Here is a 72,089-nt window from a genome sequence, read left to right on the forward strand (position 1 = left end):
ATGATTCTATTAGGGTATTAAATTTTTCATTTTCACTTTTAACGGTCTAAAAAAAATGTCTTTTTTTCTCTTATCTGAGAGAAGAGGGTATTACCAGCAAGGAATAAATGTGCAATCATCACACAGAAACTTGAAGTGACTTGTTAAAATTCACACAGGAAGCATGAAAAGTAGATGAAGATGATCACAACCCTCTGCCCCCCATGTCTTCAGTTATACCTAAATCCGTCAGTGTTACGACTGTATCAGAAGTTGTGACTGTGTGTGCTTTTTGGAATGGCAGAATTTGTCCCATCATGTTGTCTAGAGAAAAGCATGAAACCCTGCAATGTGCTTTAATTTATTCTCCTGTGTGCAAAGTCATTGTGTATGCAGAAACAGACACTGTGGTGATTAGATTTAATAGGATTAGGACTCCCTGATGCCTTGCTTGTACAGTCATTGTTCAAATGCTTACAGAAGGAGCATTTTAATTTCATTTCACTGTAAAACTCAAACTTCATTACCTCTTCAGCTCATTTATAATTTAATTCATTGCATGTTATTTATTTTCTCTTCTAATAATTACACCTCTACTTCACCTTCCTAACACAGGATCTCTCTTACAGGTAGATTACATTAAGTATTCTCTATAACAGGCTTGGTACTTTTTTGGGGTTGCTGATTTTCTCTCTTTAGTCCTCCTCATTAGGAGTTCCTTGTAACAGAAATGCATCTGTGTATACAGGTAGTTGCTTTTCTTAACCCATTCCTTGCAGAGCAAAATTCAACCTCCCTTTTTGTTCCAGCATGATTTCCCTAGAGAGAATAAACAGACTAACAAGAAAATCTGTCAGATGAAGACCCGTTCTCCTCTAGTTATCTCTGTTTCTCAGTTTTTGGCCAGAAAACTGTTCTCATTTTTATTCTGTACACAAGGTGATGACTTAAGTACTCCAATGACTGGATCATTTGTAAGTAGCATGAGTAGGCACATATTTCTGGAAAACGCTGCCAGACTGCTGAAATCTGTTTCTGTTGTGTGAACTGGGATTGGGCAAAAGCATCTGAGAGCCATTCTAGCTGGTGTCAGTGTTACTGGTATTGCTCACAAAGAAGATGCTGCATTTCTTGCTGGTATTCTATCCTGCTTTTAATGGAAAATGCAGGATCTGTTGTTAGTTTGTGTTCATCTTCTGTAACATTCAGCATAGATAAATATATTTCAATATCTTGAGTACCTTCTTTCCCCTAATAATTGTCCACATAGCTCATATATATGTATTTTATAAACAAAGCAAGACATAAGCTAGTTCATCCATTCTAAAACAAATACAACTTTATCCAGAAACCAGCCACTCCAGAATGTGTTGTGAGAAAAATCTAAACTAAGCCATGTACAGATAACAATTAATTTTTTAAAAATCTACTTTGTATATGGGCTTGAGAATTAAATAACATCTGATCTGGAGTAAATTAATATAGGCAAAGTGGCCTCTTCTTCTTAAATATGACTTATGAAGTAAAAAATGTAATTAAAAAAAGAAAAGTTGTGTTCTTCTGCACCTTCTAAATGATAAAGAAATGGCTAAAAACTTTAATTTAGTAGCACGGTCTTTTGGGTTGTGTGCAACTTCAGTGTATCACCCAAAACCCTAAATATGAAAACTTGTATTTAAAAAAAAAAAAAAAATAAAAGCCATTATTTTCTCCCCTAAAGGTCAAGGCAGAGATTAACAGTGAGGGATCACAGGTGTCACTGCAGCTTCATCATACCCAACATTAAAGATAAGTAGATAATGATAGGTAAGAGACAAGATGAGAAACTTAACATGAGCCGGCAGTGTGAGCTTGCAGCCCAGAAAGCCAACCGTATCCTGGACTGCAACAAAAGGAGCGTGACCAGCAGGTTGAAGGAGGTGATCCTGCCCCTCTGCTCTGCTCTTGTCAGACCTCACTTGGTGTATTGTGTGCAGTTCTGGTGTTCTCAACATAAAAAGGACATGGAACTGTTGGAACAAGTCCAGAGGAGGGCCACAAGACTGATCAGGGGACTGGAGCTCCTCCTGTATGAAGATAGGCTGAGAAAGTTGGGGCTGTTCAGCCTGGAGAAGAGAAGGCTGCATGGAAACCTCATAGCAGCCTTCCAGTATCTGAAGGGGGCCTATAGGGATGTTGGGGAGGGACTGTAGTGACAGGACAAGGGGTAATGGGTTAAAACTTGAACAACTGAAGTTCAGATTGGATATAAGGAAGAAGTTCTTGTTGTCAGGGTGGTGAGGCACTGGAATGGGTTGCCCAGGGAAGCTGTGAATACACCATCCCTGGTGGTGCTCAAGGCCAGGTTGGATGAAGCCTTGGGTGGCATGATTTAGTGTGAGGTGTCACTGCCCAGGGCAGGGGTTTGGATCTAAATGATCTTAAGGTCCTTTCCAACCCTAACTATTCTATGATTCTATGATTCTGTAAGAAATAGTGCCACTCTCCCTGGCTTGTAATACCTGATCTTTAACGTGGTGAAGGTAATGCATTTTCCCCATGCCATTTACGGACTGTGGTTTACAGAGTTAGGCAGGCATTTATTAAAATCTTCAAAGTAACTAAGAATAAGACATGTACCAGTACATTACCAAGGTGCTCTGTGGCCACTTATACGTAAATCAGTCTATGAAAGATATTGATTTTAGTTATAGTTTAGTAATAATTTTCCATTTGGAGTAGGACATGTGATGTAATTTTTCAATGTTGCATACAGCATGGACTGTAAATACAGTATAGAAACACATTTCTCATGCTTTTTAAGACTGTGTTAAGACATCACAGGTGATTAGATAACAAAAAATGCAATTGTGTTTTTAATCAATTGCTATAGCAGAAATAACTCTTTTTGTAACTCTAGTTTCGTGATTCATTAGTTTATTATGCATGTTATAATAATGTTCAAGTGACTATGTAAAAGCTTCCATATAGGTATAATTATCAGTAGTAAAATTACAAAAACGCCTTTAATTGAAGGAAATTTGAATTGCATACAAATACAATACTACAAGATGCTTCCGTGAAGGCAGGGGAAGTAGCACAATATATCTTGGACAGTGACTTTTTGGACAGCAGCAATTATTAGTCATTGAAGGAGCAGAAAAATCACCACATACTAGCTGAAATCACTTTACGGACTTTCTAATTGTATTCTAAAATTTGTAACATTGCTTGGTAAAGCACCTCATCTCTTAGTTTTTCACATACTTGAAACGATCTCGAATCATTTTAGTTGCAGCTTTCTAAAGGAACAGAATTCTATGAAGTATGCTCATCGTCTTTTAAATATCTCAGGTCAAGTACTGCTGCTGCATTTCCTGCTCAGAATTACGTAAATTAAAGATCTTACAAAACTATTATAGGAATTATATGAATTATATAGGCCTAATTTTTGTAAACTGTACTTTGCTTCTTTGAAGATTACAATTTTATTAAAGATAAGTGTTTGAGGAAACATTATAACGCTAGAGTGATAAGTAAGTTATTTGTGAGTTATTTGTGATTTCCTGCAGGTGAATATTCTGATTATAAGTTTGAATCGCTAGCTACTATAGTGTTAGATGCCCTCATGAATTACATCTATTCCTTCATATTTTTATTGCATTCTAAAATGCTGATTAGTTCACAGAATTAAACTTAACATTTTGTTAAGCAGAAAATTGATAACTAATATTTTGGTTTTAATTAATTTTTTTTTTAATCTTATGAATCTAGAGGATGTAATAAAGAGTACTTCCACTTATGCCCACAGCTTTGGACTTTGGTGGGAACCTAATTTTGGAATGACTAAACCTGTGTTTCATTCCTGGTACTACCATCAATGATAAGCTAGTTACACTTTTGACTAGTCACTGTTTCAGTGATTAGCTTTTGACCTAAGATCATGGAATGAATAGCAAATTACATCATTACTAAAAAAAATGAAAAAACAGCTACCAGGTTTGAAATCATTTAAGCTCAAGCAAGATAAAAGAACTGTGGGAGAGGAAGGCCATAGTAACATAGTAACACAGTAACACAAGGCATTAATATAGGGAAAACTGATTTTTAATCATAGAGATAATTTGAAAACCCATTTCCATAGTTCAGTCTGTAAACTGTTAGCTGTTTGCTTTGTTAGTTCACCTCACTTTCTCTTTGACATCTTCACTCTTTGGTGCTACTATTTGGGTCAACCAAAAGTATGGACTAGAGACACGTGTTTCTCTATATTTTTTGGTGAAGACTAATCCAAAGAAATCAGTTAGAGGAACAGAACTGTTTCTTTCAGAACAAAAGAGGCTAAATCCATTTATATAGCCTTTCCTTATTTACAGAAATAGCCAAGTGCTGTAAGTTCTTTGTGAAATCTGTAACTTCCATGTGATTAATTACATACTTTAAATAAAAATTATCCAATCTTGACTTAAAGACCTCAAAAGACTGAAAATCTGGCATTCCTAGAGAGGTTATTTTAATTGCTCATTATCCCTGTTGTTAAAAAATAATAATTGAAGCTTATTTCTGCTATGAATTAATCCAACTTCAAAGTCCATTAAGACATTTCTTCTGATAAATACAGACCACTTTATGGAAAGTTATTTTCCACACAGGGATGATAAGACCACCCAACTAGTTTCCTTTTGACGACTAGACTAAATTTCTCTGCTGAAGCTTCTGAGTATCCTTTTATCAGTTTGATGATGCAAGTAGACACCAAACCAGTGACAAAAGTATCTGCATATCTGCAGCTAATATTGCCTCGTTATTTTCACACTGGCATATTCTAAGAGAGTCTTTAGTCTTTTGCTCAGCATCAAAAGAGAAATCTCACTTATTTTTGGTTAGACTGAGGGCTCCTTGTATACCTATTGAAAAGTTCAGCTAATGTCTGAATGACATCAATGCAATTTTATACAAAGAAACCCAGCTCTTTTTCCAGGCAGCTGTGAAATAAATCTTAGACTAAATCATTTTAATTTTATAATTGTTCAGCAATTATGACCTAGCTTACGTCTACAGCCTATAGCCAGGCATAACCTAACCATATATTCACTTTTCTTTCCAGAAGAACCTATTTGGTAGTCTTAAAGCACAACTGGCTGAGCTCAGCCAAATTAAAGAGGTATTACCTTCCCTGCAGCAAAGTACCTTTTACCCAAGTTCAGCAGTAAAAGATGCTGAGTCAAATTCAACCCTTGCCATTTAAAATGAAACCTAGTTCTCATATCAGTTACAGCCTTTTAGCTATTCCTCCCAGAGCTGATTTGACTGCTTGAAAAAACTATCCCTTAAGAAATAAATAAAGCATAAAGAACCTCAATCACAACTATCTTTATACAAACATACAACTTTTAAGAATAAATTTATTTTCCTGCACAAAGTTGTATCTTACCTACTATGAGAAGAAGAAAGGCTGTTATCTATCTCCATATTCTGTTTCCTGCCATTTACTTATCCACATAAAATGGAACAGCTGCAATGGACATGTTTGAAACAGAGCAGTTTCTAGAGTTTGTGTTCTCCCACCACCCTGCCTCCATTAACTTTAGCACTATATAATATTCTGTAGATGGTGGTAACTAAGACATCCTTTCAATGGAGGACAGAATTGAACCTGAGCCTGCCATGTGATACAGTGATTACTTTAGTAATTGTGTTTCTTTTTCTATTTGTAGTTCTGTCTCGTAGATGAATCAATATGTCTTTAAATCCCAAAAATATATGGAAACAGAGAAGCTGTGGAATTTTCATCCTTCAACAAGTCAAAAATTCAGCTGGAAAAGGCCCTAAGCAACCTCATCTAATCTCAGAGCTGGATACAACTTCAAAACTGGTTCTGCATTGAAGAGGAGGGAGAAACAGATGGTATCCAGACTTCCATTCCAGCCTGAATAATCTTACCTCTATACAGCTGTCTTCAGTTCTGTAAAGCATGCCTAAATCTTGGGAAAGATTTACTTACAATCTATCTGTGTTGTCAAAATTATGTGTTTGTTAGGGAGCCTACAGTCATTCTCAGAATTGAGTGTTAGAATAAAACTCTAAATGAACAATTGCCCCTAAATGCCTAGGGAATCTAGGAATCTCGATAAGGTCATTAAATAACTTCAGGAAGCCTAAGAGCTAGGAATTAAACCGCTTTGCAGTACCATAGACTTTTCTTGTGGATCTATTTGTTTACTTACTAAAATTGGAAAGGCACTTTCATCTATACAGCTTTAGACTAAGCTACTATCCTTACAAGTGGATCTTATCTTTTCATATACTGAAGATATGACTTTTTTTTTTGTTTGCCATTGAAATATTTTTGTAACTGTGTTATGGTTGTGTTCTCCTTAACTGCTTTTCCTTCTACTTTGTATCATTTCAGACACAAAAGTGAAAAATAAAAAAGAAAAATAGCTGCCCTAGTTTGGAGCCATATGAAAGTGTGAGTCTTTACCAAAAAAATTTAAGAAAATAGAAACACCATCTTTTTTACTGACTACGTTGATTGTACAGATTTGCGCTGTGAGATTGTTTTAGTTGAAGGAATATAATCTTTTTTATCACTTACCACTTGAACAATGTCATTGAAATTGGCAAGGATCCATCATTCTCCCAAGGAAATGCTGCACAGTTGTGAAATGTGATTACATCAGATGAATCTGTCATTTCACACACTTGAAAGCAACATAATTGTTGCTAATGTGTAATTCTGTTTCAGTTTGCATTATCCTAAAAAAAGGAAAGAAGTGTTAAAGCCTACTATTATTTACTCAGAACTGATTTTTTTTTAGTCAGGTTTGTTGGACCTTTTTTTTTTGACAAAACTGGATAAACTTCAAGGATTTATGCAGAATTTTAACTGTGCCATATTTGAGAGTACCTTCCCACTTCTGTGAAAACTGACACTTTCCTGTTTAAATAAAATTTAATTTTCATATGTGTTTTGAAGAACTGGCAAATCCCTCCTGTAGCCTTACTGCAGACTGCCAAGCACCCTAGTGTACAAATCTGGTGTGTTCTTTTAAACTCTGCATCAAATTGAACACCAGTTTGGAATCCTTCATAGTATAGGGTAGATTAGACATTAGAAAGAAATTCTTTACTGTGGGAGTGGTGAGACACTGGTACAGGTTGCCCAGAGAAGCTGTGGGTGCCCCATCCCTGGCAACATTCAAGGCCAGACTGGGTAGGGCTTTGAGCAAGGTGGTCCAGTGGAAGGTGCCCCTGCCCATAATAGGTGGGCTGGAACTGGATGGTTTTAAGGTCCCTTCCTGCACAAACCATTGTATGAGGCTATGATTCTATGACTCTATAGTGCCAAGAACCTAGTTTATTTGAACTAGTACCTCAAAACCACCTGCCAATACTGGTTTATGCCAGTGGAAGATCTCAGCCATCAAACAGAGCAAACCAAGGTAAGTCAGTTCCAAGAGGACAATATATCTAAACATCCCTTTTCATCAAATACAGTATTTACAGCTATAAGAAATTAGTTTAAAAGACTGTGTTGTGATAGTTTGCACAGATTACATGCAGCCTCTGGTACTAAGGTGGGCCCAACAAATGGAAACATGCATAACATTGGGTGCAGTAATCAAAAAAGACTGACTTGCATTTTCTACATAAACTGTTGGTAAAACTTTGTGTAGTTTGAATAAGCTCTTCCTTGTTTAGATAGTTTTCAGGGAACTTTTAGTTTGGATCGAGGGAATGTAAAGTCATTTTCTATCGTCAAATCAACTTCACAAAGGTATATTTGAAATTGCATTACATGTTCCCAAATAGTATTGTAGCTGTCAACACTATATATGTTCTCAATACAACATGAAGTCCGTGTATTATTGGGTATTATAAAACCATTTATAGTGTTGATTTGTCACCTTTTCTTATTTCTAAGAAATCTGCAGTCAGGTGATTTAGACTATTAAATAGACTTTGTAGACTTCACATCTGATGAAATTCTTTGATGTGATAATTTTTGGGGAAAAGGACTCTTAACATGTAGTCTGAAAGGCTGACTTTCCTCATAGCTTGTTAGAGAAAGCAAGAGCTTGTAGTTTTCGAAATCTGCAATAGCACACTGCTTTCTTTTAAAATTGTATTTTTAGGGAATATTTTATTTTCCTTTAAGAATAAACTTTTTTGAATAAAAAATTACTTTTTACTTTTTAGTTTTTAACCATAACATGATGTTTTTCTCTTTTAATTTGTGGTCATGTAGCTTACTGTCAGGATAATTTCTATGTGTGGTTTCAGTCTCCAATCTACCAGTACAGTTTTCTTTGTCATGTACCTCCATTCCATTTTAGTGCAGAGTCACTGACATAATATGTTACTTTCACCAGGTCGTGGATGGAACATCAGTTTTTGGACAGTACTGACCTAGATTCAGATTGAGATGACAACAAGATTCACAAATCAGAACTGGTCCTATGTCACTCTCAGTCATGAATCTGCTGCTTGGAATAACTTAGGTGAAAACCTGAAAAAGGGCTTGAAGAAGACAAGGCCAATGGATGCATCTAGAAGATGCTTTCAGCTACCTAAGACGCTCTTGGAGGTGCACAGTCAGGATGAGAGGCCATCAACAACTGCAGAAGGAAAAGACCCTTGTCAAAGGGGCTGCCGAGTTTCCATTCTTGGTCGTGTCCAGAACACAACTGAGCAAGTTCATGAGTAACCTACTACAACTGCACAGCTGACCTTGCTTCAGTAAGCAGGCTGGACTGGCCAACTTTCACTGATGTCTTCCACCACAGATTATCCCGTGATTCTGTTCCATCATGCAAAGTTCATCAGGTTATTAAAAGTTTATATTACCTTTAAAAAAAATACACTACTTGAATGTTAAAGCAGTTTATTATATGTTATCCCAAGAAAATTTCCAAAACAAGACACTTTTAATATTTTGCAAGAAAAAAATACAGCTCTGGTGTACTGGTAAATTATCTGCCAATATTAAATTCTGATATTTAACACAGTAACCTTAGTTAAGTAGAAAAGATGCTTCTGTTGTAAAAAAAAATCAGAATATTAGCCATAAATGCAGAAATAATAACCATAAAGACAAAAAATCTCAAAATCAGAAACCATAATGTAACATAATCATAACATAAATAATAACGCAAACCACATCTTCTGAAATAATACCTGATCAATCAAAAGAATCTTTTTTTCTACATTTTTTACTATGTCTGTTCTGTGACCAGCAGAAATATCTATAATCCAGTTCTTCTTGTTGCAACTTAGTTTCATTTTTAAGGAAGTATCAAGAAAATTCTGCCATTTTCAAAGCATTTATCAATGTACAAAAAAGGTAACAATAAATTTATCAGATCTGGTGACCTCCTAGAAAATATTTTTGCCTTGATCAGTCTCTTTTTTTGACTAAAACCATATCCAAAATGTTGAAAAGTTAACAACCTCTCAGCTCTACTGAGAACCCCATAGTTGTGGCCACCTAGACAGTAAAGGCAGATTTATAAAAGCTTGTTGCAGCAGAAGTCCCAGATCAAACTTTAATATGTATCTAGATTACATGAAAGTCACCTCTCTTTTCCCTCCACCTTCCCTCTCCTCCTTTGTCCGTCAACACGCAGTCACTCACAATCTAGAAAAATGAAACAATGTAAAAATAAGCTTCAGTTTCTGCAGCCTTTTTAATTTTATCTCTACTGGTGGTCATTAAGAGCTGAAATCCTAATTACAAAACTACTCTTGTTTACTTGTAGTTAAATAAATTTTGCATATTTTTCCTGAAAATTACAGTCATAGAAATGTTATTTCCAATTATGATTTGTGAGGAGATGACATAGAATAGATGAAGACATAAAGAGATAATAAATAGTAAGTAGATAAGAGTGAATAATTCACATTTCACAAATGTCCCTCTTTATGATGGATAGTCTTATCAGGTCCATATTTGCTGCTTAGCCTGGCACTGTCTGAGTTCTATGACTTCCAATTATTATCGGTAATATTGAATCATGGCTCTAAGATGCTAGAGAAATCATTTGACCTTGGAAAATAGCTTTCACCTCAGTTAAAGCTGCTTGCACAATCGCTTTGTCCTCATTTTGCCTTGGCATTCTGTTTGTCATACGTATGAATGTTTGCAGTGCTATATTTGCCAGTACCCCTTAGGCAGGATCAGCACAGCAAAGCACGCCTGCTCATGGAAAGCTTCTTGAAAAGGAGCTCATGGAGTCACGGCCTGATTCTGAAAGAACCAGCAAATTTTCTCTATGACAGTTATTTGCATGCCTAAAGGCCTGCAGAAGCCAAGTAGCAGCAGCGAAGTACCAAGACTGGGCAATATTTAGAAGGGAAGTTTCAGATAATTTTTTTCTTCTTTTATTGGAAGATCATATTCCTGATCTATGAAGATAAACACAGAAGTGATAAAAAAGTACTTTAAAATGTTAAAGATAATTTCATTTATTATGTAAACCAAATATAAATTCATTACAAGCTTTAAGACATAGAAGTAATTTAGGAAGTACAGCAGTCTTTAGAAGAAAAAGTTACTTGAATCCAGTCTTAGATTACTCTCTGCTGTCAAGTTACTGGAATTTGTCAGAAAATGGGAGAAACAGAAGGAGGAGATTATTCTAATGCAGTGCAGTTTCCTTTCTCTATTGTTAAATTGTGAAGACAAATTTAACACAAACACACAAAACCTCAGAGTTTTTATCTGAACTCTTGCTATCCTGAGTTGTAGCAACTTAGAAGGACCTTTCAGTGGTAGTAATAGAAAAAATATTTGGCAGAATAGACTCCAGTTGGTGAAAATGAAGAAATACAACACTTTAGTAAGCCTCATATTAAATAGTAGAAAAATCATCACCCAAGCATGGAAACCACCACCTCCTTTGGATTTCATGTACATCTGCTGAACAAAAAGTTAGACAGAATGTGCTTTTTATTGCAGATGAATTTCTACGTGTATTGGGAAGCTGTGAAAAATCAAAAAAGCAGAAGCCAATATACAGCTACTAAAGTCCTTGCTGCATGATTCTGAGAATATAAGAAAAGGAAGAAACAGGTAACCTGTTTGACTGACAAGATTTGAAGAAGAAACTGGAATTTAGAAGGAGGCCTTGTACAACGCTCAGAGAGCTCTCTCCTGCTGAGTGACATCTACTGCGCTTGGAGAAAGCAGAATGTATATATTTTCATTTCATCATTAATCCCTTTTCCTAAAGAAAAACTAAAAAGAATGAATTTTAGTTTATTGTTCAGTCTAGTTAAAAGCATAAGAAAAGAGAGGAAAAAACCAGAAAATATCGCTGTAAGTAAATACTTGAAGGATCCTTTTGTGTCCCTTACAATGGAAACATAAACCTTGTACCAAACTGCAGAAAAAGGAAGCTTTGTGACAGAATTACACAATTCAAAAGCTGAATCTCAATGGAGCATGCTAGTTTCCAGGAAAATAATTATTTTTGCTCTTTTGAAACAGAACAAAATGAACAGAACTCTGTGATAGATGTGTCAGGGTAGAACTGCGGACTTGAGCTATCAGCCAGTAATTAACTTTATCCTGAAAACAACTTTCTGCCAGGGTTTTAACATGATTCAGAAAAGTTTACACATCATGAGGTACCATTATCTGTCTTTCCACTTCTCAGAAATCCAGTGTGAATGAGGTAAATACAATATGAAACTTTCAACTCAAATGCATCCCCTGAATTTCTCAGAAGATGTTTCAAGATCCATGGAAAGATTGAAGAAGCATCAAAACTTAATTTCATTAAAACTTTCAAGCCAGGATACCTGCTTTTTCTATCACTGCCTCAGTATGTAATTCCTGATTAGTCACAGGTTTCTGAAAGAAAATCAGTCGCAGAAGTATTCACCAGCTGTGTGCCTAACAACTTTATTTCCATGAAAGATATCTATTTTGAAGTACCACAGATAAGATATTTTGAAGAGTCTTAAGTTTCTAGTTCTTACTAATAACAATGAGCATAGAGAACCTAAATAGCTTTTAAAATCTGATAACTTAGAATCATAGAATCATAGAATAGATAGGATTGGAAAGGACCTTAAGATCATCCAGTTCCAACCCCCTGCCATGGGCAGGGACACCTCACACTAAACCATCCCACCCAAGGCTTCATCCAACCTGGTCTTGAACACTGACAGGGATGGAGCACTCACAACCTCCCTGGGCAACTCATTCCAGTGCCTCACCACTGTGACAGGAAAGAACTTCCTCCCTATAGGCATTTTTTTTTTTTTCCTGGCAAAGAATCTCTAAACTTTCTGACGAAATGAGAGAGGAAAAAAAAAAAAAGTTAAAGCAGAGATTTCTCTAGAAATTTTGTCTTACCTGAAAACTCATTTTCAGTAGCAAACCAATTTGAAATAATCCTCTGATCATTCTTCAACACAGTAATTTCTCCTAAAAGCCATATTAGATGGGCAACAGAAAACGGCACATGTACTTTCAGGACAATTACTAAGCCTGAAAAATACTGAACGAAGTTCTGCAGCCTCTTCAAACAGGTCAGCTACAAAACACCAAAAAGCTTTCTAGTCTTTCTGTTTTCTCACTGTCTTTCCTATTAAACTACCTCTCATTTTTATATAACTGTCAACACGTTTGCACGTCAAACAGCTGCAAAAAGTTTGCTGAATTTCAAGGTGACTGCTAAAAATGCTTCTCTTTTTATTATCCAAAATTAAATGTAGCAATTTTATTAAGAAAATAATATTCTTTTTGTTCTGTTTCTGATGGTAAGGTGACAGCAACATTTGGCTGACTGCACTGGAACATATTTTATCTGCTGAAGGAAGTAAGAAGCTTAAAATTATATTTTGTTGACAGAAGGAAAATAAACTTTTGAGGAAATGAATTCTGTCATTGAAATAAAGTAGGCTTCTTAAAACTTACTTCGATCTACTAAAAAGCAACTTCCCTGCAAAAAAAACACTGCCCTCAGAATTAATAATTCGTCCAACCTCTTTATCACTTCATCTGGCAGATTTTCTCTGATGGCTTAAGTTTCATCCTGTATGTCCTTCTAAGCGACTATAAAGGTTGTTATCTACATGAAGGAGTAGAGTTAACACACTCTAGAGGGCACATTAAATTTGGCAAATAAAATTTCTTTGCCCATTCATGTTTTTTATAGGAGATCAAACACTGTTCCACATCATATATGGACACATTTTCTGAAAAATCTTCAAAACACTGACACTGAAATGTTGTTATCCAGTCAAAGAGTAACTTACTGCACTGTTTATTTCTCTGTAGGCATATTGCATATGACAAAAGAAAATGACGCAGCATTTTTTTGCAGATAAATCGCACTTGATTTGTGATGATCTCTTGGGCAATATTGCAATCACAGAATGGAACCGGAATAAATTTATTTCTGTTTCCATCGCCTGTTCTATTAATTGTATATATATTGTTACTGTTTCTCAGGAATGGCAAGCCAAAGAAATTTTGCAAGCCACTTTCTGTACTACTAACTTTTCATAATTCAGTCTTGGAACTCACTTCTAGAAAATCAATCTTTTTTGTCTTCAATATGAGACTCCGGATGGAACCAACAGGAATTCAGGGGGGTTTAATATTTCTGTAGATTTTTTTTTTTCACTGAAAACTCTACCTGAGTTTTAATTTTTATATTTAGTGTCGCATTTCACCTTCGCCTGAAACATGCTTCTTTAATAACAGAAATATACAACCGCTAAAAAGTGAAAATAAGAACCTCTGAAAATTACAGAAAGCTGATGTTTGCGCAACTTGAGCAGCCAAGCCAGGTGGCAAAGATGGTTCTGGAGTTGACAATGTATTATAGTGTCATTTACATAAAGGTAGCTTTCATTTTACTTGTAACGCACAAAAAAATGGAATATCCCTTTAGCTGATGCCATTTTTTCTGAATTCCTGTCATGCTGTGTAGCTCTGAATCACTATGAGTTCTGTTGGATTTTGTTTATCTTTTGTTGCCTTCCACTAAGGTTTGTTTTTGAGCTTTAACAGTTCTATGAGTTTCATGCTTAGTCAATCATCTAAAAAAATTCCTCTGAACACAACTAATCCAAATGTGATTTCAACTGATGTTCCATCACAATTAGGAAAAGAAAGCAAGCTATCACTGGGTACATTAACATTACTGCCAAAAATGTTGCAACTTCAGTTCCCGCAGTTCATGCAGGCAGCAGGATGGTGAGCACCCGTCGTATGGCCAGGGCCCGGTCTGGGAGCTCCGCTCTGGCTGCCCCGGCGGTGCCCAGCGCAGGCACCCAGACAGAGCCGATGAGAGGGGAGGCTGCAGTGCGGAGCTCGGAGTGTAGAGGGTGCCTGCACTGGGCTTGTGAGGGAAAGGTGCGCAACGGGCAGGGCTGCGCTCGGTGCTCCCTGGTGGAGGCCCTCCTGCAGCAGGCGCTGAGCTGCGGGACGCTGTCAATAGGCTGCAAGATGTGAGGGGAGCTGAGAGGAAGCAGGGCTGCTTGCTCCAGGCCCAGACTGTGCAGGGGCCTCAAGCTTCCCCTCCAGCTCATGGAGGAAAGAAGGAGGCTGTTAACCTGGGAAGCTGGGAAACAGTAACAAAAAAAAAAAAAAAAAAAAACAACAAAAAAAGGAGGAAGAGGACAATTAAAAGCAAGGGGCTTCCTCCTAAATCTGTTGTCCCCCCACAGAACCACTTTGCTGTCCTGCAGGAGGCTAATGAGGAAATGCACTTGCACCAGAAACAGCCGGCTGATGCACAGGTAAAGATCTCTACTGGTGCTGCCAGGAAAAAGCGGTGGGTCATAGTAGTAGGGGACTCTACTTTGAAAGGGACAGAAGCACTCGTCTGTTGGCCTGAGCCGGTCTCAAGGGAGGTGTGCTGCCTACCAGGGGCACGGATCAGGGATGTTGCAGAGAGGCTGCCTGCTCTAGTAAGTCCCATGGACTATTACCCACTTCTAGTGATCCACATGGGTGCTAGGGATATAGACAGTAGTAGCCTGGGGACCATAAAGAAAGACTACAGAGCCCTGGGAGAGGTGGTTGGGGGCTCTGGAGCTCAGATTGTCTTTTTGTCAATTTTCCAGGATAGAGGGGAGGACCTAAAAAAAGCTAGGAGGATTGCCCAGGTTAAAAAATGGTTAAAAGGGTGGTGTTGTAGTCAGGGGTTTGGATGTCTAGAACAAGGGACCCAAGTTTGTAGGCAAGGTCTACAGGGGGCTGGGGCAGCTGGTCTGAAGGGGAAGAGCAGTTTTGGTAGGAGGCTTGCCAGACTGGTCAAGAAAGCTTTAAACTAGATGTGCTGGGGGAAGGGAGCATCATTCCATCCCAACACACCCAGTCAGTTGCCAGCACCTATAATAAATGCTCGGAACAATGTAGAGATATTCCAGCTGCTCCAGCCAACGAGCCGGCTTCAATTGGAGCTCGGCTCAGATGCCTCTATACAAACGCCCATAGCATGGGGAACAAACAAGAGGAATTAGAGATGTGTGCACGTCTACGGGGGTATGATACAATAGGCATCACAGAAACATGGTGGGATGGCTCCTATGACTGGAGTGTTGGAATGGAAGGTTACAGGCTCTTTAGAAAGGACAGGCCAGGCAGGCGGGAAGGGGGATTTGCCCTTTATGTTAGGGATAGGCTGGAAAGCATGGAACTCTGTCTGGGGACAGGTGAGCAGTTTACAGAGAGTTTGTGGGTCAGGGTTAAAGGGAAAAACAGCCGTGGGAGACATTACTGTGGGGATCTGGTACAGGCCGCCTGATCAAGGAGAACCTGTGGATGAAGCACTCTACAGACAGATAGGAAAAGCCTCACCCTCGCAGGCCCTTGTTCTCATAGGGGATTTCAACCACCCTGACATCTGTTGGAACGATGGCACTGCACGGCACAAGCAATCCAGGAGGTTCCTCGATTGTGTGGAAGACAACTTCCTTCTGCAAGTAATAGAGGAGCCGACAAGGAGAGGTGCCATGCTTGACCTTGTGCTCACCAACAGGGAAGTGCTCGTTGGAAATGTGACGCTCCAGGGCAGCCTTGGATGCAGCGATCACGAGATGGTCAAGTTTGAGATCTCCAGGACAGTGAGAAGAGCGTGCAGCAAGCTCACTGCCCTGGCCTTCAGAAGAGCAGACTTTGGCCTCTTCAGGAGCCTGCTTAGTAAGGTTCCATGGGATATAGCCCTGGAGGGCAGGGGGGCCCAGGACTGCTGGTTGATATTCAAGGATCACCTGCTACAAGCTCAGGAGTGCTGCATCCCAACTAGAAGGAAGTGCGGCAGGAGGGCCAGGAGACCTCCTTGGATGGATAAGGAGCTGCTGAGGAAAATTCAAATGAAAAAAGAGGCTTATAAAAAGTGGAAGCAAGGACAGGCGGCCTGGGTAGAATACAGGGATGTTGTCTGGGTAGCTAGGGACCAGGTTAGGAAAGCTAATGCCCAGTAAGAATTAAACTTGCCTAGGGATGTTAAGGATAACAGGAAGGGTTCTCTAGGTACTTAGCAAATAAAAACAGACTAGGGACAACATAGGCCCCCTGAGGAAGCTCTCAGGAGAACTGGCTATACAGGATTTGGAGAAGGCTGAGGTTCTGAATGACTTCTTTGCCTCCGTCTTCACTGGCAAAGGCTCTGACTGCACCTCCCAAGTCTGGGAAGGTAGACGCAGGGACTGTGAGAATGGGGTTTGCACATGAAGTACATGTAATCCTAGCCAGTTTTCTTTAAGATTATTTGTTAATCTGATAAAGTCACTTAAGAGAATTAGCAAGTGCCAAAGATTAGATATAGTTCAGTAAATCAGGTTACACATCACCGGATCATTAAAGCAAATACACTACAGTGGTAATCACATCCACTAAATGTTTATAGTCGAATACAAATATCATTCAATATACTATACCAGATAAAGAAAAAAAAAAGTCAGTATCTTTAAGAAAAAGTATTTGTGTGACCACAAATATAGCAGTAAAATATTTGTGTTACCATCGAATCATAAAAAAATCATAGCGCACCTTACCAATATTTTTTACAACACTGAAGAGATCTTTCATTAAACAGACCTAATCTATGCCATGATTTTTCACTGATGAGAGAGGAATTCATTCTCAAATATGTAAACTACTTAAATTAAATGCACGTTAAGCCACTGAGATATGCTTCACAGATATAATTTCTTTTCCTGGAGGCTCAAGAGTTCTTACCAGGCATGAAGAGTTCTCAGTCATTTCTAATCATAGAATCATAGAATGGTTTGGGTTGGAAAGGACCTTAAGGTCCTCTAGTTCCCAACCCCCTCCCATGGGCAAGAACACCTCACACGAGGCCATGTTGTCCAAGCTCTGTCCAACCTGGCCTTGAACACTGCCAGGGATGAAGCATTTACCACTTCTTTGGGCAACCTGTTCCAGTGCCTCAGCACCCTCACAGTAAAGAACTTCTTCCTTATATCTAACTTGAACTTCTTCTGTTTAAATTTGAACCCATTACCTCTTGTCCTATCACTACAGTCCCTGATGAAAAGTCCCTCTCCAGCATCCCTATAGCCCTCTTCAGATACTGGAAGGCTGCTATAAGCCCACCACACAGCCTTCTCTTCTCCAGGCTGAACAGCCCCAACTTTCTTAGCATGGCAGAAGGTCTAAAAACTCCATAAACAGCAAAAGTAAAACTTCAGCTCTTTTCTTTTCTGAGGTGACTCAAAATAAAAATTTTATATGAAGTGTTGTCAAATGGAAAAAGATTTTTATTTTTCTCTGCCACCCCAAAAAAAGAAAAGAGATTGAGCAAGGTACTCAGGTTTGCTGTACTTAATTGATTTGTCTTTCCTTTTTTAGAAAATTGAAAATTGGTAAGAATCAGGGGCCTCATTTTAGTATCTTCTCTTCTTTAAGTTCCATCCACACCTTGAGCCCCAGGAGCATTAAATTCACTGTAAGCCTAGAAGAGAGGCTGGGAAGAGGAGACAAGTCATAAGCAAATTTTTTCAAATCCCATTATAATTAAATGAAATAGATTCAATAAATATAATTTTGTAATCTAAAGAACTTCATTTTAGTAATGGAAAATAAATAGTTTCTAGAAGAGCTTCAATATTTTTATTTTTCACTTCTAAGTGGGAATAAAATAAATATCAGTGTAACCATACATCAATTCTTAATCAACATATTTTAGAAGTGTTGCAGTTTTCCTCCATAGAAATAGAGTAGAAACATAGCAGCAGGCTTATACCTTGTGTTGGATACAGACACTTCTGAACATCTCAGATCTTCTAAGATGTGCTTTCTGTTAAGAAATACTCTCTATAAAGGATACAAAGCTATTGAAAAATATAGGATAAACTCCTATGATAATGAATTTATTAAAACCATAAATTTTTTACAGTCTGACATCTTTGTCTATGCAACTGTGACTACATTTAGAATTACATCAGTTTCACTAAGCCAAAAAAATCAATAGGCAATTAGCCTTGATCTAACACTATCATAATTTTGTTTGTTTTCTAGTGAATCAAATATTTGTAACAGATATGAAAAATGAAATATTTCTTCAATAATTTTTTTCACAGAGAAAATTAATAGTTAAAGTTATGTCTCTAGAAATGCTATCCTTGCACTAATACAGTTTATTAGAGTCGTATTGCTTTCCAAAAGCTCTGAGTTTATCAAACCACTGAGTATATCAGATGTGGTTTTATAAGACTCCTTTAAACATATAGCATGTCATTCTTATAATATTAAGCCAAACTAAATTGAATCATTTATCTTTGTAGAAGAGAAACTGAGTGAGAATATAGTAACAGAGGGGTGAAAAGAAGTATTAAAAGTACTTTTTTTAAGTACCTCAGTATTCCTAGTTCCATTTCTGACTCAGATATGTGCTGCACATTTGCAAAGACCTGCAATTTTTAGTTATTTTAAAAATCAAGTCATGTTAAAGAAAAATATTTGATATATTTACTGAAAGAAGCTACTTCAAACAGTAAATACAGCTGCAGAAAAAAAAAAAAAGAAAAAGACAAAAAAGAAAAAAATCCAGACTCTGTAATGATTAATGATTTTTAAAATGCATCAGAATTATTCCATAATTTAAGAGCTTTCCAAGTTAAAAATCTATTTTGAGGAATTTAAATGCCTAGAAATTCTCTAGCTGGCATCGCACATTGTACTCCTCAGCGTTATTTGACCCACCTACGCAAATACGTAAAGACTGATTTAATAAAGTTAGTTCCCAAGCTATTGAGAAGGTATTTCAACTGCATAATTGAACAGATACTATCTCTTTCAGACACAAAACTCATAGCTCACTTCCTGCAGGGGAATTATTCATGTAAGCATCAGGGTACATTTCAGCAAAAGCTGCAGCGTCACTGCCCTCATACCAGAAGAAGGAGACATGTAAACAAATTGCTATGTTCCTGGAATCTAGAAGTTTTCAAAATTCTCAGTTAGATAAAATAATCCTGTTTTGTAGGGGTTTTTTTGTTAGCACTGAATAAGTATGGCTGATTAATCTTTATGTAAAAATATCTGACTCACTGATAACTACATTATAAATTTACATTATTTTATTATTCTCTTATTGGAAAATGATTGTTGAAGCAATGAGTGCATTAAAGACTTGCCTAAGCTTTTATTTCCAAACTCATTAAAGGATCACAGATTCTGTAAATTTAAAATGCTTAAAATTTCCTATCAAGTCTATCCTGACTCTGCTGTGTGATAGTTTAATCCATGATCTTGTCAGAATTATTTTTCTAGGAATAATAATTGTCTCACGGGTCACAATGAATTTGGTGCCCTAGGATTGTAAGACACTGACATCTGATGCAGTACAATTTAGTAATAGTAGAATTATTTTTAAGCAAACTAGTAGCTTAACAGTAGTTAATAGAGTGAAAACAAAAGAACAAAAAGGCTAATACAGCTGTCTATACCTTTATATTTACTCTAATTTTAAATGTCTTTGAATTATGAAAGGGCTAATTTGCTATCACGATCTGGCAATATTAATCTAGAAGGATTCCTAGAAGATGTTATTTGGTTCATTCATACAGGCAGTGTAAGACCAGCTGTACTGATGTATTTCTCAACATTTACCTTTCTACCACAGCTGTGAAGACTTGCACAGCTAAAGCCTTGTTACTCTCCCCGGAGAGTCTATATGTAGGTTGCATTCTTTCTAGTTATAAAGTTTTTCCTAAGACCTGTTCTGCATCTTCATTGCTGCAATAAAATTCTACTATTTCTCGTACAAAATTGAGACTCTTTTTGCATACATCTCCACTCTTTCTTTAGTCTAAACAATCTGAAACTTTAAGTGTTCTGGATGTCTGGGTTGTTCCTCAATGAAATGGTTTCAGGTCGTTCAATTGTCCCTCAGACTGAACTAACTGACTCTAGAGTATTGGTTTATTCATTTTCTATAGGACAAAGGATTGCTTATCTCCAATTATTCTTAACTCTGTTTTCTGAGATTATGTTTGCCTTGTAAGACATCAGTGCTGTCTCACGTTCAATTTATGATCCAGACTCCTCTGAACCTACCCATAGGCTAAAAGTACATCCTACAGCTGCATAGCTTTTTTATCCCTGCTAAGGCCAGGATTCAGTGTTTGCCTGTGTCAGATGCTAATTTATCTTTTCCAGACTATTTGTCCAATTTATCCACATCATGTAATTTCAAAGCCTTCAAACTAAGACACCAGGATATGCTTCCAAGCACCCTCTATTAGCATCTGATCATTAACAAAAGCACTGAATGGCAGAAGAGTCAGAGCAATCCTCACAGAATCCCACCAGATGCCCTCTCCATTTTCATAATGGCATAGAGGTATTCAGATAGTTCTCCAAGTAGGTTCCTAACCAGACCAAAAACTGTGATAAAGTATGTTCATCTAGACCATGCCGCCCAGTGTGTCAAGGCTACTCCACTGTTTACAAGACTATGTTTATGACAGCTGTGCCATAAGTCAAATCTATCCTGCTACGTATTCTTGACTGCACTGAAGCTCTTGACCCTGCTTAGTGAATAAATAACATGAAAACATATTATGGGCAAGCACAAAAGGAAGCAGATGGTATGCTTTATTTTCCCTTGTACTTGTTCACCACCCACCAGGGCAATGCTCTTAGGTCAGAATGGGCTGTGACAGACAAGAAGAAAAGAGGCCAGATGTTCACTGTGAATTGCTGTTGTATTAAAATAATGCCAACCTGAAATTCCAGCAGCAGTAGGGTCATTACTGCTGTGACAAGAAAAAGAAAAAAAGAGACTGCAACAGATGTTTCTAGCTTTTCTGAAAGATTTTTTAATAATTATTTTACACTAATCTAAAGCTCCAGTCACACGTTTCTTTTACTGTCCCCAAGGCATACAAAGAATAAGCAGATGCTTCTCATAATTTTGCAGTTCCTGATCTGAACATGGGTCAAAAGGACAACCAAGCTGTACAGTAACTCATCTCAGTCCTGGGAGCTATATTAGCCATTTAGTGGCACAATCCCAGGGAAATCACTTTCCACTCTAAGGAGGCTCAGACCATGCATCAGAATATGGCCATGCTGTTGCCAGCACTTAGGAAAACTTGCTTACAATTAGGTCAAGTATCTGTGCTTGGCACTGCACTGTGCGGCGAGGAGAAAGAGAAGTAACATCAAATGCTACATATGTGCTCGTAAACTAACAAGTCACCTGAGGAAAGAAAAAAAACTCCTAAACAGAAAAGCAATCCTCTGATTATCCTAGTCACTTTATGCAGCCCAGAAAGCCAACCGTATCCTGGGCTGCATCAAAAGGAGTGTGATCAACAGGTCAAAGGAGGTGATCCTGCCCCTCTACTCTGCTCTCGTGAGACCTCACCTGGAGTATTGTGTGCAGTTCTAGTGTCCTTAACATAAAAAGGACATGGAACTGTTGGAACAAGTCCAGAGGAGGGCCATAAGGATGATCAGGGGACTGGAGCACCTCCCGTATGAAGACAGGCTGAGGAAGTTGGGGCTGTTTAGCCTGGAGAAGAGAAGGCTGCGTGGGGACCTCATAGCAGCCTTCCAGTATCTGAAGGGGGCCTATAGGGATGCTGGGGAGGGACTCTTTGTCAGGGACTGTAGTGACAGGACAAGGGGTAACGGGTTAAAACTCAAACAGGGGAAGTTTAAATTGGATATAAGGAGGAAATTCTTTCCTGTTAGGGTGGTGAGACACTGGAATCGGTTGTCCAGGGAGGTTGTGAATGCTCCATCCCTGAGGGTGTTCAAGGCCAGGTTGGATGAAGCCTTGTGTGGTATGGTTTAGTGTGAGGTGTCCCTGCCCATGGCAGGGGGTTTGGAACTAGATGATCTTGAGGTCCTTTCCAACCCTAACTATTCCATGATTCTATGATTCTAATTACCTCATAGTGAGATGATTGCATGCATTGTAGATGGATAAACGACCTATTTTAAAGGAAAAAAAAGAACCATGTCTCTTTGAAGCAAGTACCAAGCCAGTGTGAAATGACGTATCCCCCTTACAGCCGAAGATGCTGTGTCTGATTAAAACATCTTGACACGTGGCCCACTAAGGACTCTTCAGTATGGCCTGTGGCCATGACCATTTGGTGCACCTTATTCCTGTACATCTCCACTACTTCTGCAATGACAGAACAGAACCTTGTGCAGGGATAGTTGATGCTGGTTTGGTGTGAACTGTGGACATTAACAGTAGATGTCCATGAGATGAGAGTAACTTTTAAAATATAGATAAGCTTAGAAAATGGAGTGGGATTCACAGAGTTAGTGAAGGAAAGATTTGCAAAACAAACAGAAAAAAAGGTATGTTGCTAGATAAAGCGGTCCTTTTAAAAGCTGAGCTTGATTCTATTTTAAAACAAACATTTTAACAGCATGACTATTCAGATAGCAGCAAGAAACTTTAGGCATCTTCTAAGACTCATTTGCAGAAAAGTATCTGGTTCAAAGGAACAATTGCAGACATAATTCCAGTTGCTTCTATTAATGTTAATATTACATTGTAGAAAGAAAAGTGTGTATAGGCCACCAGTAGCTCATGATTATTTTTTGTGCAGTGCAATGCTACTAAAGGTAAGTCTGCAAGTGTTCACATTTACAAGTGTTCTGAGCTGTAACTCTGTTACACACAATTCTTTTAACCAGACAACCACTGACAGAATCTAGGTTATGGCTGTAAAAGCGTATTTGCTAGCATCTATTCTATGTGTAGCTTTTTCTTAACATCTTGAAACAGGATTAGTTCACTTCTAGCTAGTATTTTAATTCTACAGTATAGCAAAACAAACAAAATATACTGAAATCTATTTATGTCTGTCTTTCTAAATTTCATACAGAGAGATAAACTTATTTTTATCTGAGAAAAACTATCTAGAAGACAGCAGAGAGTCTTGGACACATCAGAAGTTTCTTGGCCTTACTCATTCAGTCACCATCAACAAATATAGCATGAAGACAGGATGAAAATAGGCCTTGTGAAATATGGTCCCTGAAGAAACATTACTCTGGAGGCTGGAAAGGAGAACAGGCATGTGGCTGCAGCCCCTCCTGTGAAGAAGACAAGAAATAGCTGTGCTCATAGAAAGCATCTATCACGCCCACATGAAACAGTGTCTCTTGAAAGTTTTATGCATCTTGCTTGGTGATGTGGAACCACAAATGATAAGCAGAAGCAAGCAGTACAATAATTATAGGTAACTCTGATTAACATTTTACTATGCTGTAATAAATGAGAGGATATTTTTAATATTTGATGACTGTTGTTTAATCTCCAGACATTTTTATTGGTATTTTATCACTCACTTGAAAATTTTAGCAGCATCAGGAGGTTTTCTAACCTGTATTATATAGGCTGCCTTTGTGGGTGCAGAAAGATACAGTCACAACAGCACTGTTTGAAGAAACACTTGCTATATTTAAATTTTTCAGCAGTTACCATCTTCCTTTCTTCCAACAGGACAAAACTCAGCTCTGGTATTGCTTCTTGAATATAAAGAAATGGCACCAAAGAGTTGGAAAATCAAAGAAAGAGGGTCAACAGATGAGACAGGACTAATAAAAGGCTTAATAAATTCCTTAATTCTTATAGCAGTAACTCCTAGCTCTCGTTTTCTACTAATAAAGAATTACAGTAAAACACTAGATATCCTCAATTTCTCCACAGTGCACGTCTGCATTATTACAACAAGCAAACCAGTATCTTTTTCATGCATCAAATGAAAGGGAGCAAGGGCTTTATATTGTACATCATATATGTAAGAGTACTCTTCCTATGCCCTCTTTTTACACTCAGAGAACAGGAAAGTCCCATTCCCCAAAGAGTATTTATAATGATAACTCACTTCATATCTTTGGTGAATTTGCCTCCTCCCGTTACTTCTCTTTCATTACCTGCTGGCTTTTGCAGTAAAGCAGCGTTTTTTAGCCCATCAGTGGCCAACATGAAACAGTAATGTGTTTTGGCAGCAGCAGCCAAAGCTTTTGCAAACATATTTGGTTTCTTTCAAGAAAGGTAAATGTTTTACTCCACAAATGATGATAGAAGTTTCTGACTATTCAAAATATAAAAGTTAAGATTTCATTGAAAAATACCAGTATTTTGGGAAGACGAAGAAACAAAAATGAATGTCTGAAACCTTATCTGCTTTTGCTGTCCAACTTCCCCAATATGGCCAACATACCAAAATCTAAAAATGGCCTCCCCTCTCTTCCAAACAATTCCTAAAGCCCAAGGTGTTCTCAAAGTAATATAACAGACAGAAAAAATGAGCTTCAGACCAAGGGATTTCTTTATGGTAGACAAAATCACATCAAATGTGTAGTTTGCACTCATTTTAACTTTTCTTAACAACTTTATCCTCAGATGTGTGCCCACATGAGACTTGTGCTGCACATTCTAACTTGGCAGTGCATCCTTCCAGCAGAATCAGAGTGCCTGACATTAAAATGTTTAGCACTTTCCCAGACTCACCAGCGTCTATTCAGCACAAGCACAACTTCATAAAGTAATTTCAAGTTCACATCTCATAGCTGGCGACTTCATATAATACTTTAATTGTTACAAGAAACAGTATGCAGAATTATAGAGAAGACCAAACAAACGCCAGGCACAGATCCACAAAGTTTACCTGGCTGGCATCATAGAAGCTTAAGATATACTTTCACTCTTTCTTCTGCACCCATTTCTGAGCACTGCAGGAAAGGTACAAGAATTGCATAAGTACACAGAAATGTCTTAGCCATTTTGGGCTCCTACATGCTGGGAAAGTCCCAGTAGGCCCCATTTTTCTCTCCCTGCTGGTATTGCCACAACAGGTGTCCAATTAGTGCTAACAGGAAAACCAAGATGCCAGAGAAGGGCTTTAGTAAAGGGAAGAGGGTCTGAACTTCATCACTGAAGCAGGTGGAAAATAAGAAACAATTCCCAGCTCAGTTCTTTAGCTGGGAAGGGGTAGGGAGTTGTAGACAGGGAGTCAAATTTGCGGCATGGTGTAGACAACTTAGGGAGTTCCAGTTTATGGAGCTCAGCTGTCACAGTGATTATACCCCAATACATATTTGAACAGATGTTGCTGTATTCCTGAAAAAAAACAGACACATCTGTCTAGAGGCTCATATCCAGCTTGTCTAGTCAGTGAAAATGCCACACCTGTGTAAGGTGTCTGTCTGCAGGGGTAGTGACTTTATGGTGTCACAGTGATGTCTTCTTCAGTGATGATGCTGGCTGACAGAACCTGCTGGGCTAGACTGAGTTCATTTTAGGGGAGCCAGATTCTTCTCAGTGATGCCCAGTGATAGGACAAAAGGCAATGGACACGAACAGAATTACAGGAAATTCTATTTAAGCAGAAACATTTTTTCACTGTGAGATGGATGAAACATGGGAAAGGGTTGTCCAGAGAAGCTGTGAAGATTATCACTGGAGATATTAAAAACCCAAGCAGAGGGGGCCCTGTGAACCTGTTCTAGGTGACCCTGCTTTTAGCAGGAAGTTGGACCAGATGACATCCAGAGATGCCTTCCAGCCTCAGACATCCCGTGATGCTAGACATTACAGAGCAAATCTTTACAACTAAGTGGCAAAAAGCTCTGTTGACACCCATGGAAGCTGGAACTTCCAGGAGCTGGCTTTCTTTCATTTCAGGTCCTTATTCAAGAGTGGCTTGGTGTTTAAAAGAATCATATACACTACCTTGGGGAAAAAAAAATCCAAAACAAAAACCCACAAACTTTTTTCTACCAGTCACCTGATACCACCTACTTACTCCTTCTCCTATCAGACATTCCCACCATCGTGTGATCGTATTATCATAATTCATCATATTATCACTTCATTTAAAGCCTGTTCCAGCTTTCTGTGACTCTGAGATTTCTCTTAAATAGAGGGCAAAGAGACATTGAGGTGTAAACCTGATCCAATTGTGAAGCTAGAGATGACAACTATAAACTAGTTATCCAAATTTTATCATAGCTAAGATCATTTGTTATACAAATTTTGTAAATTAAGACTGATAATTAACCTACACATAGTGATTCTCACCTAGTAGCAGAATAATTTCTGCAGAGAGAATGGTAATTTGATGCTATATATTTCTTCTAGACAAGACATACAGTATACATTTGGCCCCAGATAGTTCTAAACTAAATGTTCATCAATTATTTTCTACAGATTAGCTGTAAACCCAAACTCAATTATGCAGTCTCCAAGATATTCTCATGTATGAATATTTTGTAAATTTGGTACAATGCAGAGTCTTGAATGTGTGCAAAATGTATTTTAAACTTTATAAAATAACACAGTGTGTAAATGCTGGCACATGAATGAAGAATGCAGTACGTATATGCTCAATGGCAGTGGAAGGATAACAAAAATAAGCACTAGCTATGGTATGGTGTGCTTCATTCTTGCTTGAGGAGTGAGAATAAGTGAACTAAACCAATAGGCACTATATCGTGATTGCTGGGAGGCTCTGAAAATTAGGAGATTAAGTGTAAAAGTGTATCCTGTAAATCAATATTAAAATGAAGGCACATTGGTAAAATGCTTACAGAGAAAGTCATGCCATATTTTCCAAATCTAGCTATTTTTTTATGAACATTCAGTGTCTCCAGATGACCAGAAGTTTTGGAATATTTGGAAATATTTGGAAATATTTTTATCTTTGATGGGTATCACAAAATCTTGTCTGGCCTTTAGTTTCCTTAAAGAGTCACAATTTTCTTCTTTTTTCATTACCTCTTTACCAGCAAAACCTGTGTTAAAAGGCTTACATGAAAAAGCATCTCAACAACATGAAATGTCACCAATGTTCTGCAGTTGCATCAGCTTTTGAACTGTATTTGTGTACGTGTCTACATAGATGTAAATACACACATGTACATACATACTTAGAAATGTGTGTAAAGACTAATGTCTCAAATTTAAATTCAATAGTAGCTTCTGATTCATATAGACTTTCAAGTTGTTTCCAGTGTTTGTGAAATCAGTACTATTAGTATTATTCCCTCTGCACTTCTTTTTAGGATGATTATTATGCCAAATTCAAAAATACCATATACATTACTGCCATAACTAGTCGCCTTCTATGTCATTTATTCTATAGTAACAGGGAAATTATATTCTAGAACATATTTCATCTATACTTAACAGATACTGCTTTTTAATTTTGCCAGGGTCTTTCAATCCGCTCTGTTGAATAAGAAACTTGAACTCCATGTTTCTGTATTGTGTAGTCCAGTACATATATAACTAACTATGAGTACCTATCAAGAGCCAGAACTACTTCAGTAATGTACCAACACACTAATCCAAACCCAGTAGCAAGAGCTTTTTATGTCACTTTTTTTCTGCACAGACTAATTGTTGGTTTTACTTTCTTGATTTGAACAATATTATGGGACATCATTTTAGCAAGTTTAAATTATACAGTGCTAGCAAATAAGTATGTGGTATTACATACTAAATTATACTATATTTTGCTTTAGAATTTTGCTAGTTGTTAATGAAAATTACAAGGAAAATAAAGGTAAGTATTAACATGGGCCTGTTGAATAGAATTTTTTATGTTCACGGCATTTTGCTCAGGCAACAGGGTAGTCTTCTGTTTCTGGTACAACACTAAATAGAGAGCTTAAAGGCTATATTCCAGCAAATACAGAGGCAATATCTAAAGTCCTGATTTTCTTAATAGAAAGTAGATGTATTTGTCTTGTTTAAAAGCATTTTGGCACTATACCACCCTGTGCATACAAGGGATGAGAACTGTAAATACAGTGATACACTAAGAGATGAAAAATTAAATGTTTTAACAAAAGACACTTTTAATAGGCCTTGAATATCCGTATCACTATAATTTTTAAAAATGTAAGCATAATATTATTTATAAAATTATTGCGACTTTACTGTTAATAGAAAATCCTCTTACTAATCCATTTTCCTCTAATCTTAACTTGTTTTCCTAATCAATATGTTTTGTTACTAGAAGATAATGAACAAATTATGCATAGTCTTGGTGTTAAGATGAAGAACAATATTTTCAATAGTTTCTTCATTTAAAGAATCTCTACTTCTCTTGCTTCCTCCCAACCAAAATCAGTTTTTTTCCTCAAGAACATGAACTGAGATTTTGCAATATCTGAGATTTTTCTCAGTTTGAGTTGGGGAACACTTCACATTTCCACAACAGAAAGCCATGGCAAATTACCAGTTTGGGTTATCACATGGCTTTGCTCTAGTTTTGAATTTTTACGTTATTTATTACAGTTTATATTATGAAATAACACCATTATTTCAAAATATGTTAAAATAATCTTAGCCAGTACTGTGATGTTCTCTCCCAGTCCCCTTCAACCTTGCTGTGGTTTAAGCTCAGTCATAAATCAGCCATGCAGTCCTCCCTCACTCCACCCCCGACCCTTTCCTTCCCCCACTCCTGGAGGGATGGGGAGAAGAATCGGAAGAATGTGACTCCCACAGGTTGGGATAAGAACAGTTCAGTAACTAAGGTATAACACAAAACCACTACTGCTGCACCAATAATAATAATGATAAAGGAAATAACAAGGGAAGAGAACACAATACCACCTGCTGACCGATACCCAGCCCGATCAAGCAGTGAATTAGCCCTTCTGGGTAACTCCCAGTTTACATCCTGGGCATGACGTGCTGTGGTATGGAATACCCCTTTGGCTAGTTTGGGTCAGGTGCCCTGTCTCTGCTTCCTCCTGGCTTCCCCTCCTCCCTGGCAGAGCATGAGACTCAGAAAGTCCTTGGTCAGACTAAACATTTGAGCAGTAACTAAAAACATTGGTGTTATCAACACTGTCCCCCGGCTGAAAGTCAAAACCACAGCACTGCACCAGCTACTAAGAAGGAGAAAAAATGACTGCTACTGCTGAACCCAGGACAAACTTTAATAACAGGAAGCTTTCTTCCTAGCCCAGAGCTTTTTGTGTTTAAAATCACATAAGAATATTCTGGAACAGTTACTACCTTAGTTTAAAATATAGTTCCGATGACTTAACACTAAACTGGTTGAAGATCTGCCTTTCATGCTTCTTGTCAACTACCACAATGACTAGTGCTGCAGTTAAGTTCCTTCCCATATTCTTTATGTTTCTCCTTAGCAAAGTTTGAAGGTTTTGTTTGATACTTTTGGCCTTTAAAGCCTAGGTAAATCCCAGAATTTGTGCTGTATTAAAAAGTTTCAATGTTATCTGGAAACCTCAATGGTTAAATTATGAATAAAGTAGACAGAAGTCCAAAAATAATCTTTCATTTGCTAGGAAGCTGAGCTGTAAAGCCTAACCTCATTAGGTTCTCTCCCACAGTTTTTATTCAAAAATGATTACCTCAGAAGTGAGTGCAGTAGTCTGTGAAGATGTAACAGTGCAGATTTCCACATCAAAGTGCCACCAGTTAAGATACTTTATCTGAAGTGTATTTTATAGTGGAGATATGCAATCTCTTTCAAGTTCCATGCTGAAGCACTTGTTACCAGCTAAAGCCTTATTGTAGAAATAGGCTGTCTGAAATTAATTTAACAACATAGGTGAGAGTATGTGTGCCATTTTTTAATAGGTGAAGGCTACCATGACCTTTGTTTCAGACGAGTTGTTCAAACTAATTGACAGCTTACAGATACTTGCTTGTAAACTGACCAGGGGAAAAAAAAATGGAATAAAATGCAGTGGAAAAAAAACAAGCTTTTCAGATTAACAGACTGACTCAGGAGAGACGGATTTATACTGATCATGGGAAAACTGAATATGAATTTTAGGTGTAAGTAGGTTCAAAATAAGTTTTAAATGCAGAAATCCCATTTCGAAGACAGAGTTTTGATTTTTTTTCATAACACATTTTTAAATATGATAAAGAGGAGCCAGATGCAAAAGAGATTTCTAACCCCAAGGCTTTGCCAAACTTAGACCTGACAATGAAGAAAAAATAGAAAAATTTGACATACCTCTGTCCAGTCTGCTTAAACCTCTGGCCTGCCTAAATATACAATTATATGTTCACCATACACCATGTGTAAAGATTCAGTGCTGGAGCTTCACTGAGTTTGCTTACAGGGAGGGTTTTGGGGTATGGTGTATTCAGTTATCACAATGTTTCAGACAATGAGTCACTGGGAACCCTGAGAAGCAGCATCATCAGCAAAATCTGTGACCATGCTGCTGCTGGGAAGGATGCATTAATGACACTGATAAAGTTAAGGAACTGACATTGTAAAGATTACTTTACAGTAAAAATCACTCCAGAGAAGTAGGTCAGATAGAAGTTGATCAAATCCAAGCCATTTAGCCACTCTCATCCTTAATTTAATCTATGTTGGCTGCATTTGGGCAGAGGGTGAAAAATACAATTTTCAGAGGTTTAGCATTTTTTTCCTTTGATAACCTGGAAGAAAGGTCGCATTTTTTTCAGTGCAGTGATGAATTCTGCTACAGTAAGCATAATGCAGTTGATAAAAGCAAACCATTTGACAAACTGTCAGAGATACATATACAAAATGACACTTATGCCCTTTAGTGTTCTTAGAATTATAGACTTTAAAATTAAAACCAACTATAATTAACTTTTACAAATGCTGGGATTCAGAGCAGAATCCTCAGGCAATCATTCCCAGGATGTTCAAAGCTCAGATTTGACTCTTCTTTCTGGCTAGTTTGGAGAAAAGTCTTCTCCCTACCTATCTGCTAGCAAGAATGAGTGGATGATTTTGAACTGGAGGTGGGCTGCTGCTATGAGTTTATCCTTACATGAAGAAAAATCATATTCTCCTAGTGCAATGTAAATTCCTTATGCAAACGAATGTAAGAGGGGCATAAAAGGAGTGAGTAACATGACCACTCCACACTAAGATAATGCGATTTCCCAAGAGTATGTCTGTGAAAAAAATTGTGTCACTGGGAACCCCTATTCTTTGCTACCTTCCTTCTTGTTTCAGGTTCAGGCAAAGAGAACACAACACAAACAGAGGAAATGACATTTAGTGCCCTCATCTCCTGTGATGGTAAGTGAGGGAAGGTCCAGTTTCTACTCTATGAGCCAAGGCACTAAGGATGAAGCATAAACATCATGTCATTGTAGATATGCATACTGTATTTGAAAAGATATTGCATTTGATTTCTGTGAATATTATTCCAGGGATCTTAAAATTGAACTGAAAATTGGTAGGCTTTTTAAAGGTAGACCTTCTATTACACTCTGCTTAATTCTAGAGTAGCTTACTGGAAAAGTAGTAGAAGATGGAAGTGGTGGAAAGCTGTAAGAATTCTCCTCAAGTGGCAGAATGGATTTGAATCTATTTTTTAGACATTACCTAAAAACAATTTGCATACTTTACAGAATGAGGACAAAGCAGAATTGTATCTTCCTCCTATGCAGACACTGGATCCAGGCTCCTCTTTGGTTTCTGTATCACAAAATTACCCAATTCTATTGTTAAAGAGTGCTCTAAGGACACTGAAGAAACATTTGGGTTTCTCCCTTAGTACTGCATTTGGGAATGTGACTCAGCTGAAAAGGAAATTTCATGAGAGGCATTTATCCATAGTGTTCATGTTTTATTTTAACCTGCTTTTCTTTAACATAAGTGTAGAGACTTATATGACAGAAAATTTTATTCTGTACACAAATAACCTTACCTATGCAAATGTATATCCCATAGCTTTGCTGTCAGGGGCATAGATCTCTGACATGTGATTTTTTCCTAGCATATCAATGGACAAGGCCTCCGACTTTATGATGATTTGGATGTACAAGGTGCAAATCTTGAAAAAATTTGCACTTCTGTTCAAACCTCACAAACTGTTTAATTTCACTGGTGTTACTTCAGTTCTCTTCAGAGCAGAACCTGGCCCAGAGTCTAACACACAGACTTGACAACTGATGATATATTGAGACATATCCCAGCACACTGAGCAAAAAGTCATCATAACAGATATAGAAAATCAGTTGTGTTGTACTAGAAAAAAACATAAAAAGGCATCTTCCTTAATTTCAGAGGGATTTTCTGTAGCTGTGAAAAGATTTAAATGCAAAAGGTGACCATCCTGTATGTTCTGGTAGTATTTTTCTGTTCTTTTCTCAGCAGAAATCACTAGTTACTCATTATTTTTCATGCTCTTTTTAGTCATTTTAAGGTGATGATCTACAGGGATGGTGGCAGGTGTTCTTGGTTTAATCCACCACAACAGAACAGTAAATAAAAGGTAGCTCAAAAAGCTCAAACCTCAACCATACAGACAGAAATTGAAGAGGAAGTAATATTGAATAACAAGCAGAAACATAGTGACAGTTAATTAATCACCAGCATTAATCAATTAAAACTGCACTTCAGTATCATCTCAAATTATATCATTCAACAGATATGTGCAATACACCTGTCTATATCCCATTTTAATCACTGACTTTTCCCCCCTTGAGCTGACAACAGTGATGAACGGATTGTTGTGAGGATTTTTCACTTTACAGGAAGAAGATAGAGAAAGTGGAGATAAACTGAGATTCACAGGTGACAGCTGTGAATCTCGGAACAGAAACAAGGCAAACCATACACAGCAAAGCAATTCATGTGCCTAATATCGACTGATATAGAAGTTCTTGTCTACCTAATCCCACACATGAGGAACATCCCTCATTTCTACAGCCCTTCTGTCCTGCCCGGTGGCATTATAAATACAACCTTTCAATGACTCACCTGGATCCAGTTCCAGCAGAGATGCATCCCATTGCCAGCATACCACAATACAGTTTTTCTGTAGCAGCTCTTCAGTGGATCTATCTACAAATTGCTCAGAATATAATGTCCCAGATAGTCCAGCTCCCAAACAGAGGAGATGTCATACCCTAGATGTATCTGATGTCACAGATGTGCAGACACAAACAAAACTTTTTGGTTTTTTCCCTCACACTGGTATAGCACTGACAAACTGACGTCAGTTAGATAATTTGTGGTAACTTGATTTATGCTTCAGTGAGAACTCTCCTTGTTGCACACAAGCAACAGGCCTAGAATTCAGCAGACTGAGTGAAGATTCTCTGAGAACTGAAAATGCATTTGAGAGATTTGTTTTGGGGTTTGAGTTGGCAGAAACAGATTTATTGTCTATGACTGAAATCAGGTAAGGTTTGAATGCAAATCCTAAGGAGAAACTCAAGTAATTCAAGATTGTAAATCACACGCAGAAAAATGGTTTGCTACAAGCTCAGCAAACAGAATGTCTATGCCTCCACAAACTCTCGTACAAACCTGTATGCTTATAGTTGCTAAAAGAAAGCACACTGCAGATGATATAGGGGTTTCATCTGAGGAAGTGCAAAAGCATTCACTGAGTCTATTGATGGCAGGAATTGCAGGGAGGAAAATGAAGAGAAAAACAGACAGGTACTCCTTTCACAGCATCAGTAGCTTGCCTTTGTGAATTCTGAGGAACAGTATTCAGCACCATCTCACAAGAAAGCACTCTTTCCCTCCAACAGTCTCTGCATTTGCAAATACTGCAGCAGTGTCAAGGTCTGTCATTTCTGCTCATGTGTTTTCAGATTGTTTTCATGTTTAATCTTGAAATGTGTGAGGCCTGTCTTTCCTACACATTATTTTGAAGCGTGAATTAGATTCAGGCTGCGTCTCTGTAAGTTGTAAGTGGCTAAGTCTACCACATGGATCACTGCCACCAAAATGAGACAAGTCTTGCTTCCGTCCCATCTATCCCATGCCATGCCTTCATTCTCTCACTGCTCATCCCCATTGAGCCAGACCAGGTACTGACTGAACAATTCTGCAGCAAAAGAAGCAGAATCCATTTTAGCAGAAAATTACCCTGTATTTTTCTGGATTAGTTTTCTGCCATGTTTGTGAATATGTGGTCCCCACAGAGCTGACCAGTGATCTCCAAAGCAGTAACAAGTGGCAGAAGCATATGGCATAGATGGACAGAGAATCCATGGGGAGAAAGTGAGCGGCAAGAGGGCATAACCTGCTGCTCAAAGTCACAGCAAGCTATCAGACCAGCTTTCCAAATCTTGGCATGGTAACTTGAATTTAGGATTTGTTTGAAAATCTCACATTGGAAATAACCCTCTACTTCTGTTCTGACCATCTGACCTGGTTACATGTGCTCATCCCTCTCAACACGGTCCATTTCCCTGGTCTGCTTGTTCTTTCAGTTCCTCACCTCTTTTCTTTAGCATTTCAGCTCCCACATTCATTCTTGTTCCCCTTGCTACATCCCTATTTCATTCACCACCTTTAATATCCACCCTCTCATCCCTCCACCACCTTATGGGTACAGCCAGTGCAACAGGCATGCATAGCTCCTCACGCTTGCACAGAGGCACAGCAGAAGAACCATCCTTCATTCCCCACCAAATTTTGTAAATCCACTTAAGAAACAACAATAAAAAAATACCCAATGAGTGCCCATTTCTATCTGCTTTGTGTGAGTAAATACATCTTCTGTAATGCATAGGTGCCTCAAACCAAACTTTCTTACTGAGAAATTGCATGACAATGGAGGTCATAGCTGGATGTTAAGTAATCATTCATGTTTCAGACTACTCTGACCTTTCTCTTACCTGGCATTTTAAGACCTGTGTCTCATTTGGTTCAATTCTTAACAATGTTTTCTTTAGAAGATGCTTTGGAAATAATTAGGCCTACCCAGAAGCTGTAGCCACCAACCAGACACTACTCCAATCAAAGCACAAATTCTTGACATACCCCACATAGTAAAAAACATCGTTGAGAGCTTATGAGTGTAAAGCAGCTCCTGATGAAACCAACACAGCTCAGACTTCAGCACAGATCCAGCACAACAACTCAGGAATTTCAACTGCTGCCCTGCAAGCACTACTCTCAGCAAGAAGGTTTTCAAGCAGCATTGGAGACATAAAGCTCTCCCATTCCTGTGCGGGGGGGGGGGGAACAGAGCATAGGAACTGGCACTGCTTGAGCTACCCAGCAAATTAAAACAGCCTGCAGGGAATTATTACACAGTTTTACAGATGAGAGGAGTATGCCTATACCCTGCATATACTTTGTCTTATGCATGGCAACCCTAAGTGTCATGAGAGAATTAGTACAGGGAGGGGAGTCAGCAAGAGAGAGGAGAAGCCAGCAACTAAGCTGGGAGCTGACTGGGGGTCCCCTGTTTCTAGGACAGTTTCCCTAGGCAGCCAAATGCTTTCATTGGAGATGATAGACTGGGATGCTGAGCCAGCACGTGGACATTTGAGACCTAAAAATGATATCCTGTCAGATTAGGTATTTTTCCCATTTCCTTGAGAAGGGCAAAAGGCAGCTGGATGTGTTATTCAAATCAGTATTCCAGCAGCACAGCTAACTAATCAGACTTTTGTTTTTCACATTTGACAGCCAAGGTTGTGTATTGTATTTCCTATTTTCTGAAGTGCCAGAGGACCTCAAATTGCTTTTTTCTTAAACTGGATCATGATTTCTGAAACTTGAAGATAGACTGTTGGAGGTTCTAATTAAATATTGATTCTAGTGTTCAACAAATTTGTTGTGAGTAGCAAATGCCCAATACAAAACACACAGAACACACTATCATACACATACATGTTTCATTTTGCAGCTACTGTATTTGGCTGTATTAAAACTGTATAAAGAGGGATCAATTCATACTTTACAATTATTGACCAGAAGAACGTAAGTACATTCTGCTAGTTGAGCAATAACCATTTTGAGAACAAACTGGTGGATAGTTCAGTGGATTCAGGTGTCAGCACAAAAAGACAGTCAACTGCAAATGATGTGCTAGTCAAACATGAATTAGCACATAAAAAGAGCAACTATCTCTGTGAAACCATTCCAGGTATATTTACATTGAGGGATGCTCTGGCAATAATTGCTCCAACAAGAAACACCATTAGAAATCCAATTGTCTTTTGTCTCCCGAAGAAACTGAATCTTCATTCAGTGTAGAGGGACTTGGCCGTGCCCATAAGGAAATAATTTTGGTGGCTTTTCCAATGCTTCTTTTGTGAAGAATGAGCTTCTAGTGTCCAGTAGTTTAATAGTATATTACTTTCAGTCCAGATGTTACCAAAAATAAGATTACATAATACTTCACAGAAATACTATACCACATGTTCTGCCAACTGATAGCCTTTACTCCACAAGCATAGAATGACATTCTAGCAACTGAAGTTTAAATTTATTTCTTCATATTCATTACATGTATATAATACACACCCCTTAAAGTAGTTTCTTTTACTGTTTTAGTAATGGAATTTTCTACTAAGACTCAGAGGAAGTAAATCGCTAATTTCTAAATCTAACATTTCTAAAATTAAAGAAATTTTAAATGTATATATTTACAATTTCTAAGTCTAGGTCTAAAGATTGAGTCATACTTAAGTGCAGTAAAGTGTAAACCAGAGACTATTTATCTAGCTTTAATAATTCTTTTTTTTATTTATGGCACTTTTTTGTTCCAGTAACTTGTATCAAACAGCTATATTTGAAGTGTCCACTTAGAATCATAGAATCATAGAATAGTTAGGGTTGGAAAGGACCTCAAGATCATCTAGTTCCAACCCCCCTGCATGGGCAGGGACACCGCACACTAAACTATCTCACCCAAGGCTCTGTGCAGCCTGGCCTTGAACACCACAAGGGATGCAGAATTCACAACTTCCCTGGGCAACCCATTCCAGTGCCTCATCAACCTTACAGTAGAGAACTTCTTCCTTATACCCAATTTAATCTTCCCCTGTTTAAGTTTTAACCCATTACCCCTTGTCCTATCACTATAGCCCCTAATGAATAGTCCATTCCCAGAATCCCTGTAGGCCCCTTCAGATACTGGAAGGCTGCTATGAGGTCTCCACGTAGCCTTCTCTTCTCCAGGCTAAACAGCCCTAACTTTCTCAGCCTGTCTTCTTACTCACACTGTCAGAAATCTACTCTGAACCCCTTGGACCAGCCGAGTTAGCATAATTTTTCCTCACAACTGCGTTTGAAGAATATTAAATCTATTGGGTTTTTTTCTTGCCTTTTCCTAAGCTTCATTTAAATCATGTATTTTTCTGCTGTCACCATAGGATTTGCTTCCAATTACTCAGCTCTCACTTAGCAAATTGTCAAGGAACTACTCAAGCTGTAAAAGACATGTCTCTGTAAAATTGTAAATTATTTATTGTTTATAGGTAGGTGAAAATTAGCCCAACCAATCCTATGAAGAAGAACTATAAGAACTAACTCTAATTTGCTTGATTGGTTTGCAATATGAAATACAGACTTTCATGTCACTATGAAGACAAAGTGTAATTGCAGAGATGCTATTCCAGATCCTTCTTGTCTCTTTTGAGAATTCACAGGTATCTGCTCTCTAACTGCCTTCCCTTCCCCTGACTGCTACCTGCACAATCTCTAGTTTTTTCTGTCCAGTCTGTTCTGGTAGGAAGTGTGATATTTCAGCTTCTGAGCATTGAAACAATCCTTGAGGAGATGGACTCCAATACAGGAAGAGATGCAGAAGATGGGCACACAGGCTTTTAGCATGGGAGTATATAATCACCTCTGAGTGACTGGAAGTGATGCTGACAAGCCTGCCTTCACAGTGGTCTTCTGAACTTCTTCAAACAGCCTACCAGACCTTTTAGAGGGATCTAAGAGGTCTTGCCTCTCAAGTCAATAAATGTCAGGTTAATAAATGGTTAGAACAGTGGAGCCATAGTCAGGGGTTTGGATATCTAGAACGTGGGACTCAATCTGGGAGGCCAGGTCTACTGGAGGCTGGTGGAGCTGGTCTGATGAAGGGGAAGAGCTATTTTGGTAAGAGGTTTGCCAGGCTGGTCAAGAAAGCTTTAAACTAGATGTGTTGGGAGAGAAGGACATCACTCCATCCCAGCACTCCCAGTCAATTGCCAATACCTGTAATAAATGTTTGAAGGAATGTAAAGATATTTCAGATGCTCCAGCCAACGAGCCGGCTTCATTTGGAGCTCGGCTCAGATGCCTCTATACAAACGCCCGTAGCATGGGGAACAAACAAGAGGAATTAGAGATGTGTGCACATCTACGGGGGTATGATATAATAGGCATCACAGAAACACGGTGAGATGGCTCCTGTTACTAGAATGTTGGAAAGGAAGGTTACAGGCTCTTTAGAAAAGACAGACCCAGCAGGCGGGGAGAGGGAGTTGCCCTTTATGTTAGGGATAGGTTGGAGAGTATGGAACTCTGTCTGGGGACAGGTGAGCAGTCAACAGAGAGTTTGTGGGTCAGGGTTAAAGTGAGAACAGAGATGGGGGACATTACTGTGGGGATCTGTTACAGACCGCCTGATCAAGAGGACTCTGTGTGCCATTTACTCCTTCATAACATTTTGAACTGTTTTTGAAATTAAGAAATTAATTAAATAGATAAATAGATATATAAGTAAATATCTCACTCTCCTAAACAAATGTGATAGAGTGTACCATTTATGTGATTTTCTTTTTAAGCAGTACATCAGAAAAAAGAAAAGAAGAGATTCAGGGCAAAGAAGAGAATCAGAGCGCCCTGCAGAGAAGGACTTGGGGGTACTGGTCGATGGGAAAATGAACATGAGCCGGCAGTGTGCGCTCGCAGCCCAGAAAGCCAACCGTATCCTGGGCTGCATCAAAAGGAGCATGACCAGCACGTCGAAGGAGGTGATCCTGCCCCTCTACTCTGCTCTTGTGAGACCTCACCTGGAGTATTGTGTGCAGTTCTGGTGTCCTCAACATAAAAAGGAACATGGAACTGCTGGAACAAGTCCAGAGGAGGGCCACGAGGATGATCAGGGGACTGGAGCACCTCCCGTATAAAGATAGGCTGAGGAAGTTGGGGCTGTTCAGCCTGGAGAAGAGAAGGCTGCGTGGAGACCTCATAGCAGCCTTCCAGTATCTGAAGGGGGCCTATAGGGATGCTGGGGAGGGACTCTTTGTCAGGGACTGTAGTGACAGGACAAGGGGTAATGGGTTAAAACTTAAACAGGGGAAGTTTAGATTGGATATAAGGAGGAAATTCTTTCCTGTTAGGGTGGTGAGGCACTGGAATGTGTTGCCCAAGGAAGTTGTGAATGCTCCATCCCTGGTGGTGTTCAAGGCCAGGTTGGATGAAGCCTTGTGTGGGATGGTTTAATGTGAGGTGTCCCTGTCCATGGCAGAGGGGTTGGAACTAGATGATCTTGAGGTCCTTTCCAACCCTAACTATTCTATGATTCTATGAAATGCAAATTCAGTTCACTGCTCAGCCTAACAAATCACATCTCCTAAAATGAATCCTGAAATACCGACTTCAAGACCCCTAGTTAGTTCGGCCCACTGAGCAGCAACAAATGGAACCTTTGTGTAGGTGTAGGGAGCACAAAGCAGTACAGAAGATACAAGGGCTCAGATAGCCTGAAAAAATACATCCAGCTATTTTAACTCATTGACTTAAACGTATAAACCATATGGGAGAAAACACTATTCTCTGATGACTGACTAGTTACTATCCGGACTTTCTCTTCTCTTTTTCTCCCTTTTTCAGCAAACCTGTGTTGGCAACAATACAGACAAATTTGGCAAATGTTATAAACCAATTCTTCCTACAGACTTGGCCCTCCCATCATTTGGAGACAGGCCAACTCACCTTCCACTTAGTGGCTTGAGCTCATGCCTGTGTGTTGTTAAGCTGAGAAATGGGAAGAGGGAGAAGGCTAGAATTATCAGAAGAGTGAGTAATAGCGGTTTCTGCTGAGCCTCTTAACACTTGGCCCTATCCCATGCGTCTGTTAGTACTCATTTTTATTTTACATTGTGTTGACTTCAAAATAAAATGGAAATGGATAGTGGTTTCCAATCAGAAAAGCTGGTGGCATGGTGGACAAAATGCATACTTCCGCACAAACCAAAAGATGCATTTAAGCACCTTCTGAAATGGAATATAAAAAGGTGATAAAAGTGCCATATGAATTAGTAACAGTTTTCTTCTAGCAGATATTAAGGGTACGGGAGGACACTGGGAACTGCGGACCATAACCCTTAATTTTGTAGTTCAGTTTTAAAAAATGTTTTCAGCTCTCTTTTTCTGATAAAATTCATCTGTGAAAGACCTAGACTGACATTAGCAGATAACAATTTGAATACAACTATTTGGTAATATTTATAGCTGATTTAGAATGAACTGTAATAGATCATCATAAAGAAATCTCTAACTGGCTTGTGTTCTGCGATAAATGTTCCCACAAGTGTAATTGTATTAGGGAGGTTTTTATTCTTTTCAAAAGAGGACCATGTTTTTTGCTGGAAATTGCATAGCTGGCAGCATCATTCCCTGATTTGGATAAAACTTTCATTCGAATAAAGATGCCCCATTTCTGTTGTGAATTAGCAATGCCCAGATATGGTACATCCAAAGAACCAGTTGAAACTTTATAGCATTTTAGAAATGTATATATAAAAATATAAATACATAGAATTATGTAAAAATTGATTTATGAGTCACTGAAGAGAAATGGGCAATTCTAAGCCATGAATTCCCAGGTTATATACACTGTTCCCTTGTCTGCTTCGAAATGTAGTAACATCCACACTAACTTTCCTTATGCCTATGCCCTGCTGAAGGTCTGGCTTCCCAGGTGTGCTCAAAGAGTGATATGAATACATATATTGATATGCACCTGTGTTACAACATAGCTGGTGTCAAAAGGAGAGCCCATTTCTCATTCAATACATGTAATAAAGAAAATGCTTGCCCAGGAAGTGAGAAGGCTGGTTTTTAGATATGCCTTATTCGAGTTTCAAGTATCACATCCTAAAGAATCACTGATGAGGCGACAACATGTACTAAGACCCTCTTGTGCTGAATGTCTGTATACCCAAGAAACAAACAAATATTGTCCTTAGTATGGGTTTTTATGGCATGAAAGAAGATGGCTGGTAGCCAGCAGCTGAGGAAATTTCTGCCTTCAATATCTGTGCAATACACTTACACAGAAAATGATAGATCATGACCCAGAAAGAAAGAATAGATTATGAGGCCTCAGTGCAGACTCCTACTTTGTACACTTTATTATATATTTATTATGTATACACACTATACAGGCTCGTACTTGAGGCTTACAGATTTGAAAGCTAGTTTCAGAAGTATGGAACTTCTTACTGCAAAATTGTACAGCACACAGCGGACATTCTTGGCTCTATTTTGCCCTTACTAGAAGAGGAGCAAAGAGCTTCAAACACTGAAATAGAAATTACAGGCAAAGCACCGATTCTACCAGTGGATACAAAGGAATCTCTTTGTCTAGTTAAACCCTAGATTAATATTCCCTAACACATCCAGATGAATCAGGGGTAAGGAACAGAATCCATTAGTCCTGAGACAAATATTATGACAAGAGCATGTGGCAACATACACATGACAAAACTATATTTGCAAAAAAAAAGACAGCAGGCAAATGAAAGAGAAATAAAAAGAATTTAGAGGATGCTCAATTGGTCTGGTACAATCACCTAAATTAGAAGACACAGAGAAGATAATATTTATGAACAGTTCTACGAAATACAGTCTTCCATATGTAATTACAAATGACTTGATTTCCACAACTGAAGTAATCCACCTACAAAGGTGATTACATGCTTAATAAAAAAAACTACAGATAATTTTATGGGATTATATTGGGATTAAGGATCACCTTCATAATAAAATTTAAAGGAAACTGTATATTTTGTGACCTAGGGAAAGTTCTTAATATTCTTTGTTGCTTACCCCACCAATAACTACAAGAACAGATGATCTGCATCATCACTCTTAAAAAAGAAGAGCTTTTATGTGAAATTTTGAAAATCATAAATTTAAGATGACAGTAAACTGAAGGTGCTTTTTATGACCTTTGAAAGGTAAGCTACTATCTGATATCATGAGAAAAAAAGCATCACAAAAATTCTTCCAAATTAGGTTGCTCTATCAAGCCTAGCAAAGATTTCAGAGAAAACATTTATTTACAAAACCCAAAATGCACAGGATTTTAATTAAAAAATCATATGCTTTAGCATCTCTGTTAGGTAAGGTTATGTGCTATATGAACAGATGGGTTAATCCAGCGATAGAGAAGTTAAGTAATATGTCTAAAACTACATAGGAAATTTCTAGGAGAATTCAGGATGAAATTTAAAAGTCTTTTCTCCTTGTGACTTGCTTTGCCCTTTGTATCATAATGTTTTAAATCAGTATCTCCCCACTCTCAGATTGTTACCAGTGGGTTAATCACGATTTCTGCTGCTAAATTCATAAATAGCCAGTCTACACGGAAAAAATGTTGTAATAGGACACTTCTGAAAGATGATAGCTAAATATATAGCTTCTACAGAAAGGCTGTGGAGAAATAAAAGATAACTACAAAGGAAAAGGGTTAGAGAACTGATAGAAATCACATCCACTTAGAATACACATGAGGAAGAGATTATTTGATTACAACACATCTGGAGGCTCTGAATGATTACAAGTGAACTTAAATTGACTTTTTCAGAAGTGCTCTGGAAATTCCCTTTGGAAAATATCTTTAAGCAGTAGGTTTCTTTCCCTTTTCAAGCATAAGTACACATATACCACATGACACCTGTTTGAAACATAGATGTGCATCCTGTCAGAAACACTCCTGCTTGACATTTCAGCTAGGCTAATGCAACAGCATGACAGACTGTCTTTATATGTAAGACTGTGTGATGTAGAGAAAAAAAAATCATACTTCGAAGAACTAATTTTTCAATTATTATTATCTCCCTTCTGGGCTCATTTGTGAACAATAATGATGAACAATTTTTCTGGTTTGCTTTGTTTCAGCAAATACAAAAAAACGCACATTTAATTTGCTTGCAATTTTCAGAATCACTAAGGTACTTATAATGACCAAATGCACATATATTTGCACATGGAACAGAATCTTGTCTTACATGGGACTGCACATGAACGAGTGGAGAATTTGTTGTGTCATGACTTCTCTTAGTCCCAGGAAGAACAGATTTCATTTCTGTGAGCATGAACACTTTTAAATTTAACTTTTTCCTTTTCTTGTCTTTAGCTTCTGACACCATCTGGAGAAAGAGATGGAAGCCCCTGGCAAATCCTTACTAAAGACAGAGGTTGACTAGAGGCTAATGAAAATGGGAAAAAGCCGCATTAAATTCAGAATGCAACAGGGCGATCTTTCTCAAGCCCCTGCACACATAGAATTAACTAAGAAACATCCTAAACATCACTGTTTTTCACTCCATGTGCAAGGCATTTTTTTTGACCTTGTCATTTCCAGCCTAAGCACATATAACAGCACGTGTCAGTATCTATGTATAAAAATTCAGAAACATAACACTCCACTGCACACACTTCTCCCCCTGGGGAGAGAGTGAGGGAACAAACATATGACAGATGGTAGTCAGAGATGGCTCAGTGCACTACTGGAAGCCACTCAGTTATTTCAGAGACAAACACAACACAGTAAAAGCAGAAAGCCTCTACAGAGCAGCCACTTCTGGGGACTGTGTTTGTATACCACCTAGCACAACAGAGTCTTGGTCCATAATAAGGTCCACACATGTTATCAAACAAAGGACAGTGACATTTCCTAGATTTTACATGAGTGGATGTAGAGACTGAAAGGCAAATCAAAAGTGAGAGCTCTGGTTAAAGTTTGCCGTTTTATTCTTTGTACCACAAATACAACATAATGCTAGGAATAAAACTACAAAAATATATTAAAAATGCTTTTAAACTTTGAAGAACTGAAAAATATTATCTGGTTCAAAGGCTGACACTGCCAGCCTTCAGTTTACAGAATTTAAATTGAATCCTCTAAATTTGGATTCGATTTTCTCAGTTTAGTGAAAAGTCATTTATCATAAGGTAGACTTGGTAGCAAGTTTTTGATTTCCTGGTAATTTCCAATGCGCAGGGTTCTGCAGGAAATTGTACTTCTCAAAGTACTTGTATTGAAGGTCAATGCTTTTTCCAGACTTTAAAAATCAGTGGGTAGAAAATGTCAGGTGGCAAATTGTCTTAAATCTATTCTATGCAATTTCACTCAAATTTGCAGGATGATTTAAGGGCAAGGGACAATGGTGTTTTCCTTCTGATGCTTGTGCTTCTTGGAAGATTTTGAAGAGGTGAGGCCACTCGAAACAGCCACTCACAATAGCCGAGGCTTTGCACTTGCAATAGCTGCACTAACTGGTGTGGCAGCAGGGAGAGTGGAATAAGTTCACACGGCTGTGACGTCCATTCCATAGTTCAAGTGCTAAGTGGGTACTTATTAATGATTCAGGAGTCACAGCAAGCTCTAGATCTACAAGGCAGCTGTTCTTAAAAGTGCTCAACATCAAAATGTGTGATTTATTCTTTTCCCCTAGAAAAATCACACAAATATCAGCAAATTATGTTAAAGTAGTGGCAACTGAAATTCTTTTGCTTCACTGTGTAAGTTGTACTCTGCTTGCTTTTGCACAATGGCCGAAACAGATGGCTAGTAAAGTGAGTTTGGTTTGGATGGACGATAGTAAATCTGGCATTTCTTTACTTCTGGAAATTTTTTTTTTTTTTTTATCTAAATGTTAATCTTCTTCTAAGTACATGAGTATTATTTGGTGGTTGTGGGCTATCCTGGCAGCTGATATAAGAAGAGTGTGTCATTCAGGAATTTATCCACAAACTAATTATAAATACATTAAGATTTCAGTGAGTTTAAAGACCAGAAAACCAACAGTCTGTAATTAGAAATTAAGATTTAGATTAGATTTAGAATTTAGATTTTAGAAATCAATTTCTGTAATTAGAAATTAAGTGTTTTCTATAGGGGCTCAGTTTTGGACAGCACTAATGAGTGAATGAGACGAACAAGTTTACAAGAGGACAGGTGCACTCACAGCTGCTCATGAGGTGTTTCACTACATCCTTGTATTTTCAGTATAGGGGACAAAGTGCCTTCAAGGCTCAAGTCTAGAGGTCTATAATCAATACTTAAGTATTTCCTCTATGTCTAAAATGCACATATAAATGCAGAAAGCAGAGACAGTAAATTAAAATCTGCATATTAAAAAGACTGAATTTTTAATTTTTGTTAAAAACAAACAAAATTCATCAGATAGCCCAAAGAGCATTGCTGCATTTTTTTGCACAAAGTAAGCTCTATCCTACTCTCATTTTATCTATGAATATTATTACCTTAAAATTTTGCAAGGTCCAAGAAACACTAAGTTTTTCCTCATCCAATATATTTATCTCATTCATTTTTTGGCATTTAAGCATTTCTCTTTGTCATGCTGTAATGGATTTCTTGCCATCCAAATGGCTTTTCAATACTACTGAAGGCATCAGAAACTTAACATATATATTTATCAAAAACCTGTGTGTCACATTTTCAGCTGAAGAATGACAGGCTGACCAATAAATGCTGCAGCTGAGGCAGAGATAAATAATCAATAAAACCCTGGATATTTCATATGTAATTTCATGGACTCTACGACAAGGAAGTATATAACCTATTTTAAGTGTGACAATGAATTACACGACATGTCATAAACATTTGCTACAAAAATTACATGTGTTTTTAACATCTAAATGTCACAAATATCATGCATTTGGTCAAAGCTTATGAAATCAATCTTTCTGTTATTTTCCTTACTCTTTCTTCTGCTTTATCATCTGTAACTGTACAAACTGTGTTAAAAACACAAGAGTGAAGCTACTAGCAACAGCTCATTGAAGAACAATTGCAAAAACAACTAACTGAAGCTCCCAAAATGCTTACTCTTCCTTCCCCTCCCCCCAAAAAAAAGCTCCTGGCATCCTGCAGAATCAGCAGTAAACCCAGTCAAAGTTACAAAGGATAATATCACTTGATCTGATAGATGCATCATTTTTATTTCTTTTTTTCAGGACTAGACAAGCTGATGGCACTTGCAGCAAGGTAATTGGGAGTTCACATTAGCAAAATGCACAAGAATTTATTTCTTGGCAATGCAGTTAAATTGAATTTGCATATAATGAGCTCCAGAGTAGTCTGAAGATGAAAGATGATGACTTATTAGAAGAGATTGTTTATCTGAGCGTTACCACAAGTATTTGATGAAAGTGTGAGCTCAGTATTCTGAGATTTGCTTTCTTCTTTAATGGCATGCCAGAGATCCAGAAAACTATCTGCAGGTTTTGAAGCTTTGACAGCATGTTGGCTGCTTAGCAGTCTATAAGAAAATCAGAGATAGAGATTAAAGGTTATTTTTAGAACCCATGGTTAGCAATATACAGAGGGAATGTCTTTGAAATAGCAGTCAGTTCTAACACTCACACATTGCAGAGAACTGTTTCTCTCCTTATCCACCTATCTGTGATTGTCAATGTTAGAATGAGGATGTATTATGGAAAAAACAGTCAATATTTCCCCCCCAAATTGAATAAAATGATACTTGCAGTTTCATTCTGGAACCTTCCCTTTTTTCTTGTAAGGGAGGTAAACTTCCACGGGTTTTACATGAAAATGAGTACTTGAACAAAAGTGCTTACTGTTGATGATTTCATTCAACCTTTTTAACTAATATAGCAGGTTATTAAACAAAAGTTATATATATTAAAAAAAAAAAAAAAAGCCTGCTTGCTTCATACGAAATCTATACAAAGAAAGGTTTGTTATTTTTAGTTCTGCTGCATACAGAAGAAATCAACTTCCTAGAGATCAGCTCTGCCCCACTGCCAATATCCAAATTGAGAAATTCTGTGGCCATGGAGAATTCTAATCATTTGCTAGCCAGCATTTTTAGGGAATATCTCCATACTTAGAGTATACTGGGTTTGACAAGTGGCTGGCATGGGAATTACACTAAGACATAGAAGGAGGGATGACTCCTGAGTACAGAAAATTAGTCATATGTAGCCAGAACCTGGCTCTGTATCACCCAGTCTGTCTTGCTGTCTGTCTTGCTGACTACATTGAGGCAGAATTACATCAAGGAAGGGTGAAAACACAAGCCTATCAGGAAGGCGCTCAAACCCACCCACATAAAGGTTATGTAAAATATGCAAGAACCCGTCAAGAGAAAGTCTGCACACTATGGCTGCAGAAGGGTAAAATGCAAGGGCCCTGTTATTACCCCACCAGGCTGGGACTGCACTCACAGGTCTGAAGTGAGGGTCTTTGAGTTCTACTGGACCACAGCAGGTGGCAACCAGCAGGTCCTTTTGAGTGGGATGCCCCTTGGAGATTGCAAAATCTCAAGTTTATGGTGACAGACTGAGTCTGGCCTGAAGTCCCCTTTTCCTTGAGACCTGACCCTCAGCCATTGAGAAATGCCATTACATTAGACACGGATATTTCACTGATTCAAAATAAACTTACATATGTCTTTACATATGTGTGCACGTGTATAGATTGTTACAGCAATTGCAGTAAATTCTATTGACACACTTTATAAAATCCATGTTAAAAGTGCAAACTGCTGCGAAATAACACTTGAAGCCCTTTAAATGTACACCATTGACCAAGACTGAGACTGAGACTAGTTCCAGCTGCACCTAAGCTTCTTCAGGAGTTTAGAAAGAAAGTGATCTATTCTGATCTCGTAAGTCACTTGGAGGGTCTGCCTTGCTCTCTGTGGTCTCTATATCAGTCATATTCAGCTTGATTTTACCTCAGTTTTACCTCAGCTTCATCCACATAATAAGTAATAAAAAGAAGCTTGCCTTTGAGTTCTGTTAAGTCACACCTTAATAAACCATATTAAAACTGCTGTTGCTAATACCTATGATGGTCATTCTTTGATCAACCCTAAACCTATCATTTAGCGACTCTCACATACTCTTTCATTCATTATAGCAGGTAAATGAAGAATAAGTTCTCTCTAGCTCTCACCCTTTCCCGTTCTTCACAGTACTTAGTATATCAAAGACAGAATTGAAGGTATCAGATCATGCTGACAATCACCCAGAACAATGTGGGAAAAGGAGTGCTCAACATCTAGTCCAATGTTCAGCAACAGTTTCTTAGCTGAAGCTCATCATATCACAGTCTGAAAGGACCCAAGGAGAAATCCAGGCACTATCAAACTGTATGGAAAAAAAAAGTTATTAATTGAAAGGTCAATATATTGCTGTCGTGGTCTAAGCCCAGCCATAAATCAGAACCACGCAGCCGCTCTCTCATTCCCCACCTTCCTCCTTGCTCCAGCTCCCAGAGGGATGGGGAGTACAATCGAAAGAATGTAACTCCCACAGGTTGAGATAAGAACAGTTCGGTAACTAAGGTATAACACAAACCACTGCTGCTGCCACCAATGATAATGATAAGGGAAATAACAAGGGAAGAGTACACAACCACTCACCACCCACCGACAGATACCCAGCCTGGCCGAGCAGTGATCTAGCCCTTCTGGGTAACTGCCCCCACTTTATATAGTGGGCATGACGTGCTGTGGTATGGAATACCTCTTTGGCTAGCTTAGGTCAGGTGCCCTGTCTCTGCTTCCTCCCGGCTTCCCCTCCTCCCTGGCAGAGCATGAGACTCAGAAAGTCCTTGGTCAGAGTAAACATTACTGAGCAGCAACTAAAAACATCGGTGCTATCAGCACTGTTCCCAGGCTGAAAGTCAAAAACACAGCACAGCAACAGCTACTAAGAAGGAGAAAAATGACTGCTACTGCTGAACCCAGGACAATTGCTCACAAAGAAGGTTAAGAAACTGAAAGTCACTTTTCTTGATAGCCCAAAATAAAGAATTTGCTGTCTGTGAAGATAGCAGCAGCAGTATAAAAAGTCTGAGCAAAAATTAAATTTTACCAAAATTTCAAAACTATGTGGGTTTGAACATAGCTTAGGCTTATCGGTGTACTTAAACAAAAAACTCTAAGCAAACTGTATGCATTTAAGTATTACTACTGAGGCTTTCTGTTTTTCCAAAAGAACAGTTTTATTAGTTCAAACTGTAGGCCAGAAACCAACTTCCAGTTATTGCCTAACTACCTTCTCCTGGTTACTGATGAGTCTGTAGATCTCTGTTTCTCCTTATTCCAAAATTGCCCTTGTCTGCTTGCCACACATATGCACCACTCCTTAACTTGCTCATCCTTATTGTTCTTCTCTAAATCTTTCCTTGTTTTATGACATCTTTCTAAGTCGGCAAGATCAGAATTGTACACTTTGTTCAAGATTCAGACATACCATGGATTTACACACTAGTAAAACTATATTTTCTGTTTCATTTTCTATTTTTCCTTGTCATGTATAATGTAATTTTGAAATGCAGGGAAGCTAGGTCTTATTCGGTAAGACACCTACAAAACTCTTATTGAATAACACGTGTGCTCCTACAGAACCTGTGTAATCCCAAATTATTCCTGAATATTAATATTCACTCAGTTCCTGTTGTTTTTCATGTAAAATTAAGAAGTTTTCCTTAAATGTATTACATCACATTTATCTATAAAGAACTTCAACTGCCACTTTATCATTCAGTCATTCCAAAATGAGAACTTAGTTATTGACAGTCAAAGAAATAAACAAGAAAAACAGTTCCACTAAAATATTAAGTTTCCTCATGTAGCAAACCAGACGTTTAAAGGTTCTGCATAGCAAATGGTGTAATTATTTGTGCTCCCCAGGAAAAATTCAACATTTGTATGAAATCTAATTTGTCATAATCCAGATAAACAGAGAAATTTGCTATGCTGGCGATCTGTAGGATATAAGCTTAGAGAAGAACTACTCTGCTTTCTACTCTTGCATGCGACAGAAATAGCATTCATAATCAGCCTCCATCTCAAAGTAGCTGCCTTCTTTGAGGTCCTATCTAGGAAAAAAATACATGCAAATATGGGCTACAAGTGTGATAAAAATACACACACACAGAAAAAAGAGAAAACAGAAAAATTCACCCACAGGCCCAGGAAGAATGTGTCAGCTGCGAATAGCTCAATTTTTATAGGGCCCAGTGAGGATGGCTTTGCACAGCACCTGTAAGCAATTAGGGGAAGCCTCTGCATGCCAACTGGAGCTTTACACACCAGTGGAAGCCAAAGCGGACCCTGGAGAACACCATGTGTCATTGTGCAGTGACAACCAGGTTGATGTCGCTGAATAATCGTGGTGATCCATCTTCTGGAAAATGTATTGAAAACACACTCTCTGTGGCAGCATATGTATATGTGCAGGGAGGTCTCACACAGAAAATAATACTCCTTAGCTCAACTGAGAAAGTCCTTGTGCTGCTTCCAGGACATCTTAATTGAATGTTTAATTAAAAATAACCTTCAGGTCTTAATTATTAGGACAAACAATCTGATCAAACAAGGAATAAATAGGTACTGTCATGTCTTATAAGTATTTACATATCTACAAAGAGGAGTGAGAAAATTCCAGTCTGCAAATATGTGAGTGTTAAAAACTAGTGACTAGTACCACGGTTGGCTGCAGGCCCTGCAAAAAAACTCACATACACCTAAGAAAACCAAAAGCTTGCCATAGCCAAAATGCATTAGCAATGCCTGACTGTATAAAATATTCATCTTCACGATCTTCCTGTGAATCAGAAGCATATAATAAACATTAATGTAAATATTGTAAATGTAAACATTGTAAACATCAAATACAGCAGACATGAAAGGATGTAATTTTCTTACTGATTACAGGAAAATACCCATCTTGCTTAATATTGCTATTAGGCTTGTAAATCACCCTCAGCTCTGCAGCCTTTCAGAATGCATACCAATATTTTTGAGCTTGCTGATCTGTAATGATTTTGAATGGTGAGAATGCACAATTATAATTTTTGTACGTAATCATCAAGAAATGCCTTGTCCCAAACTACCACTAGTTGCTGATAGACAGGCAGTGACAATAAAACACAGGTAGCATTAGTTCAAGAAGAGAACGTTCAAAGTCGAAAGAAATCCCCTGATGGAAAGTCCTACGGCACAGGTAACAATTATGAGTATTACCTTTCTAAATCACAGAATCCCAAGGGTTGGAAGGGACCTAAAAAGATCATCTAGTCCAACCCCCCTGCAAGAGCAGGGTAACCTACAGTACATCACACAGGAACTTGTCCAGGCGGGCCTTGAATATCTCCAGTGTAGGAGACTCCACAACCCCCCTGGGCAGCCTGTTCCAGTGCTCTGTCACTCTTACAGTAAAGAAGTTCTTCCTGATGTTAACGTGGAACTTCCTATGTTCCAGTTTACACCCATTGCCCCTTGTCCTATCACTGGATATCACTGAAAAAAGCCTAGCTCCATCATCCTGACACCTACCCTTCACATATTTGTAAACATTGATGAGGTCACCCCTCAGTCTCCTCTTCTCCAAGCTAAAGAGACCCAGCTCCCTCAGCCTCTCCTCATAAGGGAGATGTTCCACTCCCTTAATCATCTTTGTGGCTCTGCGCTGGACTCCTTCAAGCAATTCCCTGTCCTTCTTGAAATGGGACTTGAATAACTGCAAAGTCACTGAAAAAGCATTAATTTATTTCAGACATTATTTTCAAAGCTCCGTATGAGTTTGCTTCACACTGTTTCTAGACTAAAACTCTTTTATTAAGAGAGAGAAGTGTTAACAGTTTAGCTAATGAAGAAGAGCAATGTAGATGTACAAGTGTGTCACACCATATTCTCTAGATGGTTCTATCAAATTATTTCTGCTTAACACAGTAACTTCATAAAAATTCACCCACAGAATAGCTCTAAAATTTACTAGTCCCTGATCCAGTCAGAGGCAGCCTCAAACAAGCTTCTTAGGTACCCAAGTAGAACAAAATAGGCTACTGTTGCAACAAAGGGGAAATAAGAATTGAGAAATGTATTTTCTTTAGTTTTTAGATGAGGGATCTTAGAGACAAGCTCAACCCATGACATGTTCTTTTCATTACAAAACCAGAACCTGAAGGTGCACCCCAGCACAGCCCAGCAGAGCAGGGTGGGTACAGCTCACACATGTGCCACCCTCAGTCCATGCAAGAAAAAACGGTTTTCAGTCTGCTGTATAGAGCAGGTGGAGTACATCCAGCACATCCCTGACTTGCTTTGATTCATGTAAAGTCTGTGCATGTTCCATGATATAATAATGCTGTGTTCAGTATTTCTATATTACAGTTAAGCGTGCTGTAGATGGAGTTCTGGTGGATACCACGGCAATGCATACACAAACACCTATGGGAAGGTAGGTTCAAAGAGAGTCAAATTTTAAGAATAACATAATTTACTAGGTACCTAGAAAAGTCTTGTAACGTATGTAACAAAATACAAGTGCTTCTTACGAGTCTCTCTTTGTACTTTAAATTTGTATATGGATTAATCAGCCCATTTTTTTATGAGTATCATGGAAAATGCAAGACTATGGATACAACAGAAGTTTTCAGGTCTCAGGAAATCATAATAAAGCAAAAAGAAATGAAGTAAATGCATCTTAAAGGGCTTACTGTTGGATTTAAAACTGCCATTAAACAGCTCCTTTTTAGCCTGGGGTAGATTACAAGAAGCGTGAAGTCACCAACTACATGACCAGGTGAAGACACTCAGACTGTGGAGGATAAACCATGATATCTTTTAATATCAAGTGTTAACCAATCATTTGAATTTGGGCTCTACATAGATATTGGTAATGCAAATAGAACCCCTTTTCCTCAGAGGAAGCAAAGTTAAGTACATGAATGGAGTAGGAGACTAGTGGATGAGATCAGCTGACTCTGACCTGACATTCAGAGCAGAAACAAGTGATATATCAAGACAAGTAATTAAATCAAGTGCACGCATATGAAATCTACAGCTTCCTACACAAATGTGCAGCCTAATAGAAAATTTTAAGTTGAAGAATATGCTGTTTAATATTTTTGTGAAGTAGTTAGTCAGATTCTTTTAAAATTGTAGTATTAAAAAAAAAAAAACACCAAACAAAAACCCAAACCAAAAAAAACCAGCAAAAATTGGACTAGAGGATGAGAAGACCTAAACTATGTTGGTACATTTGCATACTCAATGGCTTTCATTGCCATGTAAAGTATAATGCAATATTTACCTAACATAAAACTTGGCATTACTTTTTTCGAAAAAAAAAAACCCAAAAAAAAAACAAACCCAAAACCAAAACACCCTCATCTTCCAGGGTTTGGTTTTGCAACAGAAAGTTGTTCTCTGGAGTAAAGTGTCAGACGTTTGTTAAGAAATGGCGTGAGCACAGTTCACAGAATATTTGTGAAGTTTCTGTCAACAGAAGCTGGAATGAGGAGGTAGAACATTTTGTTCTATGATTCATAAAGCTCATCTGCACTGCAGATGATTGAAAAGTGAAAATCAGAACAAATGCACCTGCATGGATCTCCAGGGACCCCACTAGCTACCCCACTTCTGATAGCAAGACTAGTCCATTTGGGACTAGCTCATCTGTCTCCATAATGCACAGCATTGTGCACTGGGGACATACCAGACAGACATACAAATTTACTTCTTAAAACATGTATATCAACCTTTTCTACTCATGGCAAAGACTGCCGCTTCTCAACTACTGTGGTTCAGAATGAGTTAGTCCCCACTGTTGCTGTTTGGTTTGTTGTTGTGAAAAGTTTGCCATTATTACTTTCCATATTTCAGTACATAATTTGTCTTTTTTTTTTTTTTAATTCAGTTTTGTAATTTTTTATCAGCCTTGTACAAACAACTCCTCTAGAATGTTTTTGAAAGAAGTGTTCTCCCCTCTAGATCTGAAACAAGTCTGTCCCTGACAAACAAACTGAAGAAAGGAAAACTGGGAAAAACAAAAAAAAAAAAAAATCAAACAAAAAAACAAGTTTTAAAAAAAGAAAATATTTTAGGACAAGTTATGAATAAATGCTGTTAAATGTAATGGAGTCTGTAAGCTGAATTATAACACTGAGTCATGTTTCAGTGTTGTGGCAAGGTTTCTTTATTGGCCTGTTCCTTTTCTACCACTACGCAGACTCCAGCTGGGGCTTTTCAAAGCCATCTCAATTTGGACACGTGCTTTTAATTTTGGATAATCTGGGTGCACGCATCACTTAGACCTCTTTGAAAGCTACAGCCTGGCACATGGACAGCATGAACAAGCTTTATCTGAGGAGAAGCTCAGAAAGGGTTTGTGAATATCTAAGGTATAAACAAGTGTCCTGTCTCCAGGAGCAGCTGGTGCATAGGAGGGAAGCACAGGCTTACCCTTTCCCCACCCACCTTCAGCAGAACTGCACATTTTCAAAAGGGGAGACTCCATCCACCCTTAGAGGAAGGCAAGCTGATTACTGGCAAAACCAAGCTAGAATCACTTCCCCGTACAATTCCATTGCAGAGGGTAATATTTACAGTAAATCTGTGATCATCATAGAGTCATCTTAGGTAATACAGAATATACTCATAAGACAACCCTCCTTTGATGGTCAGGCCAATTTCCCTCTTCTGTCCTGTGCTTCTTCCCTGGCACCATTGTTTGTCATCCTCTCTAACTTCTGCTGATACAAATGAGGATTATTTTTGTTCAGCCCCTCCATTTCACTAATAAAATATGCTGTGCAGTCCCACAAGTACCTGTAACAACACAAGTAAAGAAAAGCCAGAGGGGAAAGAAGGTGGGATGGAAAAGAGGGAAAGGACTTGGGCAAAAAAAGGAACATCCTCAAAGCCAGCTTTATCACTGCAGAGATGTACTGTGAAATGACAGTATACTTATAAAAGGCATGCAATAGCCACTGGTCCTCAACTGTATAACAAAAGAGAAAATGGCTGACAGACTTCAGCAGTGACCCACCATGGAGGGGATGTGGGGAAAGAAGGAAACAGAGATGCCCCTAAGCGCTGAATCTCATTATCCTCTGCATAAGTATGGACAGTCACCTTACCACTGATTTTCAAGGAACTGTTATCACCCAATTAAAAATTATTTCTAGGTCTTATTTGCTTGTTTTTAATTAGATCTTGAAGAACTTGCAGTGTGGCAAAATAAATAGTTACTGGCACTGAGAACTAAATTTTACCTGAAGATGGAAAGAGGGAGGAGAAAGAACATACAATCACAGGAAAAAGAAAGAAATTGGAGCAAAATAACTGCAAAGGAGGACATGTGGAGGGGAGCCTCAGGGCTTCTGTGCACAGAGCAAGAGACAAGGCTTGCTGCAGGCTGGCAAAAGACTACTGCTGGGGAGCAGCATGATCTGTGTCCAAGTGTCAGGGTTTTAAACCTATATACAACCACAGTGATGACATGCAATGTGAACATAGTCATAAGATGAACCACTGATTAAAGAGCTCCTTAAGAAAAAAATTACTTAGCTTACATATAAAATCTCTAGCCGAAAACTTACCTGAATTCGAGGATGAAATTCTCACCTCCTGATGTGAAAATGTTCTGCTTTCCACCAGCCATGCCTATTACTCCCTTTTCCGTTCATTTCCCAACTGCACAGCTGTTGCCTGGTTTTCATTCTCTTTTTTCCACCAAATGAAAAGTGTCACATTTCTGTTGAAGGTGCATGCTTGTAAAGATGCATGCAAGCTGAACAAGCTAGTGTTACTACACATGTAGTACAATTCAGCTGACCATGTCCAGCTGCTATCAGTCTGGAATTTACAATCAACGACACTGGATAAGTAATAAAAAGCCTGCCTACATTAAATTTCTAAAAGAAGACACTTCCTAGCAAACCTACATGTATGATTACTTAAGAACAAATTTGTTACAATCAGAATTGAGTAGAGCTATAGAGCTGTTCAAGCCTCAGAACTCCTATTTCAGAGAAAATTACACATTTTTGAGACTGTTTTCATCTAAATTTGTCTGAAATAAAAGTTATTCCACAATTTCTGAGAAATAACATTCCTTCAACAAAATCTGAACATTATGTTCTTATTTGAGCCTCTCTCTTTAATATTACTCCATATAATAGGAAATGGAAAGGAAAAAAAAAAAACAAAACCACAACCAAACAAAAAAAACAAAACCAACACCCAAAAAACAAAAAAACAAGAAAAATTGAGTTAATTTTGCAAATGCAAGATAAAATATTTACAGAGACGTCAAATACACCAGTCTGTTCTTTTCTAAGTAAAATGGAGCCACTTTTTTTCTCATGACTTTAGACATCTAGATCATTATCCACAGCTGAACACCTCACACAGAGCTCCTTTTGTAGTCAATATATACACTGGAAATTTTAGGGCATGAGTTATCTAATTTAGACATCTGTTTTAGGGTGAGATGAACTGTGACCTGCATGTATTTGTCCCTAATAACTTTCATGAGAGTTTAGGATTATTAGCTCTGCTGCAGACATCTCCATTCGGCAAAATAGGCATCTATATAGTGGCAGAGCCATTGAACTGTGCTTTGCAAACATCCAGTTGCTAGAAACTAAGTGAGCTTCATCCAGAGAGTTGGCTGTCAAGAGGCTGTGAGCTGCAGGGGTTTTTGATCCATTGGCCATCTGACTTCAGACAAATTGTTTCCATTTAGCCTTCTTGTAACTTTTTTATCCGTCACTCTGTTTCTTGTCTACAAGAAATCTGGAAAGTGACTTTTTATAAGGGTTTGTAGTGGCAGAACAAGTTGGAACAGCCTTAAGCTGAAAGGTAGATTTAGATTGGACATTAAGAAGAAGTTCTTTACTGTGAGCTTGATGAGGCCCTGGCATAGCTTGCTCAGAGAAGCTGTGGATGCCCCATCGCTGGCAGTGTTCAAGGCCAGGCTGGACTGAGCCTTTACCAACCTGGCCTAGTGTAAGGTGTCCCTGCCTGTGGCAGGGGGTTGGAACTAGACAATCTTTAAGGTCCCTTCCAACTCTAACCATTATATGACTCCATAATTCTTAATACCTGGGATAGAAATAAGCATGTACCTGGTTATCATGAAAATATTTATCTGATTATCATGAACCTGCTCTGAAAAATGAGGATTAGTTTATCACTGTGGTATTCTATGTACATCCCTCAGTGTTTTGTTCAATTTATGAATAAAGTGAATTTTTGTCTCTACTCCTAACAATCCCGCAAACTCAAGCTAGAATCTGAACTTAAAGCTGGTCATTGCCCTTGTTGATTATCATAGATCCGTGCAAGATAATCTGCCACCCAAATAGACCTTTAAGGACAGTAATGCAGTTCCTATGCCTGCCTTGAGCAGGAAGTGAGCTCAATAAAGAGTTCCATTGACAGTACACAGGAGGAATAGAGGCTACTGCTTTTTCCTACAGCTGTATCAGTTCAAAAAATTAAGAGAATCAAACAGGAATGAGAACACTATGTGAGGCAGTTGCTGAAGGGAGATCTGGCTGAACAAACAAGAAACTGCAATGGCTGCAAAATCATCTCTCCCAGCAGGACTGAATTCATTCTTCCAGTACTTCCGTCTCTCTGTCCTTTAAAAAGGGATAGTGCACCTTCCTCCAAAGGTGCTGGAAGATTTTTGAAAATCTTTGTAAGTTTATTTTTGTGTCATACATGACACGGTGTTTGCATTCTTGAGATGCAGATAATTTCTACCTGCAGAAATTTTGCTGTCACTGGGCAAAGACAGCATGTCAGTGCTGCAGGCAGGGAGAAAGGCATTGGTTTATGCCATAGAGAGTCATCATGTTGCTCTGTGTGCAGTGGAGATTGCCAGGTTGTTGCTTTTGCAAGGGATCTAGAGCAGACGTGGACAATCTGGGTATATACCATTTTTGTGAGCATCCATATTGCTTCTTTAAAGTTCTTTAAACTATAAAAACAACCCCTGTGTAACATTGACCTAAATACATTTGGACTGCAGCAGGGTAAGTGACCTGACTCTTTATGGGGCTGTTGGCTGCCTTTGCATTAGGAAGGCAGATTCCCAAAGTGCAGATGTCTGCCACAGCAGGTAGAACTGGGAGCAATGATACTTTTATGAGACATTTAAAATCTGCAATTTTACAGTGCCTAGGGGAACTGGCAGACAATATTCACTTCAGATCTACAGGTAGGTTTTCAATAATCTCCCTTCTTCCTCAGCCTTCTATGAACTATACACTGGGCATACACGTATTTTGCTTTCCCCCCTGCCTCTAGTCTTTTAAACTAATTCTAGTTTCCTTCACGTGCTGTTGTATATATTTGCCATATTCTTTAAAATTCCATAATCATCTTTGCAAGGAATTCACATGTCCTCTAGCTGTACAAAGCAAGGACGCCCTTTTCTCTCGGTTAAGCCAGGCTGTTCAAGGTCCTGTCCAAAACACAGCAGGAGTTGTGTGTCATGTTGGAGCACTACAAGAGAACAAAGATTTTAGAAATAACTATAAACAGTTGTTTACAATACATTCTAATCTCATAAAAGGGAGAACCAACAGAACTTTAGTAACAAGAGAATTATGTTAACTATAATGGAATGATTTTTTTTGTATCTCACAGGTAACTAGTACTTTGAAATAGAAAAGTCTTGGGTTTAGAGTATTCTAATAATTTCTTTTTTCAATTATTTAATTTTTTCAGTGTTTATACACAGTTTGACTCTTCAAAAAAAATCTGATCTTAGTACTTTAGGTCACAGACACCAGGTAAATCTATAACCTACCACGTATTTTTCATCTAGAAATTTCAAGTCCAATGTACTAATGGAAAAGATCCATGTGCTAGAGATTGTATTTTGAAATTGAACAGAGAACTGAAAAATAGCAATTTTAAATGTTGTTATTTTTCAATAGTGACACTGAAATCACAAATCTGGTTATTGTGGTTGGCACCATATATTAAATTATAGCATTAAAGTCCTACTTATCCAGCAGAAAACACCTTAACACCTTTTTGATGGGAAGTCAATGTTACTTTAGAATTTAATTTTCAAGAGAACAAATTCCTCCAAAGAATGAAAGAATCCAAAGACTCAGAAATGTATGAAAATACTTTCTCTTAACAATTCAGGACAAGTTGAATAGGAAAGTGTTAGCAACACTCATATGACAAGGACAGAATTTCAGTATAAAGCCAATTAGAAATGTAAAGGCAAATTATTCTAACATTATTGAGACGTGGGTGAGTTTAGAGAATAGGAAGCAGCATCCACTTTGTCCATGTCATAAATTTGCACGTAAGAGGAAGATTAGGACTTTCTTCATATTTCTAATTTCACATATCAGTGAAGCACTTACATGAATAGCCCAATGCAGTAGGAAAAGTCTCTTTCTTAGCAAAAATCATGTTTAATTTGTGAGTGCGATTTTTACATATAGAGTAGCCTCAAGGTACCAGTAGATGGGCAGTATTTATCCACACTGACATCTCAATGCCATTTGAAGATCATACCAACATCCATTTAAACTATGTAATGAACTGTTAGGAGATGTATTTACTCATCAGCCAGAGTCGTTAAAGCAACAGTGGAGCGTCTACCGAAGGACAAACTAAAAACAATACAATAGTTTTTGTAGATCAGTTATGAAGATAATTAATTATTATTATTGTATTTTATTTTAAAGAGGGGAAATATTCTGGGGCATTCCTCCTTTCCTCACTCTAGTTATTTCAACCCAGGTTAGAGCTTCATGAATTAAGTAAAACTACAGACATACTACTACTGTTTGTTGGGTTTTTTTTGGTGTGGTTTTCTTTATGAAGGCCCTAACAAATATCCAGGTCCCTTCTACAAGATTTTGAGAGTTTACTAAGCACATGACGGAAAATGGGAGAGTGGAGAATGTTAATGATCATTGCAGGACATATGAGATTTTGTCTCCTGAGCCCTGTGCCTTGTCAGCTACACCTTTGTCCTTCTTGCTGAGCAAGAGGAGCACTACTTAACAAGATAAAATGGGCATGTAGGAGAAGGGAAATATCATAGTTGTTTTCATTAGAAAAAAACCCGAGAAAAGTCTGCTGTACTTCGGGGGTGGAGAAGAACCAGCTGCAGACTGATTTCTTCTCCTTTCTGTCAAAGCACTCTTGTTTGCTTTCAGCGCCCAGACTTGCTGCTTCTGGTGCCTTCAGGGCCTGCTAAGGACATTCTTTGATTTTATGTCTTCAACTGTTCCCTGCTCTTTCTCCTAACTGATGCTTGCTGTCTCCTGAGACTATGGACAGCCTGAATGAAAACCAGAGAGCTTTGATAAAGAAACATATTCAGGACAAAACCTTCACAGGGAAAACTACTCAGAAAACAATCCCTAGCTCTTTTCAGGCTGTCACTCAAGTTCTGCAGAGACTTTAAGGCTGAAGTATCTCAGACTGTCTTTACAGAGTCTCTGTTTTGGCCAGTACAGTTTCACTTCTATAATTGCGTGACATGAAAAGGAAGAAAACCAGTAAGGTAGCTGTCCCCTGCTCCATGGGAGTGAAGCTTAACACCAGTCACCTGCCTTGCTTCAGCACCAGGGATTTGCATTAAAGTATTACCTTGTGACATGAGCTCCTGCAGAAAACTTTCCTAGTGTGAACCACTGAGGTAACATCACGTTTGTAATTCCAACACAAGTCTTTGAATATTCCACATAGCTGTAGTGTCTTCAACTGTCACTATGGAAGTTTCGTTCAAAAAATTATTCTCAGTAGATGAGAAGCCTGTCTCTAATCTTTGCTTAGAAACAGTGACAGAGAGATTATAGGACCAAGGCATGCAGTTTTAAGGAGCTTCTTGGTGACAGATGGTAGAGGAATATAGAACCACCACACTCGCTACATCCCCGATCTGATCTGAAATTTAAATAACCTGACTCATTAAAGGATAATGCATATGTATTTATACACGTAAAAAACCCAGAACAGTCTAAATCAACAATCATAATTTCAATGCTTAATGTTATTTTGTGACAGGTCGCAAAAGAGCATCAGCTTTGGCAGAGGGTAGAATTTCTCAGATAATAATGACAGCAACAGGAGGTTGTCACAAGCACAAGCAATGTCTTCTAGAACACTGAGACTCTATGGCTGCAACCAGGAGTCATGCCCCCTAAATCATGCAAGAAGGATCCAGAAGAGTAATATTTTCAAAAACTGCAAGAGTACATACCTGCAATTTTTTGTTCTTTTCTAGTACATTCGGGTAACACATTATCCATACATTGCAACAGCAACAGCTGCATGTGATAACTGTAATTTAAAATCTCCCTAGTGCTACACTAACACAGATTAATTCCCACGTTTCTTTCCTCCTCTTCGCTCCTACACAGCATTAGTAAATCATATTAATTTAATAAGGGCTCAAGAGTGTTGTTATTTACATGCACTTTACTGTACCATGGGAGTCAGTAGCATTTGCAATATATTGCATCTGTGTAACTGATAAAATTTACACAATAAGACACACAGCTCAAGTCAATGTGAAATATTTTAATGCCAAGCATTAACTGTTAAGAATAGTAATCTCAGTTTAAGGGAATCGTCACTTGAGTGCCAGGTGCTGGTTTTATTTCACTTGTAAGAGTACAGCAGGTAGGTTTTGGTGAAACTGGTTGGTGCTATTCTCCACAAAGGAATGGACCATGTGAAGAGGAAGGGTCAGGGTATTCTTGCATAGCAGAAATGTCCGATGTAGGCAGTTAAACTGACAAGTAAAATTGCACCAGGTTCAAGTGGAGGTATCAGGGCCCTTTTCAAGGCCAAGAACATGGAGAGGTGAAAGGAGAAGGAAAGCAGTCCCATGCTCTTGTCATCTTACTCTGATAAAGGTATCTGAAGCAGACAATCAGTGCGGAGACATTTTCTCAATGACATTTTCTCAAAACTGCTTAATTAAGTTCTAAGCAGATTAGAATAAGAAGCAACAATCAGTATTAGAAAAAATCACCCTTCTCAACAGGAGTTATCAGATATATCATCAACAGGGAAAGATAAAGGGGGGATTTTTGAGTTGCTTATATTTTTTTCTTTTTATTTTAAATCAGCTACTTCACTGATTGTCACACTCTTCCATGGATGTTGCAGCTGATTTTAAATTCCAGTTTCTACAGCTGCCTCTAAGTGATGTTTTCTCTACAACTAAGCACCCTGCTTTGTAATTTCTTCCTTAGATTGTGGTGGGTTTTGTGGGTTTTTTTATTAACTCTGATTCAAGAGCTTAATCTGAGCATTTAGTTCTTTACCACTTTTAGTCTGAGGCAGACTGTTACAGCATCAGAGGAAAGTGGCTATCAGAGAAAAGTCACTGATGTTGTAGGATGACAGGTGAAAAATAAAGAAGGAAAGAGCTTAGAAAACATACTAGGAGTTCAGTGTAAATATGTAGGGAATAAGTGGAGTAGCAGCGTATCAGGACTGAATGTCTTAAAATAATGACCATTTCAATTTTGTTTGGATTCTGAGTCAGCTGAAAGATAATCACACATCTAAGAGAATTCGAATGGAGAAATCTGTGGAGGGAAGAAACAAAGTTATTTTACCTATCATATACAGCTGCTGATACGGAGCAAAAATGCAACAACTGCTTTTAGTGGGCAATGAGTCAGGCTCGCGGGCCGTGGTGTGCTCCAGCAATCTGCCAGGATGCATTTCAAAACCATAGATCTGTCTGCTGGGACCCCTGAAGAAGCAACCTGCAAACACAGCAGAAAAGCTTCACTCTGCTTACAGAGTTAAATATTGTTTGCCTTTAATAAAGAAGAAAACCTAAGTCCAAAGTATACTTTGATACAAGCTACTGGATTTAGCTCTGCTTTTACTCACTTCTAGTGGGCTCACCTTAGGAGGTCACTTGGAGCTGTGTGGACTCCTTTCTAATCCTCCCATAGTCAGCAGCCAGGAAAAGCAAGTCAGGGGAGTGGTATTTGTGACAGATGGTGGAGAGATAAATGCATAAAATACAAATGCCAGGTAAGCCAGGTAAGCCTTGGGTAGCTCAGCTCCTCCTGTAGCCCAGTGCAGCCTCCTGCACTCACCTCATGGACCAGAGGAAAAATCACAGGGTGCCAGAGGGGTCTGCTGGTGAATGAGCCTGCTCCTCACAACTGTACCAAACAGGATGAGACTGCTGCTAAATCAAATTGTAAGCATCCCCTGCATATAATTACAGCACTTTATCCTGAAACATGAGGAAAAAAAAAAAAAATCATTCCTGAATGCTCTGCCTACTTTGGAAAATACTGGATATTACCACTCTTCTATGCAGAGCACCATCTCTACTAATTGCAAGCAGAAATAACATATTTCTATTGTTCTTCCAAAATGCATATATCCTTTTGAGGTTTATTGGTAATGGTCGTTTTTAGTGTAAGTCAGCTATGGTAAGGCCTCTGAGCACCTAGCTTTCAGCCTGCTGTGCACATATGTTTGTGAGGAAAAAACAGTTCCTAATTTGAAACGCCTTTAAAGTGATGCACAGCAAACATATGGCTATTTTGCATCCAGACACACCCATTTTTCTTCTTCCAAGTGTTTAATCAGTTATCTCACTAAGCTTCTAAACAGGGAGGAAAAAAAAAAAAAAAAATTAGCATATCCTTATGCTCTTTTGTAATTCCCCTTCCTTCTTTAGCATCTAAGTTCCAGAACTGGAAGGAATGTAATTACACAAAATGATCAGCACCCTTGCTCCATGTGTTAATAGGCTATTATTTTATGGAAGTATATATAAATAAGACTATGGCAGCAATGGATTTTTACCTTTATTAATAGTCTACATTTAAAAAAAGGACAAATCTTCAAAAACTTCTTTCCAGGAAATTGTTGAATACTCCTGACTATCATCAATATGAAATTCTTTCTCTCTTTCACAGTTTCTGCCAGGAGGAAGAACTGTCACCATCAGTAATATCATGAATCTTTATGATTTCCACAAGTCCTGACTTTGCCAAATAAAAATCTGTTTATATTTCTGAACCACACAAAATAATGAGAGGCAAGGAAGATGTGTTGCAAATCCGGCTGTTCCTGTTCAAAGCCCTGCTAAACTGGACAGGCACCTTCAGTATCTTGAATACTGTAAGGGGCATGTTGGTGGGACTATGTGCAAATACAAAGATGGATAAAGAGGTGATCTCTTTGGATTTCTTTCAGGTAGAGTGTGTGTGGGTTTTTTTGTTTTCCAAGTATTTTTTGCTGGCTGAGGACAGGTCATGTTTCTTCATGCAGGTTAAATTATTTGAAAATGCAAGGTAGCACAAGCAGTGGATTCTGCCTCCAGCCAAATGCAAGATGTAAGACAGCTCATTTGCTTTAAATGAATCTGTGCCAAATAAACTTGAAGGAAATAGCTTCAGTTATTTTCAGTCATGCAGATCCAGACTTACTGCTCAAGAAGGGAACAGAAATGTACTACTTTTTTGGAACTAAAATACAATGAAACTTTACGCATGCTTTATTATTTTATACATAAATTTTAGGCTCAGATGCTCTTCTATGAGCATTCAACTGAATCCAAAACTGTTTAACCAAGTCTCCCTATAGACAAACATTAAACTAAAAGTAGAACATAGACAGGAACATGGACAGATAAGAGGAAAAAAAAGAAAAAAAGACCAAAAAAAAAAAAACCCAACAAAACCCCACAAAAACCCCCACAACCTAAAATCTATGATCAAAAAAACATTCCTATTGATTTCTCCACTCTCACCCAGTCCTACAGAATCCAACATTATCACAACGTTATTGAATTGCAGCCACTGGAATGATATCAACAAACTAGAAGCAACCCTTATTATATATTAGAGGATGAAGAGGAATCACTGTATAAAAGTGAAGACACTACTCTGCTCTTGTGAGACCCCACCTGGAGTATTGTGCGCAGTTCTGGTGTCCTCAACATAAAAAGGACATGGAACTGTTGGAACAAGTCCAGAGGAGGGCCACGAGGATGATCAGGGGACTGGAGCACCTCTCCTATGAAGACAGGCTGAGAAAGTTGGAGCTGTTCAGCCTGGAGAAGAGAAGGCTGCATGGAGACCTCATAGCAGCCTTCCAGTACCTGAAGGGGGCCTATAGGGATGCTGGGGAGGGAATCTTCACTTCAACTGTAGTGACAGGACAAGGGGTAATGGGTTAAAACTTACACAAGGGAAGTTTAGATTGGATACAAGGAGGAAGTTCTTTCCTGTTAGGGTGGTGAGGCACTGGAATGGGTTGCCCAGGGAGGTTGTGAGTGCTCCATCCCTGGCAGCGTTCAAGGCCAGGGTAGACAAAGCCTTGGTTGGGATGGTTTAGCGTGAGGTGTCCCTGCCCACAGTGGGGGGGGGGGGGGGGTTGGAACTAGATGATCTTGAGGTCCTTTCCAACCCTAACTATTCTATGATTCTATGATTCTATGTTTTAACCTTGTTTGATGTTTACATTCAGCAGCAGGACTGTTCAAGTTGAATGTATAGAGGGCAACAGGACTATAAAGATGTTAGACTGAAAGGACTTAATGGTTCACTGTTTTCAGAAGATTTAAGTTTCTGTTTAACATCCTTCCAGTCACAAAGATTTCAAGTTCAGACTGTCAATAGAAGACATCCCACACATCAGCTATTATAAATCCTTGAATTTCCAAACTTATTCACGACCAATTCATGTCTATTTGTTGGTTTAGCGTTTTCTTTCAAAATCCATTCTTTCCCCATTGTTATGACTGCAGAGATCCTGTAACACTTATTAGCATACATATAGTGATAAAAATCAGGCCATTTTTTACATACAAATAACTAAAGACATGATGTACAAACAGTTAAGTGCAAGTGATGGCGAGTATTTTTATGACACCCTATCCACAAAGAGCAGAAGACTCTGTACCTGGATTTGCTAACGTTTCATGACCTTAGAGAATCTCTAATTAGATTTTTTTAAAAGCAATCTTCCCTTTAATTTCCATGATTTAAAAAAAAATAAATTTTCTTAAAGAAAAATTCCTTCTTCTCCTACAGCTGCAGTTCTACTGAGCAAATAAATTTTACAGAAGCAACATGATTTTTATTTCCATGATTTTAAAAATGATTATTTAATTTATTGATTTAATTCCATGATTAAAAAAAAATAATTTTCTTAAAGAAAAAATCCTTCTTCTCTTACAGCTGCAGTTTTACTGAGCAAATAAATTTTACAGAAGCAACATCCTCTTTGAAAAGTTAATTCTAACCTGCCCATCACCAAGGCTTATGTCTGTCTTTTAAGTTTAACATATATGTTTAGCTTTTTCACAATGAATGCAATGAAACTAAAGACAACTCACAAAATAAATGTAACTATAAGATTTTCTTAAAGCTATTCATATTTTTCCTTAAACACTGATAGCTACCTGTCCAAGTTAATTCCAATGCTAATGTTTTGTTGAAGATCGTGTAACAACTCTTTCCTCTCTTCCCACCCCTCCTAAAATATGGCATAACTGCCATGCTTTCAAAAGTATGATGACACTGCAATATTTCAATCAGGCCATAAACTGAAATATACAAAAGACATCAATTTCACTTTGGAGTGATGAACTACATAGTGTAATTTTACCAAAAAGGGTTAGAAGTTACATATAACCTGCACTTTTGTTAATATACAATTCCTAACCTAGATTTTAATATGTCACTTTGAGAAAGCATATTTTTAGTTCTTAAAGACTGAACAATAAACCTGATTATTTATATTATTTAAAATGCATTTCATTTATTCTATTAAGCACCACCATTCTGCATAACTCAAAATAATTCTCTTGACTCTGTCAATTACTTTACCCTCATAATCACAGTATTTTCAGCTTCTAACAAAAATGATCTGCAAATTTTTTTCAAATACAATTATTCAGTTGCTTTGCCTTGCTATGCATCATCCTCAGCTTATGTTCTTGTACGTTTGGATTACTTACAGGTGTGAAAATTTTTCATGTAGTGTCAAAGTTTCAGCAATATCAGAAGGAATACTGGTTGCTACAATTTTTGCCACCTGATCTCCCATTTAAAATGCTTGTTAGGACATCAGTCATATGGAGCCAACTGCAGACAAGGTTTCTTAGCAGAATAAATATCCAATGCTTGACACAAACAGGTCAAAGTACTGCTCATAATCTGTTAGTTGCATCAATGTTTTTCCTCAAAATATTCTATAGCTGTTTAAAAATAAGGAATATATCCATGGATATAAAGGGAGTAAATTAATGTGCTGAACATGGTAAGTATCCAGCACCCATCAAAATATACAGGGCACAAAGCTGTTACTACAGAAGTTACTTGTTTAAGTGGAAGAAACTAATTGGGAAATTTATACTGTGTTCTAGAAAGTAACCTGAACCTTGATATTGCAAATCTGACATTAAAAGGTTTTTTTTAAACTATTTTTTTTTATTTACTAACACAATACAAATACAAAGAACTTTGCATGGATAGAGAAACTAGAAGATGAACTTGTATGCTGGCCCTTCTGGTTCAGCTTCTTTAAATTGTTCATTAAGTGTTCATCAGTTATGGTCTACAGTAGAAAAGGTCTTTTTTTTTTTTTTTTTTTTTTTAGTAAAAATGCATATTTTACAAAAAACACAGATAAACAACAAGCTTTGTGAGGGGAAAATGCACCAGTCACCTCCTCATATCTCTTCACTATCTCTAACACCCTTCTCTCATCAACCCCAGAGCTGAAGAGCTCCCTTGCACAGAAGGGATTTACTTTGGTGTCACTGAGGACAGGCTATGGAGGTAACAGGATTGCAGGAGTGCAGCTGAGGACAGATTTTGGCCAGCAGAATCTTTCTTACTGGTCTTGTAATGTGTGATTGAAAGATCCCAGTCTGACTCTGACAGTCTGCATCAGCTTGTCAAGGCTGGCAGCTAAGGAAATGAAAACCTTGTTTATTGTAACCTGGGCACACTTGATAAGGATTGATTGAGACATAATACACACAGACACCCAGAGTATAATGTTTAGAAAATCATTCAGTTCAAACAGAGCCATGTTTCAAAGAAGCATTTGGAGCTTATAACCTCCCCTACCCTCAGTTCATCCAGAATAAACATTTTAATTTGCATGTCCCGACTTTAATTGGTACAGCATGTGGAATTAATAGAAACCATTATCAGCTAAATCAGCATGACCCTTCTGTGAATTAAAATATGTTGCAGATTTAGAACATTAAATGAGAGAATGGAGCTCTCTAACCTCTAAATCCAACAGTTCTCTGTAAACTAAGGGCACACTCAATACACTGCCACAGAGCTCCTGGCTTTGAATTAAGTTAAAAAAATTAAGGAAGGAACAAAGCTGCTGGTGGGTGTATTCCTAATGCTTTCTCAGCCGCTCTTACCACTGAAAACAATGTTAGGGAAAAGAAATTAACTCCTTAAGGCCCCAGCATGTTTGAAAATAATTATTAAAAAGCAGTTATTGACAGAATTGGCAGCAAATTAAAAAAAATGTATAACTGGCTGAAAAATGAGGGAAAGCAGAGAGGGAGAGATTATTTCTGATAAATAAAAGACGCCAAAAATTACAGTAATTCCTTTCCACCCAAAGGTAGGCTTGAAATGTCGTTACTGAGATTCTAAGATGGTTTTGAATGACTGGAGAACAACGCAGTTTAAGACCTCATTTGGGAAATTTCCTGCTAGCCTGTCTTATATAACTAATAAGAGGATTATATACCTCAAAGCTGGGTTTTAGCATCCTACTGTGCTGACCAGGGCCATCGGTTCACTGGTTTGGCTGATAAACTGGAATTAGATGTCAGAAATGGACTTTTTCATAATGGTAAGTAGTTAAACATCCCAAACTATTTATAATTCAGATAACCCAGAACAGCAATTTGCAAATATGGTAATGAAATTCAATAGCTAACTGAACTTTAGACTCCTATAAACAGTAGAAATATTTTTGACTAAAATTAGAGAAATTTCAAGATGCCACAAAAAATAATGATAGTATTGTGCATCATATAAAAGTCATTATTATGACCTGCAGTTTCAAGCTGTTGAGTTTCAATGTAAATTCTACCTGAAAACACGTGTCGCTGCCCATGGCAGGGGGGTGGAACTAGATGATCCTGAGGTCCTTTCCAACCCTAACTATTCTATGATTCTATGATTCTATGAAAATAATGCATTCACTAAATAGTGTCCTATGCCTCAGAAAATGCTCTTTCCCATCACATGGAAGGTGCGTCAATCTACTCAGAAAATGTAAAAACAATTGCAGCTACACATGCACAGAAACAATTTTAACAAATATTTTATAGTCATGTTAGGATGAGATCTATGTAACATTAAAGAAATTTATTTCTTTAAGAAAAAATGTCTGAGATTTAAAAGAAATGTTACTATTCTTCAGTTAGTTGTGCCTTCAGACAGAAAGAGATAAAATAACGATTTCAAAAATGCAGATATATGATTTCAAATCAATGGGTTTGACTGCTGGGAATGAATTTATCCTGCACAAGTGCTCTGACCATTGTACTGCTACATAAACATTATTCCCTTTACTCTTTTTGCAGTGTTAATCAATTTCACCTCCATGATGTAGGTGCACTCAGGTCTCTGATAATAGCTTATCTGCAAGTAGCTCTCCCCTAAGCAGACACGGTCAACCTGTGTCATTTGAGTCAAGGGTCCCAGTGAAGTTGTACCAGAGAAGGAGCTGTCAGTAGTCCAAATCTCCAGCTATGACATAAAGTAAAGTAGCAAAACTTCTCGGGCCGATACTGTTATGTGACTCACTTACATGTAATGCAGTGATAAAGCTGTTATCATGTCCTGCTATTCCTGGAGCTCTCCACCTCCTTGTCTCTCTTCTTCCATGGGAAAAGTGATGAGGCTCCCAGCCAAAGATTCTGGTTCATGGCTCAGAAGGTCAGTCAGGAAAACCAGCCACCTCCTCTTAATAAAAAAGTTATTTCAACCCATCCTCCTGTATTGTCCCTGGTCAGTCAAATTCACATGGTGAGCAACCAAAGATTATCTCATACTACATTTAAGGACTAGTCACCTGTGAGGACATAAAATCTTCAAAGTTCAGCTCAGATCCTGCTCATGCTTATGTTTGAAGGCTTCTGATGCTGGCTGGTGAGGGTGTATGTATTTTCTCCTCTGCTGTCAACCAGTAAAAATTATTCATTGCTTTTACCTTGGAACAATAGGTACCCTTACAGAAAGGTAAACTTGCCAAAGTCAGTACTATAAGACTAGCAGGTTTTCAACCCAGTGAGTTTCATCAAATGGCAATTTCCCAGTGTTCATAGTGGTTTAATCTCTAGATAAATCATACTCATGACTTTCCCTGAGGCCAAAAGTGCACTTTTTTTTTTTTTTTTTTTTTCAGAAAAGCACATCTTTGAGTGGATAAAGAATGACATGTACAGGACAGCTTATGAGTAACTTCCTTACAAAGGCAAAGTAGGCAGGTGCTCTTCATAGCAAAAGCGATGACTGAGTTGTTACAGTCTAACTGTCAAACTACAAATGTCACTGACAATTAAGTGTGAAAAGCTACCTACCACTATGAAGTTATGGGGCAGTGGGTTTAAAACAAAAGGAGATTTTGGAAGAATTTTCAAGTAGCACACAATTTATTGTTATGATTATTCATTTATTAAATGCCATGAGACATTACTGACAATAATGGTGAAGACAAATTCTAGATTGTAGAAACGTGAATTTTCAGGAGTTAATGAGTACATGAAAATAACAGAACAGATGCAACCTCCAGGAATATTTAAAATAGTGATTGCTGGAGCCTGAGAGAATCACAAGCAGAAGAATAATTTACACTGTGTCCAGTTTCTTCGTTTTCCCTAACCATCTACTACTGACCACTTCAAGAACTAGAATACTAGGCTAAGTGAACTACCATTCTGTCCTGCTATCACATTCTCAGTTAAAAAATAAAAATTTACTTACTAGTTTACCTGTATTTCACATTTGGGTAATACCAACAGTCACAGAAGGAAAAGATACCTATTAATAAACCCGTGTTCATTCTACATCCAGTGAAATTATAGTCATCAGGAATATTCCATCACTTGTGTGTTGCATTGAACATACCAACAACTTTATCCAAACTACCTACAATCCATTGTACAAGAGCTGAGGCTCTGAGGGTAAAGAGCAGGTTTCCACTTTCGCACAAGGATGCTGAGCTATTCTGCTATGTTATAAACATTTTAAGGGTCTGATACTGGCCCCAGAGGTATTTCAAACATCAGTCATCAGAGTTCTGCAGAAGCAAACCAAATCCTGTCACAGGGCACAAGATCCAAAGTCTTTCACATGCTTCAGTGGTGGTGGTGGGAGAAAGGCCACCATGCTCGATGAGAATAGCTCCATAAAACACAGCAGGAAGAGAACTGACTACAGTCTCTCATGTTCGCAGATGCTTGCTAAGCAGAGACCACTGCCAGCAGACCACCCTTCAATACGGCCAGGGTGCCGGTGGTATGTTTCCACTTTCTGCACATAAAAAACCCCCATCATTTGCAGCTTGAATTTGTTGAAGGCCTCTCGTTAAAACCCGGGTAGGATGGGTACCCCGGCCTCCTCCACTCCTTTGCCACAATCCTCCCAATAAATCTATGAAACATGGTCCCCAAGGAAAGCATCTCTCTTACCTGAAATCTGTGCCCAGAGGTCTAAATTTTCTAGTGACAAAATTCCCCCTACAAGCCTGTGTCTTGTGTTTCTTATTCATTAGTAATGCTGAAGGTAGAAATTAAGTTCTCTCACCAGGGTGAACTCAAACTTCACATCTGGCACAGCTGGCCAGAGCTGCTGAGGATATTATCTAAACTTAGAACTG

The sequence above is a fragment of the Lathamus discolor genome, chromosome Z (assembly GCF_037157495.1).
Source record: "Lathamus discolor isolate bLatDis1 chromosome Z, bLatDis1.hap1, whole genome shotgun sequence".
Classification (NCBI taxonomy): domain Eukaryota; kingdom Metazoa; phylum Chordata; class Aves; order Psittaciformes; family Psittacidae; genus Lathamus; species Lathamus discolor.